A 65368-nucleotide genomic window follows, 5' to 3' on the forward strand; every position below is an offset into this window, starting at 1 on the left:
TTTTGAGGAGGAGATGTAGGGGTCAAGGGAGGTAGAGGAGGGTTCAGTTAAGGTTTGAGGAAAAAATACAAAAACGTATAAAAGATTTTATCTTTTGTCTCTCTGTGTTTCATAATTTTCCTTCAATTTGCAAAAGGCTGAATGTTTCTCAGTGGCGAAAGCATCCGAGCGAGCGAAAGCAGTGCCCCTCTGTTTCTGTATGTATAGGCCATCGATCTGATGCTGTCTGGTCAAAATAGTATGACATTTTTGCTGCCAGTAGCATTGAATGCAAAGGAAGCCAGCGAGCATTTGGCCTCCCTTGATACATTTAAAAAAAAAAATAATAGCCAATCAGCGTTGAGCTGAGTTAGGTCAATTGTGAATGGTCCTGGCGCAGCAAAAAACAGCGTCAAGGGAAGCCAGTTTGGATTTGGCTTCACTCCAATCACATCTCATTGAGAGCAATACATCATTGACAGAAACAACTTGAATTGTTTCATCTCTTTGTGTTGTTGTCCTCCGGTGGGTAGCAAGTTAGCTAAAAGTGTCCATTTCCTAAATTACCCATGGATGGAGATAAGTATTTGGATTTGTGGTTTTACTTAATTATCCGTACTGGCCAATGACTATAACTTTTTATACTTGCACGAATGCATGCGCACACACAGACACACACACACCCATACACAAAATCAGAACCATAGACAGCAAAATCAAATTTAGCTTACGTTGATTGGACTAAATTGTTTTTGCTATCTTTTAGTTGTTGCTGTATTAGACAAAGCATAGGTGATTTGATGATGTTGAAATGTTTAAGTTTAAATGGTGCTGGAATAACGGCGGGAGCTCCTGTTTTCTTTGCAACTTGCGGTAACTCTACATGGTTCTAAATCATTAGATGTTAAGTTGTCATTAACTTGCTTGATGATGCTGTAGGTCATGTAACTGTTTGTTACATGCAAAATGCTTTGTGGACTTCACCAGACAGAGGTTGCTCTCCGGGTTTTGTGAAGAAACAAAGGTGTGGTTGAATTTATTCTGCCACTTTGTATTGTTATTGTCTCGGCCTTAGGCCTATACAGTGCATTCGGAAAGTATTCAGACCCCTTGACTTTTTCCACATTTTGTTATGTTACAGCCTTATTCTAAAATTGATTAAATAAAAAAATGTCCTCATCAATCTACACACAATATCCCATAATGACAAAGCAAAAACCGGTTTTGTTTGCAAATGTATTAAAACAGAAATAGCTTATTTACATAAGTATTCAGAACCTTTGCTATGAGACTCGAAATTGAGCTCAGGTGCATCCTGTTTCCATTGATCATCCTGGAGATGTTTCTACAACTTGATTGGAGTCCATCTGTAGTAAATTCAATTGATTGAACATAATTTGGAAAGGCACACATCAGTCTAAATATGGTCCCACATTTGACAATGCATGTCAGAGCAAAAACCAAGCCATGACGTCGAAGGAATTGTCTGTAGAGAGCCAAGACAGGATTGTGTCAAGGCACAGATCTAGGGAATGTTAGCCAAAAAATGTCTGCAGCATTGAAGGTCCCCAAGTACACAGTGGCCTCCATCATTCTGAAATGAAAGAAGTTTGGTACCACCAAGACTCTTCCTAGAGCTGGCCGCCCGGCCAAACTGAGCAAACGGGGGAGAAGGTCACTCTGACAGAGCTCCAGAGTTCCTCTGTGGAGATGCGAGAACCTTCCAGGAGGACAACTATCTATGCAGCACTCCACCAATCAGGCCTTTATGGTAGAGTGGCCAGACGGAAGCCACTCCTCAGTAAAAGGCACATGACAGCCTGCTTGGAGTTTGCCAAAAGGCGCCTAAAGACTCTCAGATCATGAGAAACAAGATTCTCTGGCCTGATGAAACCAAGATTGAACTATTTGGCCTGAATGCCAAGTGTCACTTCTGGAGGAGACCTGGCACCCTCCCTGCAGTGAAGCATGGTGATGGCAGCATCATGCTGTGGGGATGTTTTTCAGCGGCAGAGACTGGGAGACTAGTCAGGGTCGAGGGAAAGATGAACGGAGCAAAGTACAGAGAGATCCTTGATGGAAACCTGCTCCAGAGAGCTCAGGACCTCGAACCGGGGCGAAGGTTCACCTTCCAACAGGATAAAGACCCTAAACAACGCAGGAGTGGCTTTGGGACATGTCTCTGAATGTCCTTGAGTGGCCCAGCCAGAGCCCGGACTTGAACCCGATCGAACATCTCTGGAGAGACCTGAAAATAGCTGTGCAGCGACTCTCCTCATCCAACCTGACAGAGCTTGAGAGGATCTGCAGTGAAGAATGGGAGAAACTCCCCAAATACAGGTGTGCCAAGTTTGTAGCGTCATACCCAAGAAGACATGAGGCTGTAATCGCTTCCAAAGGTGTTTCCACAAAGTACTGAGTAAAGGGTCTGAATACTTATCTGAATGTGATGTTATATGCAAAAAATGTAAAACCATTTTTTGCTTTGTCATTATGTGGTAATGATAAGGGAGAAAAATTATGTAACCAATTTTAGAATAAGGCTGTAACGTAACAAAATGTGGAAAAAGTCAAGGGTTCTGACTACTTTCCGAAAGCACTGTAGGTTGAAATATGGCTTTTTTTTCTTGCTTGGGTTCCCCAGTGATTTTATCCACGCACCACTGCTTTCTTCTTTCTCCCACCCTGTCACTTTTCACAGACTGAATTGCAGGCCATTCTGGATGATTCCCTCGTGAGTGCTTAGAGGCTTCCTTTGCTTCCGTTCTCGGGGGAAAAAAGAGATGGAGGGATGGATGGATGGAGTGGGTAAATAGAGGAAGTAACACCTATTCATCTTGAGAAGCCACTTGTCAATAAAGACAAAGTAGTGTAGAACAGACACATTTACAGTAGAGCCCTGTTCAATCAAATATGTGTTTCGTGATAAGTCAAACTATAAGGGGTGAAGGCTCACCCTTTTTTTACAATCTAAAGTGCTTTGTAAATGCAACCATTATATGGGGTCTTGGCCACTGCCTGAAATACAATAGTAAGGCAAGAATGGCATATTTTTTCTTTTCTACCCTCAACATGACAGCCATGGAAATCAATGCATTTCACTCAATAGAATTCCAGTCAAAAAGAACTGAGCTGGAGTACATTTTTGTATTGATTTCCAATTTCATACATTGATTCTTGTGCAATTTTTTGATTGCTCGTCACCGAGACACAGTGTATAGACATCAACTATTGCTAAATGGACCCCCATACCAGTTGAACAATACCATATATAATCTTCGAAGATATTGTATCCTATTCATCCCAAGTGCCTTTTAGAAGCGCTAGTTTTCTTTCTATACAGTAATATCCCATTTAGTAAATCTGCCTGAAGTTGATCTCCTCCAGGTCGCGGTGTGTGTGTGTGTGTGTGTACATACTGTTTTCAAGAGGTCAATACCAACGGTTATTAGTTCAGACCGCCCTCAGGTGGTCGAGGCCTCTGTGTACCCCAAAGGGGGCTCTTTAGAAGGGGTGCAGCCTACCCCCAGATGTTACCCCTCTTACCTAACGTGATTTGGTGGATGCGTCACAGTCTCTGAGTGGGGTTTAGGGGCAATAAAACTGTCCTAACAGAAACTGACACTTTTAAACACAATTACTTAAAAAGGCTTGAAATGGTACATTTAAATACTTTCTCTTTATGGCCTGGTGAAGGGGGCCTTGAAACACAATATTTTTAAGGCTAAGCAAGAGAGAGAGAGAACGAGAGAGAGAGAAAGAGAGAGAGAGACAGAAAGACGGGTGAAAATGGAGAGAAAGAAAGCAGCCAAGACAAACGCCTTTTCTGACCCATGTACTGTATGTCCACACGTGCTTTCACAGCAGAATGACTACTATGATGAAGAGGAAGATGATGAAGAGCAGCTGGACAGTGATGACATTAGTGATGATGATGTTCTGGGATTGGCAGCTGCCTGTGTCCATTCAGACTGCCGCCTCAGCAGGACCCGATTCAGCTGCCCCAGTTACTGCCCCACTCACTTTTCTGCAAGCTGGCCCTTTCCTCTGCCCGATGGCACTCGAACTCAGCTCCATCCTCTGTTCTTTTTTTATGATTACCCCACATTTCCTTTCTTCTCTATCCCTCACTCTTTCTCTCTCTCTCTCTCTCTCTCTCTTTCCCTCTCTCACAAACCCTCTCTCACTTTCTTTCTTCTTTTCTATCTTTCTTATCTATTCTCATTTCCTGACAGTTCATGTTTAATCCGGCCTCTTGATGATGATGATGGCAGCAGCAGCTGTAATAATGCTCTGGCCACTTTATCGATAATGTGTCAGAGAATATCTTAGTGTCGTTATTGAACACCTCCCATCCGACCAGAAAACCCCAATTGCATTTACCCATTTACCGAAGAGGAGGGTGGAGAGGAAGGAGGGATGAATAGAGAGAGGAGGAGAGTAAGGAAGGGGGGCATAACCGATCAATATCTAACAGTGAATTAAGTAATAGCATATTTTGTGTCAATGCATATTACAGCGTGTTTAACAGCAGAGGGCCATAACAGCCTGGCTCCATATCGCTATAGCGACCAGATCAATACAACACAGAGAGAGAGGGCCTGTCCGCCAGACAATGTCATTGGCTATCATCATAACTATATGAAATTGTGGGAGAACAATATGAAAATCATTTCGATATTTGGCTCGTTCTACCAATTTGATAGTTTTAAGAAGTGTGTCTTGGTCCCAACATTTTTTAGATTTCACCCAATTTTAACATTGTCATAAAGAGCACATTTAACGTAATAAAAACATGTTTCCCATCTCAAGGTTATCAATAAAAAATTATAATATAGTAAGTGCCCATTAAGAGCCAAATAAAGCAACAGAGTTGACTGTAACAGGGATGATGATTTCATGGTAAATCAGCCATAATTCACCTTGTGACAGAGGGAATGGAAGCTTGTTGTGTATAACAGGGAGTGGCAGTTGAACGCAAGCTTCAACAAAAAATGTTTATTGCTTAAACATTTCTAATCAGTCTATCTATGGGTAACAGGGTTGATGTGTTATGCTCAACCGCTCAGTTTTCCACCACAAAACACTAGAACGTGTTCAAGAAGAGTAGAACCAGCTCACGTGCTTTTACACCATGATTTGACTATTAGATGTTCAATGTTCTTTAAAAATATATATTTTACAAGCAATAGTTTCACTATATTAAAACGAGAGTTCAATTCACTTAACAGAGTTCACCTTAAAATGAAGGACAGATGTAAATGAATCACTAATCACATGAAATGAATAGTAATCTTCAGAAATGACTTTGTCAAAGCAACAAAATAACTAGGGCTTTACAATGATGGTGTAAACTTGGAGACTTTGGGTTGAAATCTTCCTAGAAGTGACACAGGAATGACTGAGGGACATGTCAAAATGCTGAATTTATTCATATAAAAACAAATCTGATTTAATTATCCATGTGGTCTATATTAAAGTGTCATTCATTTAATATACAGGCTTTTAAAATTCAACATTGGTGCACAATTTCTAATTAAAGGGACACAAAAGGCACTCATTTGATGGAACAACTCATTTACCTCTGGTCTCAGGCCTGGCATGCTCTGGTCTCAGGCCTGGCATGCTCTGGTCTCAGGCCTGGCATGCTCTGGTCTCAGGCCTGGCATGCTCTGGTCTGGCATATTAGTATGCGTTTTTATCTTATTACTCTCCCAAGGCTCTGGTGTTTAGAGATAGTTTCCATCTATTTTTATGGGATTTGACAGTTCAAAGGGGTGGGGCGGTTTAAGTCCCAGGTGGCTACCGCGGTGACCCCAAGCCAGGACAGCTAATATACATACAATGTAGCCTCCCTCTGTGTCAGCATACCTGCCAAGAGTCCTGAACCTTTAAGACACCAGCATGCAGAAGTAACCCTCTAGAACTGGACTCTCAAATGTAGCATAGTTTATATTTTAGTGAACCGTATTGTAGCTTAATCCTAATATTAGTTTATAGATTGACGCGTTTGCTTAAAGTGTTCATGCAATTATATTCCATCTAATCTCAAGCATGCTATCAATGGATTTCGCACATATAGATTGGGGAGGGGTGCGAGGCACGTGTCACAAGGCTAATTAAATAGTCGGTGGGGCGCGAGGTGACAGCTGTGTGTGGTCGATCAGCTGCGGAGGGACTCAGCAACGAGAGAAGGAAAGGGAGGGGGATCAATAAGCGCGCCTGTGGGAGCCACTTTACTGTTTCACTGTCTCTGGTGGGCTGTCTGCACGAGGCGAGCCCCCGTTCTTAGAACATTTTCCGGTCCTCGAGCGCGTGAGGGTGCCGGTACGAATCCCATTAGAGCATCTTGCTCACTGAAAAGTAAAAACCGGAAATTTGGGTGGAAACCATGACAACAGCAGAGACCGGAGACTGAGAGCAGAGTCGCAGTCAACAAACTGGCAGTAGACTGGTGAACTCTGATGTGAGCGAAGGAGCCTTTTTATTTTTACAATACCATTTTTATTTCAAAGATCTCGCTTTTTCTCTGTCAAGTATGAAATCCTCGAAGAAGAGCGCGGAGCAGAATATCCTGAGAGTTCTATGCGGAGTGATGGTCATGGCCTCGAGCGGTCACGGCGCAAGAGTTGTCAGCGGTAAGGTGATGATGTGATAACTTTTATGGTCAGTTTTTCACATATTGGTCTACTTTCAATGATCGTATAAAACAAATTAGCGTTATAAAATAATAACATTTGAATATTGGTGGTATTTCTGTTATCTTCAAGATAAGAATAATCAAATAATAATTCCTTAACCATTCTCATCAAACAATAATCTAAACCATAAACTACCGGTAAAATGTTACCTTTTGTGACTAGGTTAAAGTTATAGCTATAGCTCATCATCATCATCATCATCATAACCACCACCATCATCATCATCATTAGAATTAGATGGACATTTGTGAATTTTGTTAGGATTGGAAAATATAAATTAAAAAGACATCTATAAGATTAGGTTATCTGAGACAAAAAACATTTTCTCAATTTTCTCATGTTTTCTATTCCTTCAATTATTCATGTCAAAAATGTAATTGCATGTAAACTGCTACAGTTTTGCTTGTATTGCATTGCTACAGTTACAGATGATGAGGTACATGTGTGCATGTGCTTGCTTTCATACATGTGTATGAATGTGTGCGAACCTGTTAGAGTTTGTTTACCCTGGAAACTGGATTTATTGGTTTTATTGACTGTAAAGATTGAGTCTATTTACAGTTCCTTCCCTCTGTGACTAAATGTAGGAATATCTATGATTTACATCAGAATGCTATTCTACATGTGTCAGGGCTGTCGGTGTCATAGGGCAGGCAGCTGAATTAACATGTTTGCTTTCAAATTTGTTACATACTGTAGAGAGAGAGCGAAGAGAGAGAGAGAGAGAGTCTTATAGTCAGACAGATGACAGATGGAGAGAGTGAGTGAAGGGAGAGTGGACAACTTTTATTTCATTAGTGGTGAGATATGCCCCTCTTTAACCTAAAATGTCCCTACTATGTGATTTAGTCTAAATAAACTGCAAATGGCACAGAGGGAGAAGACAAAGTGACAGAGGGAGAATTAGTGAGAGAGAGGGGTTGATGTTCCAAGATAGGGAAAGTGCAGAGGATGAAAAGGGGGATGAGGAAGAGGGATGAAGGAGAGAAACAGAGGAAGAGGTGAAGGCAGGTGAAGGAAGAGGTGAAGATGGGTGAAGGAAGAGGTGAAGGCGGGTGAAGAAAGAGGTGAAGGCGGGTGAAGGAAGAGGTGAAGACGGGTGAAGGAAGAGGTGAAGGAAGAGGTGAAAATGGGTGAAGGAAGAGGTGAAAATGGGTGAAGGAAGAGGTGAAGGAAGAGGTGAAGACGGGTGAAGGAAGAGGTGAAGGAGGAGGGGAAGGAGGAGGTGAAGGAAGAGGTGAAGGAGGAGGTGAAGGAGGAGGTGAAGGAGGAGGTGATGGAAGAGGTGATGGAGGAGGTGATGGAGGAGGTGATGGAAGGGGTGAAGGAAGAGGTGAAGACGGGTGAAGGAAGAGGTGAAGAAGGAGGTGAAGGAAGAAGTGAAGGAGGTGAAGGAGGAGGTGAAGGAGGAGGTGATGAAAGAGGTGATGGAGGAGGTGAAGGAGGAGGTGAAGGAAGAGGTGAAGGAGGAGGTGAAAGAAGAGGTGAAGGAGGGGGTGAAGGAGGAGGTGAAGGAGGAGGTGATGGAAGAGGTGATGGAGGAGGTGATGGAGGAGGTGATGGAAGGGGTGAAGGAAGAGGTGAAGACGGGTGAAGGAAGAGGTGAAGAAGGAGGTGAAGGAAGAAGTGAAGGAGGTGAAGGAGGAGGTGAAGGAGGAGGTGATGAAAGAGGTGATGGAGGAGGTGATGGAGGAGGTGAAGGAGGGGGTGAAGGAAGAGGTGAAGGAGGAGGTGAAAGAAGAGGTGAAGGAGGGGGTGAAGGAAGAGGCTGTTAGAGGATAAGAAAGGGAAGAACTGATGAAAATGTGGATCTGAGGAATCAGAGCAGAGGAGGCCGGATAGAGGGAACAAATTAATAAAGGAGAGAGAGCGAGAGAGGAAAAAAGAAAGGAAATAAGAAAGGGAGAAAGGAAAATGATGACGCTTTGGGTTGAGAAGAAGAATTTTGAGGTATCAGAACAGGAAGATGAGGCAGGATGGAGGGAATGAACGAAGAGAGGAAGAAAGAGAGAAAGGAGGTGAAAATGCTGAGTCTGTTGGTCGTCTGTGCACCCCGGTACCATTACTGGGTTCCAAAGTGATGATAGTGCAGATCTGATCTAGACCAGGCAGCCAATCACTTAAAGTACCTCCTGGCCACACTGCTAATGTTATTATTAGGCCTCTTTAACTGCCTGTGTATTAATCACTGGTATTATTCACTGATGCACGCATGCATGCATACACGCTCACACACACACACACACACACACACACACACACACACACACACACACACACACACACACACACACACACACACACACACACACACATTCGTGTACACACACACACTGTGAGGCTGACCTCTCTGGTTGTTATGAGTCAGTCCAGAATCTGGGCCAGATCCGCCACTTTTCACCCACTTAACTGCCATCATAGAGTACAGCTTTATAATGCTGGATATTGTGTTCTGCATGTGTGTGATTATATTTGTGTGTATGTGTGTACCTGTGTGCGTGCATACTTGTGAAAGTACACATGTCTACTCTGTGTTTGTGGGTGTGTCTCCTCTGTGTTTGTGTATAAGTACAGTACAGCATGACTGCTGCTTACTGTAAATGCCATGTCAGTGTGTGAACACATCCAGTAAAAGTCTGTTTGTGAGCGGTAACAAGGCTGTTTTAGAAGTGGGCCTCCAGCCTACAGTGTGATCAGCAGCCCTGTTACTACAGTCAGTTAGCTAGAGTCACTTCCTGATTGACAGAGGATGTTGACCACACTAGGAAAGTTTGACGGTAAATTCTAAGGGACTGAGAGGATGCGAATGCGATGACCACATCCTTTTGGCGGGAAGCCAAGAGTCGTTAAGGGTGTGTGTGTGGGAGGGGGTCGAGGGATTGTGTACAACTGATAAGTTCAATGGAGATGTTTGCATTCACTTAAGACCTTCAAACCACTTCTTAAGATCAACAGAGAGTAGTTGTCCTAATGTATGAAATTCACTAATATGAACTGATTGATAGATTGATAAAAAAGTTGTTTGGTGAGGTGGTTGATTGACAGGTGGGTTGGTTGATTTGTGGACTGGTTGATTGACAGGTGGGTTGGTTGATTTGTGGACTGGTTGATTGACAGGTGGGTTGGTTAATTTGTGGACTGGTTGATGGATGTAGTGACCGGCGGAGGGCTGATTGGGTGTAGATACAGTAGTCTGGTGGATTTACTGATCACTGATTAGATGATGGATGGTTTGTCAGATAGATGGAGGGAGGAAAAGACAAACACAGCCACAGGAATCAGTAGAGAACAAGGAAGTAACTTGATTTTGAAACGGTGGTGGAACCATTACTTGATGGCATTGGCTCTATTACTGGCATACTGATCTCGGAAAACAAGAACTGAAAATCTCACGTAAATTACTGCCATATATGTTACGTAGTCTGGCCACGACAGATTACCGGCATACAGTAGATGCCTAAATTGGCTCCAATTGCATACAACTGACACAGATAGATTTGACATAATTGTCCATTGATTAATTAATCCATCCTTATGTAAATTGTCTACTTACAATTAGGGCTGTGACGGTCATGAAATTTTGTATGACGGTAATTGGCCAGCCAATAATAATAATAATAATTTGAATAAACATATTTTTTGAGGATGCACATTTTCTGCTCTCCTCCGCTCCTGACTGCATGTGCTGCCATAGAAATAGAATGAATAGAATGGGCGTCCCCATTCGAGTCAGCGATAGCATAGTGAGTGGACTGGTGGCCATTGCGTTGAGCAGAGTAGTAAGTAAAAGCAGGAAGAAAAGCAGGAAGTGTACCCATCAATATGTGCTGTGATTTGTTGATTCAACTCAACTAACATTACAAAAAATACATTCCATGGCATGTGCCACATAAGTTAACATCATCTGAATAAACATTTTAGGGCTGTTGCGGTGACAGCATTACCACCACACCGGCGGGCACGAGTCATGACAGCAGTCAAATTCCATGTGACCGTTTAGTCACGGTAATTTGGCTTCTCCAAGCTCTGATGCTTGCTTACTGCCTGGTACTCAGCACTCTATTGTCCTTCTAATCACTCTTACATATACCTGGCTGAAATGAAAATAAACCACGGAAAAAGCTTCCTCCATTCGATATTTAAATGCCTAGATAACATGTATTTTTTTTCCCGCTGCCCATTTCGATACAGGTGCATGATAATGGTCCATTCTAAATCAAAACTAATTTCACACATATATTACTTAGTATATGTAAAGACAAGATTAAATCAAGAATAGTCTGATGGGTGACAATATTAGCCTATCACTTGTGAATGATGCCCAGCTTGTGTGCAGTAAGGCAAGAAACAGCGCATCACTTTTTTTCCACCCCGACTTTTTCCAATCATAGTCGCACACCTCAGCACATAGGCCTATATGTTTTGATAAGGTTTGTATCACAACTGAAGTGGCCAAACAACTTCTTAAATTTAAGCACATTTATCCACTTTACAAGGGGTTTAGAGCCTAAGTTTCAAGTTTGGGGAAGATTATTTTCACCATAAAAATACACCTTTATAATAAAAAGCCTTACATGCGTAATCGCATTTGCGGTCACTTTTGAGATTTGTGTTTTCCCGCTAATTGTTTGCATTTTGGAACATTTGAGTTTATAGCCTACTGCCGTATGCGCATTGCTGCACTTATAATGTGAATAAATAGCCTAATAGTTTATGAACATTTTAAGGTAAACGTTCTGATCCGTTGCATCAGTCTCGTTGCTTTTAAAATGTTTTTTTTTTTATGCTAGTGGTTGTATTCATTTGGGATCTATCGCATCCCACAACTGTCCCAGACTATGTTTGGAATATTTATTTCTCGCACAGAATAGAATAGGCCAACTTTTGTACTACGGTGGATAGTAGATTGACATAGGTGTCACGCCCTGACCATAGAGAGCCATTGTTTCTCTATGGTGTGGTAGGTCAGGGCGTGACTAGGGGGTGATCTAGTATATCTATGTCTATGTTGTGTTTTAGTTTCTTTTTCTATGTTCGTGTTTTGTATAATTCCCAATTAGAGGCAGCTGGTAATCGTTGTCTCTTATTGGGGATCATATTTAAGTAGTTATTTTTCCCACCTGTGGTTGTGGGATCTTGTTTATGTGTAAGTGCCTGTGAGCACTGCAGTAGCTTCACGTATCGTTTATTCTTTATTGTTTTGTGCGGTCCACTTATCAATACAATATGTGGAACCCAGATCACGCTGCACGTTGGTCCGAGTATGCTTCCAGTTTGTACGAGCGTGACAATAGGCTAGTGCTTTTGCTGTCCATTAGGGCTACTCATCTTGTTGGCTGACAAAGGAAATGTGGACAGTTCTTCCAATATCTTCAATATGCGACTCGGAATTGACCAAGGGCGCACGCAGATGCGTCCCCAATGTGTCTGTCTTCACTTGTAGCCTGTGAGAAGGACCCGATCATGTGACGGGCATTGGCTAATAATAATTGCGATATCTCAGAGAGCCATGTGAGTGAGAGGTGCTTCGGAGCATGCAGCCGTGAGAAGGGAATTATAATTAATATATTCAGCCCAAGGGCACAACGGCCACTGGCCGCAAAAGGCATGGATTTTTTTAGGGGGCATTACGGCCACGCAAAGGGGATGCTGCAGGGAAATTTGAGGCATTATCAAGTGTTTGTCAAAATGTGAATGAGAGGCTGATGAAGTGTGTACAGGCTGCACAAAAAACAAAGCAAAGCTCATACCTTTCATGCAACTTTTTTCAAATCATCATTAGAGTCACATCATGCAGCCTTACATTGTATTACAATTCTAAACCTATAACCCAACGTAAATGTAAATTAAGCAGATAGGAGGACCCGTTTCTTTGTTAACCGCTCCACAAAGAATAGCCGCATGTGTGCACTCCCTCAAATCGTTTGGAGAAAATATCCGTTCTATATTATTCAGCTATTGTATCCTTCATACTCTAAACTAATATAAATTAATTGCACGGAATTCTAAGCAAATCTTGTTTACTAAATAAACTAGTGTAGCCCACAGCCATATGGCATAGCCAGACCAGGGCCTAACATAAGGACAACTCAGAGTAGGCTATTCTGTTAATCTGAAATAGACTACATTTTCTTCATGTCATATTTCTTTAGACTTGTCTAAAATAAATAATGGATTTATTGTGAGGGTGTAGGCTATTTTAAATGGATTTATTATACTTTAAAAAAAATGTAGATGTACCAAAGGTCTGCATCAGTGACTTGTAGGCTACTGTATGCATGGAAGCAAGGAGATGCTAAATGTGTTTATGTCAATTACCTTGAGACCGGCAATCACCGGCTGACAAAATTTCATGACCACCACAGCCCTATAACATTCCCATGAACATTTTTGCATCACAATATCAGGCAGCAATTTCGAGTGTATCCATGATTTTACCTGTCAATTAGCCAGAGGTTCCAAGACCCTTCTATTCATTCTATTTCTATGTGTGCTGCTGATGCAGGGAGGGGGGGGGGCGTTCCGATCTTCATCCATAACCTTCGGTTACATGGTCAGAAGGTAATTGTGCGAGCCCTACATGCAATCAATAGATTGACGATCTCATTTGCCTCCAGGTCAGACGGTGTGTCAGGGAGGGGAGGAGCATCCATGCTATAAGATCGCCTACTTCCGGGAAATGACCAGCCGGATTGCATTCAGCGAGGCCAGACAGGCGTGTGAGATGGACGGAGGATCGTTGCTGAGCGTAGAGAGCGCTGCGGAGCAGAGACACATAGAACACCTACTACAGGTCAGTGTGTGTGTGTTTGCGCGCGTGTGTGTGTGACAGTACAAACAACAACACCAAAAACACCTCCTCAAAGTGCTCCTATCATGAACATGTTAATATATTTCTTATTTACTTATAATATACTTACAATATATATATATTATTCCCTACAGGAGCTTCGGACCTCCTCAACAGGAGCAGGGACAGAAACGGGGGTAGGAGCAGGTACCGGTAATGGAGGAATAGCAGATGGTGATTTCTGGATCGGGCTGATGAGGACAGAAGGAGAACACACACAGGAAAACGGCGGCTTCGCCTCCTGTTCTGACCTCTACCTCTGGACCGACGGGAGTGTGTCCCAATTCAGGTGTGTATGTTTCACACAGCAACTGTTACTTTGGTGAGGCTTTTGTGTATGTCTGTGTTTTAATTTGAATATGTGTATTATTGTGTGTGATTGTGTGCGTTAGGAACTGGTATTTTGACGAGCCGTCGTGCGGAGGGGAGGCGTGTGTTGTGATGTACCACCAGCCTACAGCGCTCCACGGGCTGGGCGGGGCCTACATGTACCAGTGGAACGACGACAGGTGCAACATGAAGCACAACTTCATCTGCAAGTACGAACCAGGTACGCAGCATCACACAGGTACGCAAATGTCACGGCAGATAAGATGAGTTCTGTGTGTTTTGTGGAGTGTTCTATACGTTTCCCTTTTAAAAGGTTGTTATATATATTTTTTATTATATCTTTTTTTTACCCCCCTTTTTCTCCTAATTTCGTGATATCCAATTGTGTTTTAGCCTGGTAAAACTACACTAACAGAAATGCATATCAGTTTTGTTTAATCAAGTTTTTTCTGATTCTGATGTTGATCCAGAGAGCCGTCTGGGGAAGGAGCAGGGGGACAGGCCTGGAGCTCGTGACCCAGGTGAGGAGGCACACCCTGGGGCATAGCCCGGCCACATCAGCCCCACTCCTGGAGGTCAGCATGGTTGACTGCATGAGGGTATCAGTTAGTATATCCCTTTTTGATTTAGTATCTTTGTCTGTCTGTCCCAGATGTGGCGGTGGTGCAGGCAGATGAGGTCAAACAATCCGGGCCAAGTGAGGACGACGCCCCACACGTAATCATAGCTGGAACTTCAGGTGAGAGGTGGAGGTGAGACAGGTGGAGGTGAGACAGGGAGGTGAGACAATTAGATGGTATGGCAGGACACCAGAAAGTGAAACATGTGGTGTAGCGATGATATGGAATGTAAGACAGTGTTTAAATAGAGTGTAATTACTGAAATAGCCTCCCTGGAGCTCCATCTCTGCTCTATCCTCCTTCTGCAGGTATGCTGCTGGTTTATGTAATCATCCCCACCATCCCTCTGCTGCTGCTCATCCTGGTGGCTTCTGGGACTTGCTGTTTCCAGATGTTTAGTAAGAGGTGAGACATGACACTGCAACAACAAAAACTACAACTCCCTATGGTACAACACAACTGAACAGACTAAGTCCCCGGAGACCCCAGTACTGCCTTACTGATAACAGCTTCACTAAAATATAAATTTTACCTTTATTTAACTAGGCAAGTCAGTTAAGAACAAATTCTTATTTTCAATGATGGCCAAGGAACAGTGGGTTAACTGCCTGGTTCAGGGGCAGAACAACAGATTTGTACCTTGTCAGCTCGGGGATTCGATCTTGCAACCTTTCGGTTATTAGTCCAACGCTCTAAGCACTAGGCTACGCTGCCGCCCAATAATAACCAATCTACAAACCAATCGTATAATATTCTCTTATATACTCCTCTTTCTGTAATTTTCAATCACACTTACACTCCCATCAACTCTCTTTTTTTTAATTCCTTGAATTGGCATACTCAAAATTAATCAGAGAAACAGCTCAATCTCTGAACCATACCCCCCCCTGTTCATCCACTAATGGATGGGTCCAGTCCCTCCGTCCCTGTGAAGTGATGGATGGGTCTGGGCTGTAATTGTTTGGTAAGAACAGTGCTTACTCAGTCATAATCACTGGCATAACACAAGGACGTCTTGTTAGCAAAGAGTCATTTAGCATAACAGCCCTGGCCACTGGCTCAGCCCTCTGTCATTAATTATTATTGTGATTGTGTGTGTGTGTGTGTGTGTGTGTGTGTGTGTGTGTGTGTGTAACAAAGTCTATGATTTCTGGGTCGATAGCTGGGCCCGTCGATGGCGTTTCTACAATAACCAAAGTGCAACTCCAGCACATTGTATAATGCCAACCAACCTCCCTACCCCGCTACTGTCACTTTATATCTCCTATATAGACACTCCCAGCTCTCCTTTGCCTTGATTGGGCAGCAACTGTGTTTTTTATTTATTTATCCAGTTTAGTATCACTGTCCGTCTGAGTGAGTTCAGTCATTTTGTGGCGTATCTGTACTTTACTATTTATATTTATTTTTACTTCACTACATCCAAATGTTTCCTTTTTTTTTTACACCCAAAAGTACTTGTTACATTTTGAATGCTTAGAAGGACAGGACAATTGTCTAATTCACACACTTATCAAGAGAACATCCTTGGTCATCCCTACTGCCACTGATCTTGCGGACTCATTAAACACAATTCTTCATTTGTAAATTAATGTCTGAGTGTTGGAGTGTGCCTCTGGCTATCCGTAAATTAAAACAAGAAAATTGTGCTGTCTGGTTTGCTTAATATTGTCAGGCGTGTGCGTACTTGTCGTGAAGTCAGGTGCAGGAGAGTAGAGAATTGTGAACAGGCACACACTTTATTTCGGCAGGAGAAAGATTACAGACGGACGCAGCTGCGTCAAAAGCCTCCAGCCAACAAGGCAAAGTGTAAAGCGCGCAAAAACAGTCACAAAACATCAATGTATAACAATTCAAACAAGCTTCGTGAAAATAACACGGAAATAACGAACGCCAGCCTGGCGCGTTACAAAACACGTAACACACAAACAATATCACACAAAGACATGAAGGGGAACAGAGGAATAATACATGCAGTGTGATTGGGAAATGTAAATCAGGTGTGTAAAACAAGACAATACAAATGGATAAATGAAAAATGGAGCGGCGATGGCTAGAAAGCCGGTGACGTCGACCGCCGAATGCCGCCCGAACAAGGAGAGGAGCCGACTTCGGCGGAAGTCGTGACAAATATAAGGAATTTGAATTGATTTATACTTTTACTTTTGATACTTAAGTATATTTTAGCAATTACATTTACATTTGATACTGTTACGAACCGGCTCAGAGTTCGCAACAAAAGGGAGACAACGTGGAGACAAGGAGTATCAAAATATATATTTATTAAATAAAGTAAACTAAGTCATTAACAATGGTGTGTGTAATCAGTAATCAGTAGTGTAAGTGAGTGTTTTGCATACCTGAATGTAATAATGCAGAGTGTTGAAGGGTGCCAAAGCAAACAATCAAAAAGCCACAACTAGCACAACCAAAAACAACCAGGTGTCTGCATGGAGAGAGTCTCCCAATGACTGTGGAAGAGGTCTATTTATCCTGGGACACAGCCGGGCCCAGGTGCTTCCCATTTAGCTGACGACCCTTCCAACTCCGCCCACCGGCATCCTAATAAGGAAACAAGAACAAAGAGAGAGAATACGGCAGACAGAGTGGGAGGGTCGCCACAATACTTAAGTATATTTAAACCAAATACTTTTAGAATTTTACTCAAGTAGTATTTTACTGGGTGACTTTTACTTGAGTCATTTTCTTTTAAGGTATCTTTACTTTTACTCAAGTATGACAATTGGGTACTTTTTCCACCACTGGTTTTTAACATATTTCCGATAGCTGGGGAACTGAGAGGGAATCTACAGACAGAGACCAGTTAATCACGCCTCTGACTCCCGCCTGCCGGAGTAAAATTCTTCCTGAAACGCTCCCAAAGCCCTAACGCTGCTAGAAGGGTTCAAGCTTTTGTCAAATGAACGTCAAAAGTTGAAATGTTTTGCATTTAACGTAATTCTCCTAACCTGCTACGTTAATTCTCCTAACCTGCTACATTAATTATCCTAACCTGCTATGTTAATTATTATAACCTGCTTCGTTAATTATTCTAACGTGCTTCGTAAATTAAATTTTTTCATTTCACCTTTATTTATCCAGGTAGGCAAGTAGAGAACAAGTTCTCATTTGCAACTGCGACCTGGCCAAGATAAAGCGTAGCAATTCGACACATACAACAACAGAGAGTTACACATGGAATAAACAAAACATACAGTCAATAATACAGTAGAACAAAAGAAAACAAAAAGTCTATATACAGTGAGTGCAAATGAGGTAAGTTAAGGCAATAAATAGGCCATGGTGGCGAAGTAATTACAATATAGCAACTAAACACTGGAATGGTAGATGTGCAGAAGATGAATGTGCAAGTAGAGATACTGGGGTGCAAAGGAGCAAGATAAATAAATAAATACAGTATGGGGATGAGGTAGGTAGATAGATGTGCTGTTTACAGATGGGCAATGTACAGGTGCAGTGATCTGTGAGCTGCTCTGACAGCTGGTGCTTAAAGCTAGTGAGGGAGATATGAGTCTCCAGCTTCAGAGATTTCTGCAGTTCGTTCCAGTCATTGGCAGCAGAGAAATGGAAGGAAAGATGACCAAAGGAGGAATTGGCTTTGGGGGTGACCAGTGAGATTTACCTGCTGGAGCGCCTTCTACGAGTGGGTGCTGCTATTGTGACCAGTGAGCTGAGATAAGGCGGGGCTTTACCTAGCAGAGACTTGTAGATAACCTGTGGGTGGGTTTGGCGACGAGTATGAAGCGAGGGCCAACCAACGAGAGTGTACAGCTCGCAATGGTGGGTAGTGTATGGGGCTTTGGTGACAAAACGGATGGCACTGTGATAGACTGCATCCAGTTTGTTGAGTAGAGTGTTGGAGGCTATTTTATAGATGACATCACCGAAGTCGAGGATCGGTAGGATGGTCAGTTTTACGAGGGTATGTTTGGCAGCATGAGTGAAGGATGCTTTGTTGCGATATAGGAAGCCGATTCTAGATTTAATTTTGGATTGGAGATGCTTAATGTGAGTCTGGAAGGAGAGTTTACAGTCTAACCAGACACCCAGGTATTTGTAGTTGGCCACGTATTCTAAGTCAGAGCCATCCAGAGTAGTGATGCTGGATGGGCGAGCAGGTGCGGGCAGTGATCGATTGAATAGCATGCATTTAGTTTTACTTGCGTTTAAGAGCAGTTGGAGGCCACAGAAGGAGAGTTGTATGGCATTGAAGCTCGTCTGGAGGTTAGTTAACACAGAGTCCAAAGAAGGGCCAGAAGTATACAGAATGGTGTCGTCTGCGTAGAGGTGGATCAGTGAATCACCAGCAGCAAGAGCAACATCATTGATGTATACAGAGAAGAGAGTCGGCCCGAGAATTGAACACTGTGGCACCCCCATAGAGACTGCCAGAGGTCCGGACAACAGGCCCTCTGATTTGACACACTGAACTCTATCAGAGAAGTAGTTGGTAAACCAGGCGAGGCAATCATTTGAGAAACCAAGGCTGTTGAGTCTGCCAATAAGAATATGGTGATTGACAGAGTCGAAAGCCTTGGCCAGGTCGATGAATACGGCTGCACAGTAATGTCTCTTATCGATAGCGGTTATGATGTCGTTTAGGACCTTGACCGTGGCTGAGGTGCACCCATGACCAGCTCTGAAACCAGATTGCATAGCGGAGAAGGTACGGTGGGAAAATCGAAATGGTCGGTGATCTGTTTGTTAACTTGGCTTTCGAAGACCTTACAAAGACAGGGTAGGATAGATTTAGGTCTGTAGCAGTTTGGGTCTAGAGTGTCACCCCCTTTGAAGAGGGGGATGACCGCGGCAGCTTTCCAATCTTTGGGAATCTCAGACGATACGAAAAGAGAGGTTGAACAGGCTAGTAATAGGGGTTGCAACAATTTCGGCAGATCATTTTAGAAAGAGAGGGTCCAGATTGTCTAGCCCGGCTGATTCGTATGGGTCCAGATTTTGCAGCTCTTTCAGAACATCAGCTATCCGGATTTGGGTGAAGGAGAAATGGTGGGGGCTTTGGCGGGTTGCTGTGGAGGGTGCCGGGCAGTTGACCGGGGTAGGGGTAGCCAGGTGGAGAAATGCTTATTGAAATTCTCAATTATAGTGGATTTATCGGTGGATGTTTCTAACCTGCTACGAAAGTCAAATCTGATGTTAATCTGATTTGACGCTAGGGTGATGGCCCTTCTAGCCATGACCCTAGCGCGTGCGAGGTCTCTCCTTTACAACAGGCGACACACTTGAACTTACAACAGGACAAACGTGATCTGAGGAAATATGAGTTATGAGGAGTTATGAGTAGGCAAGGATCCAGAGTTTTATCACTGGGTATGGCTGGCACTATGAGGAGATATAAGTAGGCAAGGATCCAGAGTTTTATCACTGGGTATGGCTGGCACTATGAGGAGATATAAGTAGGCAAGGATCCAGAGTTTTATCGCTGGATATGGCTGGCACTATGAGGAGATATAAGTAGGCAAGGATCCAGAGTTTTATCGCTGGGTATGGCTGGCACTATGAGGAGATATAAGTAGGCAAGGATCCAGAGTTTTATCACTGGATATGGCTGGCACTATGAGGAGATATAAGTAGGCAAGGATCCAGAGTTTTATCGCTGGATATGGCTGGCACTATGAGGAGATATAAGTAGGCAAGGATCCAGAGTTTTATCGCTGGATATGGCTGGCACTATGAGGAGATATAAGTAGGCAAGGATCCAGAGTTTTATCGCTGGGTATGGCTGGCACAGAAGGGTTTGTGTGAGCAGCAGCTGTCGTGTTTAACACACACACACGCATGCAACCACACATGTACACGCACACACAGTTTTGTTTTACGATTCATCTGTGGTTCTACTATTCTAATTTAGTTTTGTTCTACTATTGTTCATTCTGTTTTCAATGTTTTTATTTCATAAAGCAAACCACGGACCAAAACCAGTGTTAACCACCAATCAACGCTCTGGATCTCCAAGACACCCAAGACAGACAGCATGGAAGTATGAATGGCAGGTTACATCACAAACAAGATAAACAGATTAGGCAGAACTAACTGAATGATACCTCTCTTTCCCTGATACTATCCTTGTTCCAAATACATCTAACTATCCACCTCAACCAATGACCTGCTCTCCTCTTCTGCATTTCCTTTGTTCAATTTGTTCGTCTCCACCGCTCTGTTTAGTTTTTCCTTATTTCCTCTCCTCCCCTCCACCCCTCCTGTCCTCCTGTTAATGTGTTCCAGCAAACAAAAATGAAACGACTTAATGGATAATTTGGCAATCCTCGTACCTCTCTGATATCAAGGTAGACCTATCGTGTTGCCTTTTCCCCTTGCTGCTAATAGCCAGGAACATTTTGCTGGAATCCCGGTGTCTGTACGCATGTGTGAGTGTGAGCATGCTACCGTGTGTGTACACTAATGTGTGTGTGTGCGTTACACTAATCGGTTCCAAACAGAGGAAGTAATTAACTATCAGTAATTAAGGGTGGTGCGAGGGGGACCCTGATAAAACAAGCAATTGAACCATCCCCTGTGACCAGGAATAGGGTCAGAGCCACTTAACACATCACACAGATTTACTCCTGAACAGCAGCACACAGCGAGGGGTAGGAGAGGAGGGAGAGGGGGGAGAGGAGGGAGAGGGGGAAAAGAGGGAAATAGGACTTTAAAATGGAAATTGAAGTGTGTTGTTTGATCTGCTTCCCGTTGTTCAGGGTTTACTACTAGCTTAACTCTCTGTTCCCTCACCGGGGATCTATGTCTCAGACAGATCAGTCAGCTAAATGACTTTCCTAAATGTCCTGAACAAAAAATGATTACCTAGTTATTATAGAAAGAGGAACTTGAAAACATACTGACATACTGAACTGATTATCTGTGTCTGTTGTCATGCAGAGGGACATTATCAACGTTGACCATGACTTTCTTTTGTGAAGGTATAACGCTATTTCTTATTCTTGTTGTTATCCAAAACTACACGCTATGTTTTGGGAGAGGTCGCTACCAAGATGAGGACCAAAGCTAGTGAACACTACAGAAGGTGCTTTCCACGATCCAATCTAATTGAATGCATAATGCCAGTAAATATCTCATGGATGAAACAGTCAGTATTTATCCAATATTTATCACCGCCTGATATGAATACTGTAAGTGCAGTTTTGTGCATGTTACATGGTCTACAATGTTATATTTTATATTCCGTATAAGCATTGTCTAATGTGAGAGATTATCCACCTGGCTAATATTGATACATGCCATACATCTCAACTTATCCTCAGATGTCCTATGTTATTGCTTTTATATGATGGACTATATGAGCGTACTACATGTGTTTTCTTTCAAAGGTAACTACACGTGTAGCACGCTCAACCATTGAACAAGGTTTGAATAAGGGATTTGTGTATATTTCAGTGTGTATGTGTTGGATGGAGTGTGGTACATACATTAGGTTCTAGAGTTTCTAGAACCACATACAGTAGATCAGTGGTACATATATGAGACTAGGTTCTGGTGATGGTATGGTACGTTTTGGAGCCTGTGTGTGAATGTGTTGTTAAGTTGCGTGTTTTGTACCCAGCGTTGTGATGCAGTCACTGTCCTGCTAGCCTGTCTACCCACAGCCAGAGATGAGAACAGAGTTTATAAAGAGCCTTGTAGAAACTTAAAGAAACCTTTTTCACCCATAACTTGTTTTGTGACGAGATCACTCAATAAAAGGCTTTATGTGATTCATTGACGTCAGTGTTTAATTGTGCATTTTCGATGATGAGACACGACACACACGCACACACTGAAGAGTGTGTGTGGGTTACCCCTAGTCTGTTATTAGTCGTACTTTGTTAAAGTGATTAGCCTGCCAATTAAACTTATCAGTCCTGTGCTTCAACAAGAGTACACACACACACACACACACAGGTTCTGGTAATTATAGATATGAGTAATCACTGCATTTTAAAGCTCAGGGTAGAATCAAGAAAATAGGACCTTAAACATTTGATGTTCATTAGAAACACACACACACACACACACACACACACTGTATCCAACATATTGTGATGATCAGTTACAATTGATCATGCATCATCAGAATGAGTTCAAAAGGACACAATACATGTTGTATACATTGTACAGATTTTGTACAAACAGTACTGGCCAAGCCTGAATGTACCCGTAACAGTAGATACAGAGCTGGATGGATAATCCTGGTCAATAAAAGCCCTCTTCAATCAGAACAGATTTATGCCTAACCGAGAGCGAGAGAGATCAAACAAATTAAGAGAAGGGCAGTTGGGAGAGAGACACACACAGAGAGAGAGAGAGAGAGAGAGAGAGAGAGAGATAAACAAATTAAGAGAAGGGGGTTGGGAGAGAGAGAGAAATAAATTAAGAGAAGGGGGTTGGGAGAGAGAGAGAGAGAGAGAAATAAATTAAGAGAAGGGGGTTGGGAGAGAGAGAGAGAGAGAGAGAGAAATAAATTAAGAGAAGGGGGTTGGGAGAGAGAGAGAGAGAGAGAGAGAGAGAGAGAGAAATAAATTAAGAGAAGGGGGTTGGGAGAGAGACAGAGTCAGTCATTGAGATAAACTTGCTGTATGTATTGCCTGCTGTGCTTACTGTGCTGTATTTGTTGTACTTTAAGTATTGATCCTGTATCACCACATAGTCTGAGTACACTTAAAGCCCTGGCCACAGTCCATGCGGTTCCTCTATAACTCAGTTTCACATTGACCATATTGCAAAAGCATCACAGTCACGGCAACCAGATAGCCCCATTGAGCCAAGATGGACGCTGCTGGTAGAGGATGAGGTAAGTAACCTCATCACAATGTATAGCCCTTTAGGATCCTCTTACGAGAGGCACTTAACACATGGTAATATAATAATATGGTCATTTAGCAGATGCTTTTATCCAAAGTGACCACAACTCTGGTGTTATTACTCTGGTGTTGAAACCCACAACTCTGGTGTTATTACTCTGGTGTTGAAACCCACAACTCTGGTGTTATTACTCTGGTGTTGAAACCCACAACTCTGGTGTTATTACTCTGGTGTTGAAACCCACAACTCTGGTGTTATTACTCTGGTGTTGAAACCCACAACTCTGGTGTTATTACTCTGGTGTTGAAACCCACAACTCTGGTGTTATTACTCTGGTGTTGAAACCCACAACTCTGGTGTTATTACTCTGGTGTTGAAACCCCATGCTTCAAACAACTGCACAAACTCAAACAGCTAGTCCAGCATCATTATGATCATGGGTAAAATGATCCTAGTTCTGTTCCTAACACCAATTTCCACCCTCACTCTTCACTCTTCTTCTGTGTGTCGATGTGTCTCAGAGAGCAGCTGGGAGAACAGTGCCCCCCTCTGGAGGAGAGCAGAGGCGCAGTCAAACTCAGCTACACGTCCCCCATCTAACACCAACACCCTGGAGAGGCAGGGAGAGAAGGAGGGGGAAAGAGAGATACAACTGGTCAAGCATATGGAAAAAAGTGAGCAATATTAATCTCTTATAAGATAAAATGACAGAACACAAATCCCACAGAAGAACACATAGATCTCAGTAACCCTCACCTGTCAGCGTGCGTGAGGTTCCCAGGGTTCTGTGTTAGATACAGCCTGGTGCAGTGGGAGAAGTGTGTGTGTATGATGCTCTGGAGCAGCCTCTCAGTGTGGACGTCTACAGGGGGAACAGGGTCCTCCACTACCAGGACAACACAGCCCTTCAACAGGGCACGACACACACACAGCAGCCTCTTCTCACTGGAGCTGGAGAGGGAGAGAGAGTTGCAGACTGAGGTTTACGTTGAGGTTGATTTTAGTCAGAGGAGGCTGATGGGAGGAGCTATAGGATGACAGGTACATTGTAATGGCTGGAATGGAATAAATGGAACTTATCAAACATATGAAAACCACATGTTTGATTCTATTCCAGCCACTACAATGAGCCTGTCCTCCTATAACTCATCCCACCAGCCTCCTCTGATTTTAGTCTACACACTTGTCAATCTGCCACATACCTTTCACATGCACACCTGTCTCTCTCTCACACACCTGTACCCGTCTCTCTCACACATCTGTACCTGTCTCTCTCACACACCTGTACCCATCTCTCTCACACACCTGTACCCGTCTCTCTCTCACACACCTGTACCCGTCTCTCTCTCACACACCTGTACCCGTCTCTCTCTCACACACCTGTACCCGTCTCTCTCTCACACACCTGTACCCGTCTCTCTCTCACACACCTGTACCCGTCTCTCTCTCACACACCTGTACCCGTCTCTCTCTCACACACCTGTACCCGTCTCTCTCTCACACACCTGTACCCGTCTCTCTCTCCACACACACACCTGTACCTGTCTCTCTCACACACACCTGTACCTGTCTCTCTCTCTCACACACACCTGTACCTGTCTCTCTCTCACACACACACCTGTACCCGTTTCTCTCTCTCACACACACACCTGTACCCGTCTCTCTCTCACACACACACCTGTACCCGTCTCTCTCTCACACACCTGTACCCGTCTCTCTCTCTCACACACACCTGTGCCTGTCTCTCTCTCTCACACACACCTGTGCCTGTCTCTCTCTCTCACACACCTGTACCTGTCTCTCTCTCTCACACACCTGTACCCGTCTCTCTCTCTCATCTCTCTCTCTCACACACACCTGTGCCTGTCTCTCTCTTCCACACACCTGTACCTGTCTCTCTCTCTCACACACCTGTACCTGTCTCTCTCTCTCTCTCTCTCTCTCACACACCTGTACCTGTCTCTCTCTCTCTCACACACCTGTACCTGTCTCTCTCTCTCACACACACACCTGTACCTGTCTCTCTCTCTCACACACACACCTGTACCTGTCTCTCACACACCTGTACCTGCTCTCTCACACACCTGTACCTGTCTCTCTCTCTCACACACCTGCACCTGTCTCTCTCTCACACACCTGCACCTATCTCTCTCTCTCACACACCTGTACCTGTCTCTCTCTCACACACACCTGTACCTGTCTCTCTCTCACACACACCTGTACCTCTCTCTCTCACACACACCTGTACCTCTCTCTCTCTCACACACCTGTACCTCTCTCTCTCTCACACACCTGTACCTCTCTCTCTCTCACACACCTGTACCTCTCTCTCTCTCACACACCTGTACCTCTCTCTCTCTCACACACCTGTACCTCTCTCTCTCTCACACACCTGTACCTCTCTCTCTCACACACCTGTACCTCTCTCTCTCACACCTGTACCGTATACAGCTGTCTGATACCCACCTGAGCCCGGCCCCTCCATAGTGTAGTGGGTAGAGGAGCTGTCCTGGCAGCAAGCTGACCCTTTCCTTCAGGTGGCACCTCTCCAGTGCCTGCCACACCTGGGCATCCCCATGGCAACCCCAGGGGTCCAGGTTGGAGCGCAGTGAACAGGAGAACAGGGTTGGAACCCGAGTTATGACCGCCAACCGGCTGCGAAGGTCGTGGAGACCCACACTAGAGATGTCCACCCCGTCAATCATCAACACGCCCCTTCGGCCCTCCACCAATCGGAACAGAGAACTGGTTATGGCGTCCAGCTCTGCTCCTGATCTGCTCACCACACCAACCTGTAGAGTAACATAAACCTAGTAGTATATACATGTACACATTCACACACCTACAGCAAAGTACACACAAACACACACAGAGAATCAAGGCCCACACACAAACCTTCTCTCTGGTCCGGGTGCAGAAAGACAGTTCAGCGGGTGATGGGTTAAGCTCTGTCTCATAGCTCCTGAACTCCACCACTCCCTCCTCTGGCCAGCTAGGGGGTGCTCTACAGGGCACAGACCAGGGGGGCTGAGAGAGGAAGAGAACAGAGGGACTGATATACAGTACCAGTCAAAAGTTTGGACACACCTACTCATTCAAGGGTTTTTCTTTATTTGTACTATTTTCTACATTGTAGAATAATAGTGAAGACATCAAAACTATGAAATAACACATATGGAATCATGTAGTAACCAAAAAAGTGTTGAACAAATCAAAATATATTTTATATTTGAGATTCTTCAAAGTAGCCACCCTTTGCCTTGATGACAGCTTTGCACACTCTTGGCATTCTCTCAACCAGCTTCATGAGGTAGTCACCTGGAATGCATTTCAATTAACAGTTGTGCCTTGTTAAAAGTTAACTTGTGGAATTTATTTCCTTCTTAATGCATTTCAGCCAATCATTTCAGCCAATCAGTGTTGTGACAAGGTAGGGGTGGTATACAGAAGATAGCCCTGTTTGGTAAAAGACCAAGTCCATATTATGGCAAGAACAGCTCAAATAAGCAAAGAGAAACGACAGTTCATCATTACTTTAAGACATGAAGGTCAGTAAATGCTAAAAATGTCAAGAACTTTTAAAGTTTCTTCAAGTGCAGTCGAAAAACCATCAAGCGCTATGATGAAACTGGCTCTCATGAGGACCTCCACAGGAAAGGAAGACCCAGAGTTACCTCTGCTGCAGGTAGAGGATATGTTCATTAGAGCATTCTGCAGTGATATGCCATCCCATCTGTTTTGCGCTTAGTGGGACTATCATTTGTTTTTCAAGACGACAATGACCCAACACACCTCCAGGCTGTGTAAGGGCTATTTCACCAATAAAGAGAGTGATGAAGTGCTGCATCAGATGACCTGGCCTCCACAATCACCCGACCTCAACCCAATTGAGATGGTTTGGAATGAGTTGAACTGCAGAGTGAAGGAATAGCAGCCAACAAGTGCTCAGCATATGTGGGAACTCCTTCAAGACTGTTGGAAAAGCATTCCAGGTGAAGTTGGTTGAAAGAATGCCAAGAGTGTGCAAAGCTGTCATCATGGCAATGTGTGGCTACTTTGAAGAATCTCAAATATAAAATATATTTTGATTTGTTCAACACTTTTTTGGTTACTACATGATTCCATATGTGTTATTTCATAGTGTTGATGTCTTCACTATTATTCTACAATGTAGAAAATAGTAAAAAATAAAGAAAAACCTTTGAATGAGTAGGTGTGTCCAAACTTTTGACTGGTACTGTACATCTGTATCTGTGTCCTCTCTCTACTCTGTTTAATACCATAACAGTGCTGTCTGTATCTGTGACAGTAACTGCAACCTACATTTCTCTCTCTCTCTCTACTCTGTAGCCTACCTCTTTCTCTCTCTCTACTCTGTAGCCTACCTCTCACTCTCTCTCTACTCTGTAGCCTACCTCTCACTCTCTCTCTACTCTGTAGCCTACCTCTCACTCTCTCTCTACTCTGTAGCCTACCTCTCACTCTCTCTCTACTCTGTAGCCTACCTCTCTCTCTCTCTCTACTCTGTAGCCTACCTCTCACTCCCTCTCTACTCTGTAGCCTACCTCTTTCTCTCTCTCTACTCTGTAGTCTACCTCTCTCTCTCTCTCTACTCTGTAGTCTACCTCTCACTCTCTCTCTACTCTGTAGCCTACCTCTCACTCTCTCTCTACTCTGTAGCCTACCTCTCTCTCTCTCTTTACTCTGTAGCCTACCTCTCTCTCTACTCTGTAGCCTACCTCACTCTCTCTCTACTCTGTAACCTACCTCTCTCTCTCTCTCTACTCTGAAGCCTACCTCTTTCTCTCTCTCTCTCTACTCTGTAGCCTACCTCTCACTCTCTCTCTACTCTGTAGCCTACCTCTTTCTCTCTACTCTGAAGCCTACCTCTTTCTCTCTCTCTCTCTACTCTGAAGCCTACCTCTTTCTCTCTCTCTCTACTCTGAAGCCTACCTCTTTCTCACTCTCTCGCTACACTGTAGCCTACCTCTTTCTCACTCTCTCGCTACACTGTAGCCTACCTCACTCTCTCGCTACACTGTAGCCTACCTCACTCTCTCGCTACACTGTAGCCTACCTCACTCTCTCGCTACACTGTAGCCTACCTCACTCTCTCGCTACACTGTAGCCTACCTCACTCTCTCGCTACACTGTAGCCTACCTCACTCCCTCGCTACACTGTAGCCTACCTCACTCCCTCGCTACACTGTAGCCTACCTCACTCCCTCGCTACACTGTAGCCTACCTCACTCTCGCTACACTGTAGCCTACCTCACTCTCGCTACACTGTAGCCTACCTCACTCTCTCTACACTGTAGCCTACCTCACTCTCTCTACACTGTAGCCTACCTCACTCTCTCTACACTGTAGCCTACCTCACTCTCTCTACACTGTAGCCTACCTCACTCTCTTTACACTGTAGCCTACCTCACTCTCTCTACACTGTAGCCTACCTCACTCTCTCTCCACTGTAGCCTACCTCTCTCTCCATGTGTGCGTGTTGGTCCATCTTCTGGATGACACCAGCACTGCTCTCTACACCACAGCTGGCTTGGACCAGGAGATGAAGAACCTCTCTCAGGCTGAGGGTGTAAGTCAGGACCAGTCCTACAGTACTGGGGTCTACCTCAGAGTCCAGTAGAGTCACAGAGACCAGGAACAGAACCAGTCCTGCAAAGGCATCCAACCACACTGATACCCACCTAGAGAGAGAGATAACGTTTTATTAACACACAGTATTTATGTGAATGTGTTTGTGTGTGTGTACTAGTTGTGTAAAGGGTCCTGTCCTCTAACCTGTCCAATAAAATGCAGTTGTAGCGACACACCAGGTGCTCGTTGAGGGCACCATAGCAACGGGTCAAGGGGTCGTCATGACTACCACTGGTGACCTCATCCCTGTGTGACTCAGAAAGGAGGGATGAGAGAGAGGAGGCAGAGTTTGAAACCATCCTCCTCACCTGACCCGAGACTGACCTGTAGTATGACTGAGAGAGAGAGAGAGAGCGAGAGAGAGAGAGAGAGAGAGAGGATAGATATGGAGGAGAGAAATGGAAGAACAGAAGGTGAGTATAAGAGAAAAATGCAGTTTGCCAAGTAACATAACTCTGTCTCCATGTGTTTCTTACAGAAACTAAAGCAGATCAGTGAGTCAGTGATGTGATTACTCCATCTAGTGGACAGGAATGCACTTACAGCATATAGACAGACTAAAGGCATCAAAAACACACATTACATGTTATACCATTACATTTTATATCATTACATGTTATACCATACCATTACATTTTATATCATTACATGTTATACCATACCATTACATGTTATACCATACCATTACATGTTATACGATTACATGTTATACCATACCATTACATGTTATACCATACCATTACATGTTATACCATACCATTACATGTTATACCATACCATTACATGTTATACCATTACATGTTATACCATACCATTACATGTTATACCATACCATTACATGTTATACCATACCATTACATGTTATACCATACCATTACATGTTATACCATACCATTACATGTTATACCATACCATTACATGTTATACCATACCATTACATTTTATATCATATCATTACATGCTATACTGTACCTGTATTGTGAGGAAGAGGTAAGTCAGGACCGGAACTATCAGGATGAAGAGAGGGGAGATGTAGCCAATCAGCAGCACTGTCACAAACACCTGCAGCCAACAGGAGAGCCAGGAGAGGAGGTGGGCGGGGACTAGCTCGTCAATCACGTACATCTCCTACAGAGAGAGAGAGACAGACAGATACATTTTAACCTATTTTCTATACATTTTTATAAAAAATAAGGGCCATAATGTCATTGCTTATAGATCCTCTCTCACCTGTGATAGGCTGCGTAGGACCAGAGAAGAGGGCGTGATCTGGTAAAATCTGAGAGGAAGGCGGAGCCGAGCAAAGAGCAGCTCAGAGTGGAGACTGGCAGACGCCTTCAGAGAACCACCCGTTACTGCTAATGCTACACAGCACACGGACAGAGCTGAAACACACACGCTCGCGAGTCAGACAGTAGGCACACACACACACACACACACACACACACACACACACACACACACACACACACACACACACACACACACACACCTTGCAGCAGCCCCAGTACAGCGTAGACAGATAGTCGTGAGTCTCGTAGCTCTCTCCACTCCTCCAGACCCTGTAGTTCTTTAGCCTGTCTGGTCCACACGGCTAACAGACCGGTTTGACACACACCCACCACACAAACACACACCTGGGATAATACAGTCAGCAACACCCAGCCCCAGCCACACACATGCAGGTACAGCTGAATACACACACCGTTCACCTGCAGGGAGAATACACACACGATTATTCTGTCATTTTGTAAACTGCAAGGTTGGGATTAGAAGAGGAAAATACTGTGTTATAACAGCTGACCTCGGGACAGATTCTGATTGTATTCTATGTGTAGATTGACCCTAGATCTGTTGATCCTAGATCTGTGTACTCACGCCATGTTTGGGCAGAGGTACAGTGTTTGCTTCTGTCTCTCTCAAGGTATCACTACCGCACCTGTTAATGAGAGGGGACATTTTATGTATTTGTGTGTGTGTGAGAGAGAGAGAGAGAGAGAGAGATGGAGTGGGGGAAGGGTTAGTGAAGGAAAATATGTATGTGTGTATGTCTATGTCTCAGCATGCATGACCACAGATCAGATATGATGAGAGAGAAGTAATACGGGGAGGACCAGGTCAGGGCTCTGCTCTGTCTCTCTAATGCTCTTATCTCTGTGAGGGGGTTAATGTTGTGGATTAGAAAGCTTTGTAATTTAGCCTTTCTAACCCCCTCAAACACGCCATGACTCGCGTGCACACACACACACACACACACACACACACACACGCCACCTCTCATCTATCTCAGCCTTTGCACGAACCTCCACTCCCTTTCCACTCTCTCACACACCAGCCTCAACCCATCTCACCCTCATCTTTGTACTTACCTCAACCCGACCTTGCTGACGTAATCTCACATTTTCCCCTGCACAAACCCACCCCAACCCCTATCTGACCAATCAGACCAGCACAGATGAGAGACCCTTGTCCAATCAGAAGGCAGAGATTAGTTTGGGGATGAGCCTCGGTCAGTCCCTCGATGTCGCATGGCCAGAGAAACTGAATCATCTCGTGTGTGTGTGTGTGTGTGTGTGTGTGTGTGCATAATCCAAGCCTTCTCATTATTGTGTAAGCAGGTTAGGTAATAACATAACATACAACAGCTTAGGGATGACAGGGGACATGCTTTCTAGTTAATAAATAGAATAACACACACCGATCTGAGTGCTCCTCGAGACAGCTTTTCTTGACCCCATTTTCTGAAAGAGTGCCATTCTCTGAAAAAGAGATTCATAAAGATTTAGAAAAAGGATTCCGGTACACACACAGAGGGTAGAGGGTTGGATCAGGTCAGATTTGTACAGTATCATGCTAATGCTAGGTAAGTGTGTGTGTTACACACTACACAGGTGTGCTCCTGAGTGGCGCAGGAACTGCATCTCAGTGCTAGAGGCGTCACTACAGACCCTGTTTCGATTCCGGGCTGTTTCACAATCGGCCGTGATTGAGAGTCCTATAGAGCAGCCACAATTGGCCCAGCGTCATCGGGGTTTGGGTTTGGCTGGGGCAGGCCGTCATTGTAAATAAGAATTTGTTCTTAACTGACTTGCCTACTTAAATAAAGGTTCAAAAATAAATACCTGTAGTTAGTTACCTGTGTGAGAGACTTCCTGTGAGAAGAGGAAGTGGTCCAGATGACAGAGGGAGTGCCAGGTCTGTCAATCAAAAAGAAACAGGGCGGGGTTAGGCAGAAGTCTTTACTGTGTGTGTGTGTGTGTGTGTGTGTGTGTGTGTGTGTGTGTGTGTGTGTGTTACCTGTGTGAGGTGCAGTGCCAGGGAGGGCAGTAGGTTAAAAGGTGAGCGTAGCAGTGTGAACAGACAAACACAGGTGAACACCTGAGACGCTGTCAGAACGTTACCATCATCCACCAGCACATACACACCCAAACTGGACACACACACCTGTAGAGACACAGAGAAAGGGGAGTGTGTGTGTGTTAGTACATGTTAATCATCCATCACCATCTATCAGTCCTCATCTACAGTATCGATCAGTCCACAATAACAATCACAGACCAAACTATCCGATCCCAGATCCATTCATCAATAATCACTGATCCTTATCTGTGATCCAGTCAGATTAGGGTTGATCTCTACACATTATTGAAACATCTAATATCCTTTCCAGTGCTGTATGTGCGTGTTAGGTTTGTCTCTCCAGGGCTCAGGTAGGCGGACACCAGTCTGGACAAAAAGCTGTGATTGGATGCTGATTGGATCCCTCAGATTGCATATCAGCTTCTGGGTCAGAGAGGTGGTAGGAAGATTACGACCGAAAAATGAAACGCACGCAATGTCCCAGACTGTCCACAACGCTGAGTCTGTATTAGTGATCAGCTTAGGACAGGGCTTTGCAACTACCCTCTCTCTCTGGCCAGAGGGACCATGGGACACATTAAAGTAGGGGGCTTTTTAAACACAAATCCCAATTCATTAACAAGGCTTATGTAGGTCTACTTTCTCATCAGTGTTGATGATATTGACACTTTTGTACTGTTTAGTAACTGAACTAGGCAGCCTTGGTCCTGGAGAGCTACAGTGTTAACAGAGTCTCAGCTGGTGTCCCAGTCCAACACTGACCTTCAAACTCTAGCACCTGTCTGTTAGGGTATTTCTGAGGGAGAGAGATGTCAGGAGAGGTCATCGGTCAAAGACGGAGCTCCGCCACCTACCAGGAAAGGCACACAGACGCGGTCCAATAGGGAGAAGGCCGTCAGGAATCCCAGAATCCTCAGCGTCTCCAGCTCCTTCTCTCTGGCAATGCCCACTCTGCACTGGAACCACGCCTCCAAGACCAACAACTTCACCATCTAGAAGGATAGAGAGGAAGATAGAGGGGAAGATAGAGGGGAAGATAGAGGGGAAGATAGAGGGGAAGATAGAGGGGAAGATAGAGGGGAAGATAGAGGGGAAGATAGAGGGGAAGATAGAGGGGAAGATAGAGGGGAAGATAGAGGGGAAGATAGAGGGGAAGATAGAGGGGAAGATAGAGGGGAAGATAGAGGGAAGATAGAGGGAAGATAGAGGGGAAGATAGAGGGGAAGATAGAGAGGAAGATAGAGAGGAAGTGGGAATAGAGAGAGTTGAGTACAACAGATATTAGATCACTTAGAAAAAGAGAAAAAGACAGGAGCCAAGGAGTTTTGAGGTTACTAAGAAATTGAAAAAGAGTGTGAGAGACAGACTTTGATTCCTTTCAGCATCTCCTGCACGAGCTGCTGTCTTTCTCCCCTCACTCTCTCCTGGCTTCTCTGAGGGGGAAAAGACATCGTTACACACATACACAGGTCTGCGCCACGCAGCCACACACACACACCAACAAACACACTCTCTCTGTTACCTGTAATAGCCTTGCCCTGCGTTGTACAGCAGAGGTGAGCGGTACCAGCAGGAACAATACAGCTAGTCCCGCCAGAGAAGAGGGACCCAGCTCTCTCCACAGCAGACATACACACACTGTCCCCTGCACCCAGGAAGACCACAGGGCAGACAGGGAGACTGGGAGCTCTGCTAAACGTCCAACGTCAGTCCGGAGTGGGGTTAACGATGGGGCAGAGGAGGGTAGACACCCAGGAATACTACACCGGGACAGGGCCTACAGTAGAGAAGGGAGAGGAAAGAGAGAGGAAGACAGGGGAGGTGAAGGGAAGGGTGTAAGGACAAGGAGGGCAAGCATTTAACAGTGTTATTTTATTTTCTTGAATGTATGTTCACTGAGAGAGAGAAAGATGGATGTCTCTGTACCTGTTTATACAAGGCTCCAGTCAGCGCTGTCTGAACTCTGACCTCAGTCATCCTGCTGTGACGCTCACACACCTGCTGGACCAGGGTGTGGCACACTACAGCAGCCAATAGTGCCAGGGCATGGGTAAGTCCAGACCAATCAAAGACAGGCTGGTTCTCACAGTAGAGAATGCCACACCTGGGGGACAGGTGAGTCGGTGGGGTGTAAGGAAGAGGGTATAAATCACCTGTGTTTATACTTGCTGAATCTAGACATTCTGTGCTCTTACACTTTTATAAATGCTTTATTACATTTTTTTACAGATTCATTCAGCAATATGGGAACAATATGGATTTGAAGATAACGCCACAGGAAATGTGTACGTGGGTGTGTCAATGAGTGTGTTTATGTGTGTGTGTGTGTGTGTGTGTGTGTGTGTGTGTGTGTTTGTGTGTGTGTACCTGAGGGCCTGAGGGGGCAGGAGGGCCAGTAGGTCAGAGGTCATTCTCAGCAGGGTCACCTGGAGCAGTGAGGGGCGGAGCCACCCATACAGATGACACAGCAGGGCGGGGCCAGACAGGTGAACACCTGGGTGGGAGGTGTTTCCACCCAGTGACTCCTCCTCTCCTGACTCCTGGCTATGACTCCGTCCCTCTGTCCTCCGGTGGTGCTGCTGCTGCTGGAGGGCTGAGCATAAACTCTGGGCTGAGTCCTCATCGCCAAGGCAACACAGGTCCGACAGCTGTAGTCCCCTCCTATGGCCCGCTGACACGACTCTGACAGCAACCACAGCACAAAGGACATCATCAATCAAAGAAATCTGCCAGTTAAGTAACATACATCAGATACATTATGTTTAATGATAATGATGCATCTAATGTGAAAATGTTAATATTGAGTGTTACCTGTTAATCCACCAGTAGGACAACCGGCTGAGGAAGGAAACATCCCTCTCCAGAGTTGGCTTCTGTCCCATGCAGAGCGGGAGGAGAGGAAAAAAGAGAGTAGCAAACTCATACAACTTTAACATAGACCTACTGTTCTTTTCACCAGTTAACCCTCAAACAGCGCAAACAGGATTAGACTACCCTTCTTTTGTTTTCTTTCATTTTGGGTAAAGGGATTACATGATTAGTCTTTAATACGTTGTATTATTATAGGCTATAGCTTCTGCTTTTATTGATTGCTGTATGCATAAAATATATCATAATTAACACATTGTTTAATTTCTGCGGAGATCAGCTGTGGACAGTCTGTCAGACTTACTTTTAAAAATGTTTATGAACCATCCTTTTAAACCTGTGACCTCTTAAAGCTTAGGCTACTTGTATATGGCCTCCCTCGTCGGTAGAGAAAACTCCGAACAGACACTATAAACTCCACAGAAACAACAAAAGAACGAGAAAAGAAAGAACCAAAAAATTGAAAAAATTGAACTCACCTGTTTTCCGCCCCATCTGCCGGAGAGACGGAGAGACATACCTGGGGAAGGACGCACACGCCAGTTTGGCCCCGAGCGAGGGGATGGAGTTCAAGAGGATGGAGGGGACAATAGCTCGCGGGGTGAATGGCCTAATGTCCAAGTATGTCCACATCTGCACGCGGCCAAGCAGCAGCAGCAGACTGACAGCAGCACGCGACATTAGGCTATGATCTGGTCCATTTCATAACAGTAAACAACCTGCAAGCACGATTTATGCCCCAATTTGTCCATTTACGCCTGGTGATCTCTTTTCTTTGTTGTTTACCTTGGCGGTTTTTAAATATCCGTTCCCATTGTCGTTGCATGCCTATGACTGAGTGAATGAATTGATGGATGTTGAAGGAGCGTAAAGCGTGTTGTAGAATCCCGCTGACGGCCTGCGGGAGAGGTGCGCGGCTAGGGGCGTGTTTTATGGCTGTCAAAATTCTGACGGAGTTCATGGGCTGCGTTTACTCAGGCAACCCAATTCTGATCCTTTTTTTCCACTAATTGGTCTTTTTACCAATTACATCAGAATTTTTTCAGTGCTGATCTGATTGGTCAAAATACTAATTAGTGGAAAAAATATCAGAATTGGGCTGCCTGTTAGGACCGAGCTCACAAAAACGGTTTCCACTAGATAACACAGCCACAAAGACAGATTCCACAGCCACAAAGTAAAAATTGTCACACACAAAAAAGGGCTTAATTTAATGCAGGGCTGCCAACCTTTGAAGAATGCTTGGAGTGAGATTTTGCCCAGGTGGGGTCTGGAAGAACATTTTACTGTTTTAAAGCTAATTTCCTGGAATTCAATGTATTTTGACATGGCTTATGACCACGGTGACAAAAACACAGGCCAGGTCTATTCAGAATGCTTTGAACATTAAATGAACACTCAAACTTGACGACTTTGTTATTTTGAGATTTTTGGTGGATTACATTTTTTGTAACATATTTTCTCAGTGATGACATCACAGCTATCACAAGCTGGCAGAGTGTTTAGTTCATTACCAAGTGCAGCTCGCCACATCTATCTTATATGGATAAATTGACAATTAATTGGATAATCACAGCTGAGTGACATGGCACAGAATCGCAAACATTGTTAATCTCCAATCAACATTAAAGAACCCTAAACTGAAGAAGTGTCTCTCACCGTCACTCTAATAAGAGTACAAACTCCATAACTTCACCTACTCAATCAGTGTATAAGTTCCAGAGTCATCAACATCTAATTCATGGTCTTTCAGAGTCGGATTGAGTAAACCACCCGAAGAGATTGATCCAACACATACGGACGCACATGACCCATCCGTGCGGCCCCGTTTACAGAGAGAAAGATATCCCCCAGCTCACCTGGGTGATTATGCTGTTGAATATCTTCCTCACCAGGAACAACGCCTATCCACAACTCAGGCACCTCCATCATTAGGACGAAAGAGTAGTCGAGCGGACATCCAATCAGAGAGGAGTGCTACCAGCTCCAGATATAGTGCCTGCTCATCGGTGAGCTGCTTCCCAGGTCTATCCGACTTCCAAGCAGCTATGTGGAGGAAGGAATGAAGCTCATGGAGTTTAATGACCTACAATGTCAGCTAGAGCAATATCACAACGTCGACGTAGAGTGTTGACGCATAGCAGCCCGAAGCCAGTGAAGCTCAGCGACAACAGGAAGAAGCTCAGCGTTGACAGGAGGAAGCTCACCGGGCCCGAGGAGCAATAGCTACACAACTGAACAGGCAGCGTGCATCTACAGAAGGTATCTAATGAGCTAGAGCTAGCCAAGCTTGTCACATATTTTCTTAAAGAAAGAGATGAAGGTGTTGATGCAGCCAGAACCCAGATGACTCAGTCAGAGGAGAGGAGCCCCTCACTAGCACCATCTGATGAATTATGTGACAGCTTTGAGTCTATCCCACTGACACAACCACACCACGCCAACCTAGGAGAAAGAGGCGGAGCTTCACATCATCACGATCTCTGCGTTGCGCCAAAGAAGCAGCTGTCGATGCCACGCTTGGAGCTGAGTGCTGCACTCACTGGGGCTCAGCTGGCCAGTGTCCTCCAAGGAGAAACTCACCCTGCCTATCGGACAAGTCATCCTCTGGGCCGATTCCACCACAGTCCTTTATTGGCTCAAGTCAGAATCTTGTAGGAACTCATGTTACATAGATGGATGTAGCGAACCAAGCAGGCTCAGATGGAATCATTTCCTGAAGAGGTCAACGCTATCATGTCAAACCAGTCTATACCTTCTAACAGTCATCTGGGTTCCTTGTCTCCTGAGTATGATAAGGATTCGGGACTCCCTAGAGTTGGCGGTAGAATGCGAAGAGCAGAGCACCAGGTGATGAATGCTATTTTTTTGGAGTTGCATCATCCGCTGACCAAGCTACTCATTCAAGATTTTGACTAGACTCTCCTCCATCCCGGCCCAGAGAGGGTTCTGGTGGAACTGCGTCGTAGATACTGGATTCTGCGGGAAAGAGAAGCCATCCGGAAGTTTCAGCACATCTGTTTGCAATGCCAAAGATGGTGCGCCAAACCTGAAGTTCCAAAGATGACCTACCTCCTGCGACTGTACAAGCCACCCTTCTACTCTACCGGAGTGGATTGTTTCGGACCATTTAATGTAAAAATCAGACGTCGCAACAAAAAAAGATGGGGCATCATCTACAAATGCATGACCAGCCGTTTCACCCACCTGGACCTCCTGGAGAGCCTGGATGATGATGCCTTCCTGATGTTTCTAAGACGCTTCATAGCACATCGAGGCAAGCCTTTCAAGCTTCTTTTGGACAATGGTACGAACATGTTGGGGAAGACAGAGAACTGCGAGAGGCCTTCAAAGTGATGGCCCCCCACCTGAAGGAACAGTTGGCCGAACAGAGGATAACATTCCGGTTCAACCCGCCAAGCGCTCCTTACTTTGGTGAAACATGGGAAAGAGAGGTGAAATCAGTGAAGACTGCTCTCAAGGTTATACTCAAGGAACAGACTGTCACTGAAACCGTGCTCCGCACTGTGCTTACCAAAGTGGAGGGAATCTTGAACGCAAAACCTCTTGGGTACATCTCCGATGTCGCAAACCCAGATCCCGGCACACCGAGCCGCATACTTATGGGATGCTATGACTCTTCTCATCCTCAGGTTTTCTATGACTCCAGTAACATGAAAGAGAAACGCCGCTGGAGGCATAGCCAAGTCCTTTCCGATCACTTTTGGTCCCAGTTCATTCGCAATTACTTACCAAGTCTACAGGAAAGAAAGAAGTGGAGGAAGGATGGAAGAGAAAGTACTATGGATCAAGTGGTTCTCATCATGGACTCTCACCTCCCCCGAGCTCTCTGGTCTGTTGGGATTGCAACTCATACTTACCCTGGATCTGATGGACATATTAGGACTGCTGCTATCCTGAGGAAGTGTCTCTCTCACCGTCTCTCTAATAGGAGTACAATCTCCATAACTGTAAGGAATGACGCTGGAGAAGAGAAGCAGGTACGGGGAGTTGACATTTAATTTGGAACGGACATGCAACAGGACAGGAACAGCGTCAGAATTGGGAAACACAAGGACAGACGACAATCAATCCCGAAGCAGGGAACAGAGCTAGAAAACAGACAGATATAGGGAAGGAAATTACACAAGTAATTGAGTCCACGTGAGTCCAATGAGCGCTGATGCGTGTGACGGGGAAAGGCAGGTGTGCGTACTGAAGGTGGCTTGAGTGCGTAATGTTGGGGAGTCTGGCGCCCTCGAGTGCCAGAGGGAGGAAGAGCGGGAGCAGGCGTGACAGTAACCCCCCCTCTCTAAGGGCGCCACCCAGCGTCCCACCTGGGCAAGCCGGCCGAGGCGAGCAAGCCGGCTGGGGCAGGAGCATGGGAGCCTGGCGAGCTGGCTGAGGCATGAACGCCTGTCGATCCCGCTGTGACGTGGAAGCCCGATGATCCGACGGAGACGTGACAGTCTGACGAGCCGGCTGGGCGAACAGGACCTGATGGTCCGGCTGAGGCCCGATGTGGGATGGGTGCCTTCCGAGCCAACCGAGGCAAGGAAACCTCTGGTTCCATCGGCGGCAACCCAGAACCGACGTCACCTCCAACCGGAACGCCAGTACACCCTGATGCTTCGTGTGATGGCTTCGGGATTCTGTAAGGACCGATGCCGAACAGGAGAAGCAGGTACGGGGAGTCAAACATTTAATAGGGAACAGACATAGAACAAGACAGGAACAGCGTCAGAACACGGGTAACATGGACATATGACAATCAAGCCTGAAGCAGGGTACAGAGCTAGGAAACAGATAGATATAGGGAAGGAAATTACACAAGTAATTGAGTCCACATGAGTCCAATGAGTGCTGATGTGCGTGACGGGGAAAGGCAGGTGTTCGTACTGAAGGTGGCTTGAGTGCGTAATGTTGGGGAGTCTGGCGCCCTCGAGTGCCAGAGGGAGGAAGAGTGGGAGCAGGCGTGACAATAACTTCACCTACTCAATCACTGTATAAATTCCAGAGGCATCATCCTCTAATTCAGTTTGACACTTTATTCAGACAGTAATGAAATTGGATGGGCAGACAGGCAAATGGGAGAAACAGTGAGAAGGTCAGTGGGAATGCTCTGCACAGGTAATACTAATATTAATGGCTGATGGCAGTGGGTCTCATTGTCCATAGACTGCTTTCAAGGTAAGGACACAAACATGCTGTATTTGGTCATTTTTATCAACTATCTCTTTAAAATAAGTCTGGAAGAAAATCCTGCTAGCTCTCCAGGAGGGTTGGCCAACCCTGATCTATGTTTCCCAAGTGCTGGATGTTTGAAAATGTTCTTGTTATAACAATTAATTTCTCAAAATCACTCAACCTTCAAGAAAAATCTAATACATATCAATACTCTTGTGGTTTATGCCTACTAGTTGAAGATCCTTGCCATCATCTTACTCCACATAGAAAAATATAATGTGTTTATGAGTTGTGAGTCCCTCTACCATCTCTGCCTAGTATGGGCACAGTACTTAAATGTCAAAAATTATATTCTAGGCATGGAGCATTTAATTGCCAATGCTTATTTGTAGGACTTATTTAAAACTGTCCATGAATGGCTGCAAAACTACATAGCCTTATATAATTCATTTTCAAAGACACAAGTAGGCAAATCTGACACTGGGTAAATTGGGGAGAAGTGGAATAATAAAATACTGTAAGTGTGGGGAATAACGGTAGGGTTCTTGCTGGCAAGCACAATAATTACCCTTTATTTTAGCCCTTTGTTAAGAATGAGAATTGTACAACTGATCAGACTTAATAAAGTAAATTGATAATAAAACCTCCTGAAGACAAGATGACATAAATCTTCCCCTACACCTAACCAAATTATTTGTATATTTATTGTCCCCCTTCTAGAATCAAATTTGCACTTTGGGGTTCACAATATGTTTGAAAAAATTATTTCCATAGTTACAAATAAGGTCACCCTACCAAACCTCCCTGCTAAAACATTCTGTAGGTCTGTCTGCTGCCTTTTCATTGTCACAGCCTAAAAAACAATCTCGAAACGAGGGGACTAATGCGAGCGTGGATTAAATCGACTTTAGTACTTGCTGTCAAAAGGCTGCATTCTGCAATAGGGACGGGAGTAACAGCAACCTAATTTTGTTGACAACATTGTACATAAAACAGCGCTACCGTGCTGCTCTTTTTACGGTTTTATAAACTCTCTCTCTCTCTCTCTCTCTCCATTCAGCGCCACTCTAATCTTGAGGGGCCTTTCTTTAAAATGCGCATCCAATTTCCTTGATCCCTTACATAACTACACCAATCACAGTGCTGTGGCAAGACAGGACAATAATAGAGGTTTCGTGCGTGATGTTAAATTGCTGTCGCAGATGCTCCGATTTCGATTTCAAAACGATTTGAAGCACAGTTCAAAAGTTAACGCACTATTTGCAATGGACTAATTAGAAAAATAAAAGCAGTAATTTCCAATGCGTCAGATATAAGAGGTGTGGCGTGTGAGCGTGAGAAGAGGGTCAAATGAGTGTGTTTCATGGTCAATGCGTGGGAGTTGGCAGTTCTGTTAAGGTTTAGGCATTAGGTTAGCAGTATGGTTAAGGTTAGGGTTAAGGTTAGGTTTAGTTTTCAAATCAGATTTTTTTTAAAGATAAATTGTATAAATGGGTAGGTTTAGCCATAGTTATGACGTTGTGGCTGTGTTAACAAGTGACAACCCATTGAGACGATGGCCAGCCAGCTGTGCATGCTTGTGGGATGCGGGCGGGAGAGAGATAAACTGAATAATGTATGCTAGTAATAAAAATGTGGTCTTTTGGATAAAAAAAACATGGTATCTCCTTTGAGGTCAAGAGACATTTTTCGGGGGCAGTGTCTCTGCTTCTTTGTGAATTTCCCAAATGGCCATATGGACAAAATGCAGTCAGTGCCCAATGAAAATAACTGTCAATTTAAGTAATCCTACCCATGTGCGATTTTCAACAATCAGTTAAGAATAGCCTAAATGGGACTTTATGTAAACAGTTTCTCAGAATTGAGATGAGGTTAATCAATGTTGTTTAAAAGCTGCAGGAAAAACAACAACTTGTATCTAAAGCATGCAAAACGTTTGATATGCCAAGAGGTCTGGACCATTATTGCACATGCTGTTGAGCACTTGACCTGTAGGTTAATTATCTGCAGGCTCCTTATGAAATATATCCACCTGAAGATTCACTTCTCTCTCTATGACAGTGGTTCCCAAACTAGGGGTCGTGACCCCATGTGGGTCACCTGATATGAAAATGGGGTTGCTGGAGAATTTCCAAAATACTGGGAAAAAAATATGTATATACAAAAAAAAAATATATATATATATATATGCTATGCTATGAAACCACACACTATTGCAGAGACTTTGATGTAGCCTACCGGCCGCAAATGATATGGTGAAAACAATGTGTTGGGAGGCAGAGGCACAGAAACTCGCATTAATACCTTTGTCAGATAACACTGTTAATTGAAGAATTCATGCTAGCAATCAAAAGTAAACTCTGACTGAACGACTCAAAAACTCCCCAGCTTATGCTCTCCAAATGGACGTTAGCTGTGAGGGCCGAGATGCCTATGCATTGACTTTTGTTCACTATACATGTTGGGGGGATGCTATTCAGGAGGACGTCTCACGATTCCCGAGCATTAAACAGTTCAGGGGATGTTCAATGTGCTGCATGGCTTTATTGACGAAAAACAGATGTCACTACGGAGGAGTTTTGGTTCCTGACTCAAAGGGAATAATACCCTTCTGCGTTCAAAACAACTGGGAACTCGATCTGGGTACTCAGAAATCTCTGACTTCCGAATTCAGTTTATTCAAGACAACTGGGAACTCTGAAAAAAATGAGCTATGACCGGGAAAAGTCATTTTGAACGGTCATCCAACACGGAATTCCAACTCCCAGAACTTGGGGCTCTTTCCAGTGCTCTGACATTCTGACCTGATGTCATGATTTGACCCAGTATTTTTCAGAGTTCCCAGTTGTCTTGAAAGCACCATCAGTGCTCTCGTCTGCATTAAAACAAAATATCGATCCAGGTTGAATGTTGGTGGAGTGGAAGGGTGTGAAACATGGCGGCACTGGATGCTGAGTTCTAATGAAGCAGCGTGTCAAGCAAATTAAATTCTGTGATTCATTCAGTTGTGTGATTGCCAATATACCATAGAAGAAGAAGAAGGAAATTGTATGTGACAGCAGAGATGAGGTGCGCACTGTCCACCACGCCCCCCATCTCATTAGTGGTAGTGAGATAAGACACATTATGTCAAACTAATTTGCTATTGACGGTCATAGACGAGGGATACAATGTCGGAAGCATTGTGCGATTCTCTTGGCGCGAGTACAGTTGGTGAGAATGAGTGGACGATGGTGAAGAAGAATGGAGTAAAGTTGAAAATGAACAGCAGTTTATGGTTGGAGTGAGATTCACAATTGACGTTTATTTGGGTGACTCGTTTGCGGTCTCGAAGATGGTGAAGGACGAATTGGGTAAAGTGGAATCGGTCAGAGTGACCAGGAGCGGTATGATGTTGATTTCATGTGTGCCAAAAGCGGAAAAGGAGAAATATCTGTGGCTTTACAAGATGGCGACGTATGATGTATGATTTTCAGAGTAGAGCACTGGTTAAAGATGTCATCTCTGGTGCCTCGTTGGACAAAGAGTCTGTGTGGTTTAGGGATAACATTCCAGGAGTGGTAGACGCACGTCACTTGAATCAAATGATAGATCGGAAAGAAGGAGCTAAGCCTATCGGTTTTACTGCCGTTTGATGAAGTGGTTCTCCCAACTTATGTAAAACTTGGGTGTGTGAGATATGTGGTGAGACAGTTTGTACAGAAGCCGCTGCAGTGTTACAATTGTAAAAAGTTTGAACACGTGGCAAGGGTTTTTCAAATGAATAAATATGTCGTAGTTGAAGAGTCAGATGAAGCACGTTGTTGTAATTGTGATGGGAATCACAAACCCGAATTCCCTGATTGCCCTGTAAGGGTGAAGGAGGTCGCAGTAGTTAGGATTAGGGCCATCCAACAGGTCTCATATGTGGAGGCAGTGAAAATAGCTGAAGGAGTGAGTAGAGAGGAGATGGTAGTGGAGGTCCCACAGTCTGCAGTGAATGCCATGCAGGAGAAGGATCCCGACACACTAATAGTGAAGAAGGTGGACTTCGTTGCGTTTATAGTGCAATTGATAAATTGCACTAGTCAAACTAATACAAAATCAAAGAAGCTAGACGTCATTGTGAAGGCGGAAAATAGATTTCTGGATCTCTAGGACTTTACAGCCGAAATGTTACAGGGAGTACTGAGTGGAGAGGTTCCCCCCTCCCATGTTCCCGAGCCTGTGTAGGGATCTGACTAGACATTTCAATCCTGCTGAAGGAGTACAGTTTTTTTTATTTTTAATTCAGGGTATTTGTGTGAATTTGGTAAGTGTTTTTGGTAATTAGTATGAATTTGTTCATCCAAAACATATTTCGTTTTTTGGGGTATTTTTTACTACCCCGTACAGTAGGTGGCGGCAATACACCTTATGAGTGTAGTCTGCCAATAAGCCTCAAAGAAGAAAAAGACTGTCATTGCCCCACATTAAAAGTATGTGATGGTGAGTTGAGAAATCTTTTTATTATCAATTTTTTGGGCTATTCAAATGGTTATTACGGTGTCCGCGGTTATTTGGCTTGCCAATAACCGTCATTCAAAATTCCATGACCATCATAACCCTACTAGGCAGCATGGTTGTTTTAATTTCAACAGTCTTTTAATATTCTCATAGAAATAATACTCACCGCACGCTCCGGATAAATGGATGGGACAGTGTCTGTCTTCAGCTTCAGCCATCGGTGATAATCTAATTTACTTAAGTATTCATACCCCTGAGTCAATACATGTGAGAATTACCTTTAGCAGTGATTAACGCTGTGTGTCTTTCTGGGTAAGTCTCTAAGAGCTTTGCACACCTGGACTGCACAATATTTGCACATTATTCTTTAAAAAAGGCTTACATTTCTTGTTGATCATTGTTAGACAGACATTTTCAAATCTTGCCATAGATTTTCATCCTATTTAAAGATTTGGTTGGCGGATCGCATCCATCTTTTAGGTGCATACACTGCCACTCACTGTACTGGAGTGTGAGGCCGGTCACAGCTTACCTACATTCAATTCTGGTAATACAAAATTGGGGAGAAAAAAAAAATTACCCTGCCAACTATCAGCCTTCACAACAACAACAAAATAAGAAAAACCTCCACCCCTTTCCACAATTTAACCTTATCTAATCCTACTCCAGGCCAACAGAACACTACCACTCAACACCCCGTGCAAATCTTCTGGAGTAAAGCCTTGCAAGCCCAATAACTTCTCTGCAGTTGCCACCATAACCTCTATTTCCTATGACTTACGTTCCATTGTTGCAATACAGTTGACAACCATGTCTATGATTGCTAAGAAGCCCACCTTACTGAAGCACATATTATTCCCATTCCTCTTTATTGGTCTCTGCCTAGTCACAGGAATCCTCTCAGGATCCGTACCCATCTTCCTCACCTGTACCCATCTTCCTCTAGCACTCTCTTGAGTGCTTCAGCTTATGACACATTGTGTACTACTCTGACCCTGGCAACCTCAACCAGCCTTTCTCTAACCGGACACCTCCAATCTTCAGCCCCATTGGCACCCCCACAGCTTACACACACAACTTTTCCACCGATATTACACATTGCTTTGTCTCATGCCCTCCTGCACACTTCTCACATCTAGGCATCTCCCTCTACACACTGCTGTTACATAACCATAAGCTTGGCACCTAAAACTCTGTGGTATTTTCGGAACAAAAGTGCTCACATGGTAACTGACACATCCTAACTTGACAATGTTGGGCAAAGACTCTACATCAAAACTCAGCAGGACAGACAATTTTATTTATTTATTTATTTAATTTATTTCACCTTCATTTAACCAGGTAAGCAAGTTGAGAACAAGTTCTCATTTACAATTGCGACCTGGCCAAGATAAAGCAAGCAGTTTGACACATGGAGTAAAACAAACAATTCAGTCAATAATATAGTAGAAAAATAAGTCTACATACAAAGTGAGTAACTGAGGTGAGATAAGGGAGGTAAAGGCAAAAAAGGCCATGGTGGCAAAGTAAATAAAGTATAGCAAGTAAAACACTGGAATGGTAGATTTGCAGTGGAAGAAAGTGAAAAGTAGAAATAGAAATAATGGGGTGCAAAGGAGCAAAATAAATAAATACAGTAGGGGAAGAGGTAGTTGTTTGGGCTCAATTATAGATGGGCTCTGTACAGGTGCAGAAATCTATGAGCTGCTCTGACAGCTGGTGCTTAAAGCTAGTGAGGGAGATAAGTGTTTCCAGTTTTAGAGATTTTTGTAGTTCATTCCAGTCATTGGCAGCAGAGAACTGGAAGGAGAGGCGGCCGAAGAAGGAATTGGCTTTGGGGGTGACCAGAGAGATATACCTGCTGGAGCGCGTGCTACAGGTGGGTGCTGCTATGGTGACCAGCGAGCTGAGATAAGGGGGAACTTTACCGATCAGGGTCTTGTAGATGACCTGGAGCCAGTGGGTTTGGCGACGAGTATGAAGCAAGGGCCAGCCAACGAGAGCGTACAATGTCTTCTCTGTTTCACCACGCTCTCCACTGGGTCTGTGTCGCACCAAACAGCGGGCGTCACAGACACCAGGAATCTTCAATTTCAGCTGATCCTACTCAACACTTGATGTCACCCCCGTTATCACTCCTTTCAACAGCGCCCTGCTCTGGAGACCAAAGCGAGTCACAATTATTGCCTCTAGTAGCGTGTTCTGGAGCGCCAGCTCTCTGGACAGAAGAAACACAATAAATCATTATGAGTCCACTTTGCGTTACTTTCACCAACTCAACAGTACCCAACCTGTTCTCTACTCAACCTGACACCACATATGGATCAGTCAGAATAAAAGGATCCAGCCTCTCCACAAATCTCACACCCACTGGGCCAGAATCATCCTTGTCATGATCGGGACGAGGCTCGAACTCGTCGATCCTCACCGCAGGTACTTCATCCTCACATTCGTCAGGTTCCATCTCTGAACTACTGGAGCACGTATCCCTATTTTTACACTTGATGCCATCCTTCCTCATCACATCGCTTCCCTCTATACTCAGCTCCTTCATCACTGCACCTGCCACTGCATTTAATTCATCTTCACTCGTTACGTTCAATTTACTTTTCTATCTCTTCCAAAATGTTCTGTGTAGTCATCCATTCCATATTCACTCAAAACATATTCCACTTATCTCCTTTTTTTCTTGTCCACCATCTTCTCCTTCAGTTCTTCCAGAAGGCTTGTGCAATCCCCCACTGCATATTTACTCATAATACTGTATGTTCCACTTCCCTCCTTTTTTCTTATCTGCCATCTTCCAACCACTCTGTCGTCCGCCTTCAAAGTCAAACCACACTCGGGAAATCAATCAGTGTTTTCTCCAATCACAGCCATTAAACACTGTAACTGTTTTAAAGTCACCATTGGCCTCATGGTGAAATGCCTGAGTGGTTTCCTTCCTTTCTGGCAAATGAGTTAGGAAGGACGCCTGTGTCGTTGTAGTGACTAGGTCTACTGATACACCATCCAAAAAGTAATTAATATCTTCACCATGCTCAAAAGTACAGTACCAGTCAAAAGTTTGGACACTCATTCAAGGATTTTTCTTTATTATTACAATATTCTACATTGTAGGATAATAGTGAAGACATCAAAACTATGAAATAACACATATGGAATCGTGTATAACCAAAAAGGTGTTAAACAAATCAAAATATATTTTATATTTGAGATTCTTCAAAGTAGCCACCGTTTGCCTTGATGACAGCTTTGCACACTCTTGGTTTTCTCTCAACCAGCTTCATGAGGTAGTCACCTGGAATGCATTTCAATTAAAAGGTGTGCCTTGTTAATTTGTGGAATTTCTTTCCTTCTTGATGCGTTTGAGCCAATCAGTTGTGTTGTGACAAGGAATGGGTAATATACAGCAGATAGCCATATTAGGCAAAAGACCCAGTCCATATTATGTCAAGAACAGCTCAAATAAGCAAAGAGAAACGACAGTCCATCATTATTGTAAGACATTAAGAACTTAGAACATTTCTTCAAGCGCAGTCGCAAAAACAATTAAGCACTATGACACCAATAATAAGAAGAGACTTGCTTGGGCCAAGAAACACAATGGACATTATACCTGTGGAAATCTGTCCTTTGGTCTGATGAGTCCAAATTTGAGATTTTTGGTTCCAACCGCCGTGTGTTTGTGAGACACATAGTAGGTGAACGGATGATCTCTTCATGTGTGGTTCCCACCAACCAGCATTGCTACCACAGCATTCTGCAGTGATACACCATCCCATCTGGTTTGTGCTTAGTGGGACTATCATTTGTTTTTCAACAGGACAATGACCCAACACACTTCCAAGCTGTGTAAAGGCTATTTGACCAAGAAGGAGAGTAATGGTGCAGCACCCGACCTCAACCCAATTGAGATGGTTTGGGATGAGTTGGACCGCAGAGTGAAGGAAAAGCAGCCACCAAGTGCTCAGCATATGTGGGAACTCCTTCAAGACTATTGGAAAATCTTTCCAAGTGAAGCTGGTTTAGAAAATGCCAAGTGTGTGCAACGCTGTCATCAAGGAAAGGGTGGCTACTTTGAAGAATCTATAATATAACATACATTTCGATTTGTTTAACACTGTTTTGGTTACTACATTATTCCATATGTTTATTTCAAAGTTTTGTCTTAACTATTATTCTACAATGTAGAAAATAGGTAAAATAAAGAAAAACCTTTGAATTAGTAGGTGTTTCCAAACTTTTGACTGGTACTGTATATTCAAAGTCAGCTTTTTTTTTTACCCTTCTACCAATAGGTACCCTCCTTTGCAAGGCATTTGAAAACCTCCCTGGTCTTTGGTTGAATCTGTGTTTGAAATTCACTTCTCAACTGAGGGACCTTACAATTATCTGTATGTGTGGGGTACAGAGATGAGGTTGTCATTTAAAAATCATGTCAAACACTTATTGCACACAGATTGAGTCCATGCAACGTATAATGTGACTTGTTATGCAAGTTTTTACTCCTGAACTTACAGTACATATGCTTGTCATAGCAAAGGGGATGAATACTTATTGATTCAAGACATTTCATCTTTTCATTTTGTATTAATTTGTAAACATTTCTTAACACATAATTCCACTTTGACATTATGGGGTATTGTGTGTAGGCCAGTGACACAAAATCTCTATTTAATAAATGTAAAATTTAGGCTGTAACACAACAAAATGAAGAAAAAGTAAAGAGGTATGAGTACTTTTTGAAGGCACTGTAGATATATTCATACTGATACTATAAATTTGTACATCCACTGTATATCAAGCTTATACGCACAGGATATTTGTATATCTGCTCATACTCTTATAGGTCTATGCTCACTCTACCTAGTTGTACAGTATATAATGTATGTAAACTTTTGAAACTCTGCTATCTGTATTCTGTCTGTAAATTTTGTCTATCACTAGCAGTGGCGATATTAGCATGTAAGTCTTGGTGGGGCATACTCAACACATTTTTTTTTAGATGCATGCCAGGAAAGCCACTACACAACACTAAACAATACATTAATTGCACTATAACAGTGACAAACAGTGCCCACACACTGTTAGGGCCGACATAAAGCTGTCCCAATAGGTATGCTCTCTCTAATTCTCTTCTTTCTTTCTTTCTTTCTTTCTTTCTTTCTTTCTTTCTTTCTTTCTTTCTTTCTTTTCTCTCTCGGACGACCTGAGCCCTAGGACCATGCCTCAGGACTACCTGGCATGATAACTCCTTGCTGTCCCCAGTCCACCTGGCCGTGCTGCTGCTCCAGTTTCAACTGTTCTGCCTGCAGCTATGGAACCCTGACCTGTTCACCGGACGTGCTACCTCTCCCAGACCTGCTGTTTTCAACTCTCTAGAGACAGCAGGAGCGGTAGAGATACTCTCAATGATCGGCTATGAAAAGCCAACTGACATTTACTCTTGCCACTGATCACTAACAGCACCATATAATCATGTAAAATTCTGAGTATGTGTAAATGTACTTGGCGAATAAGTCGTTATCAACAACGTCATGAAGCCAATATTCTATTTTCTGCTGGTGGGCAGCTTCAAACTAAATTTCAGTGGAAGCTAATGTTGCTAGATATGGTAGAGATGGAGGTGTCAGAATACTTAAAAAGCGCCCAATACGAGGACAAAATCCAGCTGTGTGATGGGTGTGATCCTTTTACGATAAATCCGGGGGTGTTATCAAGCAAAACAACAGATTTGCCCAGCCTCCAGTTTCCAGCAATTATTTACTGTAGCTAGCTAACTTAGCTACTGTACTAGATAAGCTACTACAGCAAAACCAGGTTGCAACCCAACACCAGATGAAGGCTTATAAAAGCTTGGCTGCCTGTCGGAGTGAAGAAATATAATGTGAAACATTAAAGTTTTGTCAGGCTACTTGTTAACATTACGTTTCTGTAGCACGATAGCTAGTTAACGTTAGCTACTCCCCTGGATTGATTGCAAAATGATCATGACCCTCCCACAGTTTGACATGATCTATGTATATATCTCTCACGTCGTTATCCTTTTTGTTTTGGTCAGGTGAACCATTTCGCAGCAAATGTCAGGCCCTGCTTTGAGGACCTGGGTGATGGTGAAGGCGGATGGAGAGGTGACGTGTGTGCACACTGCACTTGTATGGCAGGGTAAGAGAAGTGAATCTGATTAAAGTATTACAGGCTGATTGTAACAAACTCATGCTTTCAATTTAAGAAATATAAACAATTTATAGATTTAACTGATGCAGGTTGGCAGAGTCATGTTCCCATGTTGGAGCCCTGTTATATGCAGTGGAGGAAGGCGCCCCCATGCGAGAATCGGTCACACGCACGATGGAACGGAGCAGCTGGCTGATGCCTGCACATGTAAAAAAGGTAGAAATATTCATCATAATTTTTCCTCAACATCCAGCCACAGTGTATCACAGTTACAATTCCTACCAAGTGCGTTAACCCTATTGGAACGATGCGTAGGGTGTCTAACTTTCACGCCAGCAACCTGGGTTCGCTCCCTACCCTGCCGTTTACCTATATTGAACTTCTATCCTATCCACAGATACCAGCAGCCCCTGTAGCCGACATTGATTTCTTATCAGCAAGGGCTAAGAAGATGAACCAGGCAGGTTGTACAATGGAGCAGGCAACTTCATCCCTGACTTGGCGTCCCTTTGTGAGTAGATCGACAGAATACCAGGAATTAAAAAAAACGAAACCAAAACGCTTCAAAAACCGTTCCTCTGATGTTATGCAAGTGTACTATTCTTTTTGATTCTTTCTATTATTTTGAATTTAACTTTGTCGGCAGGGGACATATTTGCCCATTCTAATTGTCATAAACGCCATATACCAGGCATTTGATATCTTCTTCTTTGAGGCCAGAATTTACGGATTATATAATAAAATGTACATTACACAGGCGTTGTGCCCAAGTCAACAACGAAAGCACTGCCACCCTCCATCATGGGCTGTGCAGTTGACTCCACGACTGTGGACGACCTATGCACAATGACTGAAAGCCAAATAGAAGCATTGGAGGAGGAGACCCGTGTGGCTCAGTTGGTAGAGCATGGTGTTTGCAACGCCAGGGTTGTGGGTTCGATTCCCACGGGGGACCAGTATGAAAAAAATGTATGAAATGTATGCATTCGCTACTGTAAGTCGCTCTGGATAAGAGCGTCTGCTAAATGTAAAAATGAGACAAGAAGACAGTCTAAATCCAAGATCTGGTTCAGCGAGCTGGACAAATCATTACCTCCTGCACACTGATCCTAACAACCCATCCAACAGTCTTTTAAACAGCATCTGCTACCCAGAGACAAATAGGTGAGAAGTATCAATTGATAGATTTATCTCCTGAATGTACTGATTTGAAGTTAAATAAATCCCGAGATCAATTGCATTCGTTATAATATGTCCCTGGAAGTCCCTTTATAAAAGTGAATGAATTAGAAAAGATTGCTTTTTATGTTGTGGAGACCTTTATAATATCTGTGTTGTGTTTGTTGTAGTCATGGTTACAGACATGAAGCTGATGCCAGGAAACAGTATGCAGAGGTCATGTCCCTTGAACATGAGAACTTTGTGGTCCATGGCAGTGGCCTTCAGCTGATGCCAATTAGCCATACATAGGTGCCACACCTGATGGGCTCCCTCATTGTTACTCCTGGTGTAGGAGTCTGTGAGATTAAGGTAAGGACGTATACCATACTCAAGGTAAGGTAGTGAACCACACTTAAATGGGCAATCAGAAGATGAAACTATAACAAATAGTTATCCAACCCACAAAAGTTTAACTAAGCTCATGTGGCATTTATAAGTTAGCAGTATATTCTTCAATGATCAATGGTTACTAGGGTTGAGTATTTTTACGTCATTTTACAAATTTTCCACCCTGAGAATAAATCACTTTTAAAAACCAGAAGTGTCATTCAAAAGCATTATAAAGCATACAACTATATCTGTATTTGATTAGAGATTTGATCAGCATGAAAATTGTAATCTGATGCTATCTGAGCCTGATGAGCCATATATTAAATACATTTTATGAGCCCTACATTAATGATATTTAATGAGCCCAAGACCAAAAAAGCCCAAATGATTGTGCCGTTATCCATTGCATAGGCTACATGATATACTGTAGGCTACTGCACGTTACGCATGACAGAAAAACAGAAAAGCCCATAGATGTAGTTAGCTATACGCTCTCTTGGGTAAATACATGAAACTAGCTCCAGTAGGCTAATCTTTTTGAGTGTGAACTGTATCATTGTACTGTATTGTATTACATGGACTGGAATTATACACATCGTTCAAACCATGATAAGGCAGACGAGAACATACGATTTTGGTGCAGCACATGCGGCCTACAAAGTTACAAGTATATGCTAGCGAATTTAATTTTAATTTTGAAATATAATAAGGCCTATTTGTATAATTAGTAGGCATACGCATATATATATATAGTGCATTTAGAAAGTACTCAGACCCCTTGACTTTTCCCACATTTTGTTACATTACAGCTTTGTTCTAAAATTGATTAAATCAAGTTACCATGATGTGATGATACTATAGGTCTACATGCATTGTGAACTGCGCCCCATACTGAGATGGGCTGTATGTCCCCAACCTGAGCGTTGATTCATCATGCAGAGGCAGTAGAGAAGCCAGATTTAGAGATCGCATATAATTTAACAGTTCCATTTCGCATCATGCTGTTCACATAAATTATTTATTATAATTTACCGGTTTGTCGCTGTTATTTATCCCGGGAAAAGGGAGTGGTTTTTGGCGGTAAATCCCGGTAAATGTCGGTAACTGGTTTCCTGCAATTCAACCCTAAGGGGTACATAATATTAATTTATATTTTTCCAAAAATATATGTAGCAACTGTAGGTTGGCCTTTTAATAGAATAGCTTAAATCAGTCAATCAACCAACAAATCAACTGTTCAATCAATAAAACAATCATTCAATTGATAGATCAATACTGTTTAATCATTGTTGGTTCAATCAATCATTGTAATGTACAGTGTCTATTTTGTATACAGAGTAATGTGTCTAAGATTTTAAAGTTCATCCTATCCTAACTTCTAGTGACCGGGAACAATGAAATTGCGCTCTGGTCAATCTATGGAGCCCGGTATGCCATGCTGACAGATTCACCTACTGACAACAATGAACAACAACTTAATACATACAATTTGTCAGCCAACCACAGAAATGGAATTGATTGATTAATCAAATTATGAATGAATTAACTATGTTCTCAAGTTTCAATGTGTGATTTAGTGTGTGTGTGTGTGTGGGGGGGGGGTCAATGTGTTACTCCTGTATGAGTTACAATAAACCATTTTATTTGAGAACTATAACAGTGTTCTGGACATTGTCATTTCTTGAATGAGCTGTCTTTTCTGGGGGGGGGGGCAAAGGGACAATGGAGTCTGAGAGATTATTGAGCGCACTACATATGACCCCAGTTGTTTCAATCAGTACAACTGATTCTCCAGGTTTCTTGGTAAAGTACATGGTGAGGTACATTGCTCTGTAGCACCTGATATTTTAACACTGACTATCTCTTCCTAGTGTTTTCTATTTCTAAGGCAGACAACTGTTTCTTGACTAGTGTAAATGAAATGCACGTAGCTTTATGGTGGCACAGTAGAACCCTACACTTTCCTCTATATTAAACCTGCAGTCTGCCATAACAACGTCCCCTGATTCGAGATTGTCAAGTAAGACATTCACTCTGTTCTGTCAGCTGTTTGTCACTTACTCTGCCACCCCATGCTACAGAAATAAGTTCTTCCTCCATTTCAGTAATGGCAGTGCTGGTCTGGTCGGTCTGGCAAGCAGTGCTGATAGATGTACCTATGGACAACAATATAATATATACAATTGTCTTAATATAATCTTCCAATAACTTTCAAGTTTATTACATTAGGCCTAAAATGCAGTAGAACTCTGGCTGCCTGTTCCTCATGCACATCCACATCTAAATTGACCACAAGTTCACAACTGAGCGATTGTTATTTTCAAATACACAATCATTTCATACCTTGATTACATGGAGACACAATCACATCCCACCGGGCAAAAACTGGGTGAATTAACGTTGTTTCCGATTCATTGATGACAGTGAATCAACATGGAACACTGATTCGATTTGAAAAAGTAACCAATGTAGGAATCATTTTTCACCTAACTTTTAACCTAAATCCAATGGCATGGTGACATTTGTTGTTGATTTCAAATTGAATTCACGTTAGTTGACAACACAACCAAATGTAAATCAAAACTAGACATTGAACTGACGTCTGTACCCAGTGGGATATGTCTCTTGTTTTGTTGTTGGTGGGAATACTTGGGAACAGATTTCCAAAATGATTTTGTTTAGCTGTTTCCTGTTTTTTTATTTTTTATTTTTTTTACCAAAAACGAACAAAAAATGTTTAACTGGGGGGGCAAAAAATATATAACTCGCGGGCCATTTTTTGCCCGTGTTCCACCTGTTGCTGACCCCTGTTCTATGCTAAAATATTTAGCAGTGATACATGCAACTTCATAGTAGACTATGTGCACTATGCGTGGACCATTTGTACAGGCATGCCTTTGTGCTTGCCATGGAACCACAAGGTCACTTGTGTAGGCTATTAGGCCCACTCCTAGTGCCACCTCTCTCCTACTCTCCCCAGTCACATATTCTGCAGTGACATTTTGTCACTTTATTGATGGATGGTCACTCAAGCATTTTTATGGCCATTTAAGATTTTGCCACTCTCTGTCCCCAGGACGGACAGAGACCCCCCGACCAAGCCGCTGTCCATCTGTCACTGTTTCTGGTGGTGAGTAGGGTGAGCCTGAGTAGGCTAATGCCCAGCACGCATTGAGGGAAGCCCTGCCGGTTTAAACCTGCACGCAGGGAGTGAGGGAAGAAGGGAGGGGGGATAACGAGTGTAATTTCGGTCTAAGAAGATTAGTCAATGTCATTAGCCCGTTGGAGGCACTTCGGCTGCCCTGGTGGGCTCCACACCACTGGTAAAGAGCAAGGAGACAGGTACATACACAGGTGGCTCGAGGAGGCATGAAAGGCGCTCCTGCTCCTCACCTCAGGATGATTTATTTTACTGTGAGACTCATGGGGGTGGCGAGGATACTGGCGATACACCAGCAGCAGGTATACCAGATTTGACGGTTAACTTTTTTACGGGGGGGGGGTGTGAGATCAGAGAGGAGCCATGAAGACGCGGCCCACAGGTATCGGTACCTCCAATGCTAACTGGATGAGCTCACTCTCCCCCAAGCTCACAGCTATGCCCCTGAAGCACCTTGCAGTGCCCGGTAAGCGTGTGTGTGTGTTATGTAAATAAATAACAATATCTGTTATTTACAGTGCCTTCAGAAAGTATTCACCCCTTGACATTTTTCATATTTTGTTGTGTTGCAAAGTGGAATTTAAATGGATGTAATTGTCATTTTTTGTCGATGATCTACACAAAATACCGGAAGAAAATGATATCATTTGTAAAAAAAACAAACAAACAAAAAATATATCTTGATTGATTCAACCCCCTGAGTCAATACATGTTAAAATCACCTTTGGCAGCGACTACAGCTGTGAGTCTTTCTGGGTAAATCTCTAAGACCTTTGCACACCTGGATTGTACAATATTTTATTATTTTTTTCAATTCTTCAAGCTCTGTCAAGTTGGTTGTTAATCAATGCTAGACAGTCTTGCCATAGATTTTCAAAACTGTACCTAGGCCGCTCAGGAACATTCAATGTCGTCTTGGTAAGCAACTCCAGTGTAACATAACCTTATGTTTTAGGTTATTGTCCTGCTGAAAGGTGAATTTGTCTCCCAGTGTCTGTTGGAAAGCAGACTGAACCAGGTTTTCCTCTAGGATTTTGTCTGGTCTTTGTGGTATAATCTGTGTTTAAAATTCACTACTTGACTGAGGGACCTTACAGATAATTGTATGTGTGGAGTACAGAGATGAGGTAGTCATTCAAAAATCATGTTAAACACTATTATTGCACACAGAGTGAGTCCATGCAACTTATTATGTGACTTGTTAAGCACCTTTTTACTCCTGAACTTATTTAGGCTTGCCAATAACAAAGGTGTTGAATACTTATTGACTCAAGACATAAAATGAAAAACTTTAGTATTAATTTGTACAATTTTTCCAAAAACATAATTCCACTTTGACATTATGGGGTATTGTGTGTAGGCCAGAGACACACACATCTCAATTTTATCCATTTTAAATTCAGGATGTAACACATCAAAATGTAGAAAAAGTCAAGGGGTGTGAATCATTTCTGACGGCACTTTACATGTGTGTGTGTGTGTGTTGTAGGGGTATCATATGTCGGTCGACATGAGGCGTATAATGATGACTGTTGGTTCTGACTTGGTTTATGACCTCCCACTGGTAAAGTCTATCTGGGGTTATGTGGTTTTAACAGCAAAGCCACACTTTAGCTAAATGAAGTTGCACCTTCTCTGTCTGAGAACAGCTTAGACTACTGTTGGGCTAGAGAGGAAAACACTGATGCAGCAGCTGTGGGTCTGGGGAACTGGTGTGTGACTGATTTTCTGTGTGACGTGTGTGTGAGACTGATGTGGCGTGCATGTGTTTGTTTTGTTTACAATGTAGTGAGGCTAGCCTAATGGATTCAGAGAGGGTTCTTGGTGTTATTCTATACTACCTGGGATGAGACCTGAGTTTGTGTGTTTGAGGGAGAGAGAATGCACAAAAGTAGATGGTTAGCCCACTCATAAGATCGGCAGAAGGACCTTCACTTCCTTTTCCAGACTGAAAAGGCATATCTTTCTCTATCTCACTTGATCTGTCTCTTCCCATCTTCCTCCCTCTCTCCCTCTCTCCCCCTCCTCCCTCTCCTCCCTCTCTCCCATCTTCCTCCCTCTCTCCCCTCCTCCTCCCTCTCTCCCCTCCTCATCCTTCTCTTCCATCTTCCTCCGTCTCTCCCCCTCCTCCCTCTCCTCCCTCTCTTCACTCCTCGTCCCTCTCTCCCATCTTCCTCCCTCTCACCTCCTCGTCCCTCTCTCCCATCTTCCTCCCTCTCTCCCCTCCTTGTCCCTCTCTCCCCTCCTCATCCCTCTCAACCCTCCTCATTCCTCTCTCCCCTCCTTCTCCCACACTCCCCTCATCCCCCTCTCTCAGGGTCCCATGACTCGTTTAGTTTCTGGGTAGATGTGAAGGCCCCGGTGGGCCCTGACCAGAAGGCCATAGTCAAATACCTGGCCACAGCCTTCCGTTTCGTTTCCAAGAAAGTCATGAAGAAGTGGTCCATGACACAGGTGAGGGTTCAGCTGGTTCAGATGATTAACCAATACTCTCTTGAAAAGATGGGATCCTCAGTCTTTGTCAGCATATGACTTTTATCACCAGAACCTGACGTTTAAGGAGCAGCTGGACGCAGGGATTCGTTACTTTGACCTGCGTGTGTCATCCAAACCTGGAGAGTCTGGTACTGAGATCTACTTCATCCATGGCCTGTTTGGACACAAGGTGGATGTACTGACCCCATAGCCAGACACCTATAAGATCAATAAACATGTTATTATACAAAAACCTACAGTAAACGTCTCCTCCTGCTATTGACTTATATATCTCTCTCTCTCTCTCTCTCTCTCTCTCTCTCTCAGGTGCGTGACGGTCTGTCGGACATTAACTCTTTCCTGGACGCCCATGGTAAGGAGATGGTGTTCCTGGACTTTAACCATCATTACGCCATGGGGATGGAGCATCACACCTACCTCATCAACATGCTCCAGGAAGTGTTTGGACCTAAACTCTGCAAGATTGGCGTTGTCGAGGAGATCACCCTGGACTACCTCTGGGAGAACAAGTACCAGGTGAGACAGACAGGGTGAGGTCAGAAAGTGTGAACACTCCTCCATGTCCTCCACTTACAGATCTAGTTGAACCTCTGATAGTAAGATCCAGTCATCTATAAGTTGAGTGTGTGTGACACCTTAGAGTATTAGTGGAGTCAGGATTTCAGTAGAAGCTAATGTGGATTACTTACTAAATGCTGCTGCAGCTATTTCAACCTGTCAATCAGGGATCTCATCTCACAGACAATGATTCTCTCTCTCTCTCACTCACTCACTCACTCACTCACTCACTCACTCACTCACTCACTCACTCACTCACTCACTCACTCACTCACTCACTCACTCACTCACTCACTCACAGCTATTTCTGTCTGTAAGCGGCCAGTGTGCGTCTTAATGGATGACAGAAGATTAAGTCAGGAGGCAGTTGGTGTGTGTGGACTAGAGTACTCAGTTATGTTACAGTTACTATACTTGTGTGTGTCTGTGTGTGTGTGCCTTCTGGAACATGTGAACTTTCATGTGCTTTAATAACAAAGTTGTATGCCATCTGTAAATACGAATAGAATTGTTAAATAATGAGCCTAGTTGGTTTAGCCACAGAAAAAGACAGGAACCTTCCCGCTAGCCATGATTGGCTGAGATAATGGATGGGCTGGACATGCCGAGAGAGGAGTTCGGATTAGTCTGCCATGTAGCACGCTTTTGTCTACAACATGAGCTGCAGTACGTGTAGGTAATCCTTTCTAACGTGGCGTTTTGAAAGATACCACAAAGAACTGCAAAAGTGTTGCTAATGCTCTCCACTTTCTGGAGAATCGAGTTTTGAAGTTAGTGGAATGCCCAGTGGAAGCCGAGTATGATAGCCAAGGAGACTGAGAAAATTCAGGCGTGATTGCAAATGAGAAGGGAGTTGAGAAAATAACAAATAAGGCTGATATATAAAACAAGGGCAACCACGGCATCTTGACAGAGAGGGAGAAGCATTCATCCATGTATCCGGGTAAGAGTCTAGCTAGCTACATTTTCAGATATTATACGTTTATTTTGTCAGAAAGTTGTTTTCATAGCAAGTTAAAGTGTACTTTTAGCTAGCTAGCTAACATTAGCTGGCTGGCTTGCTAGCTAACGTTAAGTGTATGATCTATGTAGTAATATTATTGTCACGCCCTGACCAGTATAGAGGATATTTTGTTATTGTAGTTTGGTCAGGACGTGGCAGAGGGTAGTTTATTTATGTATTACAGGTTTTTTTTGGTCACTGGTCTATGTTTGTATTTCTATGTGTATGTTCTAGGGTAGTTTTTCTATGTGTAGGTTGGGTGCTGGACTCTCAATTGGAGGCAGGTGTTTCTAGTTGCCTCTGATTGGGAGTCCTATAATAGGTGTGTGTTTTGTTTGTCACTTGTGGGTAGTTATTTGTTAGCACTGCTTTTTGTTGAGCCTGCTACTCTGTTCCTGTCGTTAGTTTGTTGATTGTTTTTTCGTGGTGTTCTCATTGTTATAATAAATATGTTGAGCACGCAACCCGCTGCGCCTTGGTCCCATTCTATCTTCCACGACAGCTGTGACAGAACTACCCACCAAAAATGGACCAAGCAGCGGAGGAGGGAGCAACGGATGGACTATCGTGAGACATGGACAGAACTAAGGATAAGCATTTCCAGGGCTATGGAGGAGTTAAGGGAGTCTGAGAAGCAGGCCCAATATTTTTTTTGGGGGGGGCACAAGGGTAGTTTGGCTGGGCGTGGATGGAGCCCCAAGCCAGCTCCCCGTACCCCTTTTGGGCAGAGACATACTGGACAGGTCCCGTGCTTTGGGGTGATGGGTGCTGTGGCAAGGCCGGGTATTTTCAGGCCGGTATGCGCAGTACCAGCGCCCCGCATGTGCCAGGGGAAAGTGGGCATCCAGTCCTGCACTCGAGACCGCCAGCACGCCTCATGACTGGGGAGGGGTGCAGCCATGGTTTACTCACTGTAGAGCCAGGCCCAGCCAATCAGAATGAGTTTTCCCCACAAAAGGGAAAACAGCAATACTCCTCAGCACCCCGCTTACCCCCCTCTGACGATCCCGCAGGTGAAGAAGCAAGATGTGGAGGTCCTGAGCTGGCGCGGTCTGCGGTTGGACGTACTGCCAAATTCTCTAAAACGATGTTGGAGGTGGCTTATGGTCGAGAAATTAACATTAAATTATCTGGTACCAGCTCTGGTGGACATTCCTGCAGTCAGCATGCCAATTGCACGCTCCCTCAAAACTTGAGACATCTGTGGCATTGTGTTGCGTGACAAAACGGCACATTTTAGAGTGGCCTTTTACTGTCCCCATCACAAGGTGCACCTGTATAATAATCATGCTGTTTAATCAGCTTCTTGATATGCCACATCTGTCAGGTGGATGGATTATCTTGACAAAGGATAAAATGTTCACTAACGGTGATGTAATCAAATTTGTGCACAACATTTTAGAGAAATAGGCTTTTTGTGAGTACGGAACATTTCTGGGATCTTTTATTGCAGCTCTTTACATTTTGTGTTTATATAATTCTCCGGTAGATTGCCCTGCTTTTATTTCGTCACACTCACAACCGTAAGCTATTTTCTGTAATTAGCTTTCCATTAACTTGTAAATAATGATCTTGTTGTAAGTTTATTTTCCTGTAATAATGAATACAAATTAGCTAAAGTTAAGGAGTTGTCAGCTATATGATATGGGCATTATTTGAACTGGCTGGCCAGGTAACTTAACATTAGCTAGCTAGCTAACAAGCTAGAAACTAACCAAAACATTGTTTAGAAATTTGCTTTTAGTTGCCTGGTTTGCCTGATTGACATATTTTTAAACGGATGGGTTTATTGCTGTTAAAATACACCAGTTATGCTATTTTGGACCACCAGGCTGCTGTCGTTTTTGGGTTTATAATTGTTCATAACAACAACGACAAGTTTGATGTTGGATGACAATAGAATGTTCATGATGTCACTGCGACAACTGTATACAGACATGTCGATAGACGTAGTATAAACCAGCCTTTAGTCTTGGGTTGTTTAATACACTAGCATACTCACTGTTTAGCACATGGCCTCACATGTGAATCCTTAAAGAGATGGGTGGGGCTAAGCTGAAGAGGGTGTGAACGATTGTCATGACTTCCGCCGAAGTCGGCTCCTTTCCTTGTTCGGGCGGCGTTTGGCGATCGACATCACGGGCTTTCTAGCCATCGCCGCTCCATTTTTCATGTATCCATTTGTTTTGTCTTGTTCCCTGCACACCTGGTTTTCATTCCATGTATTTATTCCTCTGTTCCCCATCATGTCTTTGTGTAAGATTGCTTGTGTTACGTGTTTTTTTGTTGACGCGCCAGACTGGTTCGGTTTTTTCCGTGGTATTTCACGAAGATGTTTATTGTTAAACATAATTCTTGTGACTGTTTTGCGCGTTTTGCACTTTTGCCTCAACAAAGTGTGCGCCTCTGCTCTCCTGCACCTGACTTTGCTACCAGTACGCACACACCTCACAACGATGCTGAATGGATGTAGACAAAGAAGAGCTCTTCAGTAGGTGTACCAAAACATTCAAGGGCCATTTTCTCAAAATAATTACTATCCCATTGTTCCTCAACTGTAGTGTATGATATACAATGATAGTGTATGATATCCAATGTTAAAAACACACATTTTGCTACATAAGACCGAATTGAGCCAATCGGTCACAAATTTCCATTGGGGTGGGGCCAGGGTAGGTGTCTGTTGAGGAGGTGGAAAGGATATCACATCATTTTATGAATCCGGTGACTGAGGCTGCTTATTCATTGATGTTATCGCCAGAAATAACCCAGAACATATTCCAGTCCACGTGATCAAAACAGTCGGACCCTGGATTCTGATGGGTCAGACCAGCGTTGTACAGACCTGACCACCAGAACTTTCCTTGAGTCTTTGTTTACAGGCGGGAAGGAGCAAAATGGAGTCATGGTCAGATTTTCCGAAAGGAGGACGGCGTTATACCCGTGTCGAAAAGGCTTGTAGCAGTGGTCCAGCGTTGAATCTCCATGAGTTGGACAGTCAATGTGTTTATATTAATTTGGTAGCATGGTTCTCAAATTACTTTTGCTAAAGTCCCCTGCAACAATGAACGCTGCAGGTACGCGGTCTCCAACTTGTCCAGGGTCCAATGAAGATCTTTGAGTGGATTTTTGGTGTCGGCTTGGGGCGGGATGTACACAGCCGTGTGTCGGCTTGGGGCGGGATGTATACAGCTGTGTGTCGGCTTGGGGCGGGATGTACACAGCCGTGTGTCGGCTTGGGGCGGGATGTACACAGCCGTGTGTCGGCTTGGGGCGGGATGTACACAGCTGTGTGTCGGCTTGGGGCGGGATGTACACAGCCGTGTGTCGGCTTGGGGCGGGATGTACACAGCCGTGTGTCGGCTTGGGGCGGGATGTACACAGCCGTGTGTCGGCTTGGGGCTGGATGTACACAGCCGTGTGTCGGCTTGGGGCGGGATGTACACAGCCGTGTGTCGGCTTGGGGCGGGATGTACACAGCCGTGTGTCGGCTTGGGGCGGGATGTACACAGCCGTGTGTCGGCTTGGGGCGGGATGTACACAGCCGTGTGTCGGCTTGGGGCGGGATGTACACAGCCGTGTGTCGGCTTGGGGCGGGATGTACACAGCCGTGTGTCGGCTTGGGGCGGGATGTACACAGCCGTGTGTCGGCTTGGAGCGGGATGTATACAGCCGTGTGTCGGCTTGGGGCGGGATGTACACAGCCGTGTGTCGGCTTGGGGCGGGATGTATACAGCTGTGGTGATAATCCCTAAGAACTCTCTCGGAAGGTAAAAAGGGCAACATTTGATGACCAAGTATTCCAAGTTGGGTGAGCAAAAGCTTGTAAGTTCCTATACGTTTCCCCATTGCACCACTTGTTATTGGTCATAAAGCAGAACCCTCCGCCTTTGTTCTTGTGTGTGTGTGTGTGTGTGTGTGTGTGTGTGTGTGTGTGTGTGTGTGTGTGTGTGTGTGTGTGTGTGTGTGTGTGTGTGTGTGTGTGTGTGTGTGTGTGTGTGTGTGTGTGTGTGTGTGTGTGTGTGTGTGTGTATTTGTGTGTGTGCGCATGTTTATCAGAAATGTCTCTCATTTAGAGATGTGGTCAGGTGAGTTTCTATGTTCTGTGATCCTAATCTCGATTCTAGAGCCAGATTACCTGGCAGGTGACAGATGTGTAGTAATCAGACAGGCGACGAGACCGGCACAATAGGTGAGTCATAATTATGAATTAGCAGATAGACAGATTAAGGGTTAAGGTGTGAAAACAAAATGTTCTGAGAGTGAGTCTGAGTCTTGTGTGTCCCAGGTCATAGTATTCTACCACCACCCGTCAGCTGAGAGCTGTCCATTGATATGGCCGGGCAACAAGTGTCCAGCTCCTTGGGCTAACACTACAGACACCACCAAACTCTTTCAGGTCTGTGTGTGTGTGTGTGTGTGTGTGTGTGTGTGTGTGTGTGTGTGTGTGTGTGTGTGTGTGTGTGTGTGTGTGTGTGTGTGTGTGTGTGTGTGTGTGTGTGTGTGTGTGTGTGTGTGTGTGTGTGTGTGTGTGTGTGTGTGTATTTCGTAGTGGATGAGATAAGATGATAAATCTCATATATAAATCCAACTGATGTTGATAATGATTACCATTATAATTCTAGTTCCTGGAGACAACACTAGGTGAGAGGGCTAAGATGGGGTCCTTCCACGTGACTCAGGCCATCCTCACCCCCAGAGTCAAGACCATTGTCAAGGGCCTGGTCAAGGGGCTACGCAACTACCTAGTCGAGAGGTGTGTGTTATTAGTGTTACTGAGCATATAGTATGTATTCTGATAGCAGCCAGCAGAGGGCAGTATACACAGTCAGTTTTGTCAGTTTATCAGTAGGTCAGACTCCCAGTAGGGTGAAGACCCTAAACACTGACTGATCTAAGGTCAGTTTGGCGTCTCCCCCTAATGCTTAAAGGTAGGACTTGGGGAAGGTAAACTGTAAGGGTAATGGTTAGTTAGACTCTCCAGGTAGTTGCCCTTAGGTACAGATCTAGGGTCAGGTTGCTCTCCATAAATCCTCACATTAACCATTAAGAGAAGAAAACAGAAAACTGACCATAGATGAGTGTCTAGAAATGACTCTGAAGCGGATATTTAGTGGAGACAGCAGGCTGGGAGGATATGGCCTAATTTTGCGTATCCGCGGAAACAAGATGGCTTATTATCACAGGATAAACATTCCCACTTCCTGGTTTTGTCCTGACGGCTGCAGGGGCTTAGTGGAAGGTTAAGGGCTCTATCACTGATACGACCCTGGCCGTTGTGTGTGTGTGTGTGTGTGTGTGTGTGTGTGTGTGTGTGTGTGTGTGTGTGTGTGTGTGTGTGTGTGTGTGTGTGTTTGCTGAAATGCGCCCATAACTAAAACAGTGAGAGCTCCAAACTTAAACAATGCTTTGGATACAATAACTTTAGTCTGACTCAGTCACTACTGTACCTCTCCCTCAGACACAACAGCTCTTACACTCCTTCTTTTCTCTCTTCCACTCCCCCTTCCTCCCCTCCTCATCTCCCCCCTCTTCCCGTCCTTCTCCCCT

At 44.0% G+C, this 65368-nt stretch overlaps 3 protein-coding genes and 1 long non-coding RNA gene across 7 annotated transcripts in view; 3 read left to right on the forward strand and 1 right to left on the reverse strand.

The window, feature by feature from the left end:
- Positions 1-6132: 6132 nt before the first annotated feature.
- LOC106578443 (chondrolectin) lies at positions 6133-22231 on the forward strand. Of its 4 annotated transcripts, none has more exons than XM_045702083.1 (8): positions 6133-6617; positions 13298-13473; positions 13626-13819; positions 13923-14080; positions 14331-14381; positions 14513-14612; positions 14789-14885; positions 20421-22231. In XM_045702083.1, exons 1-7 carry the CDS (start codon positions 6518-6520, stop codon positions 14877-14879), a joined length of 870 nt encoding a protein of 289 aa, XP_045558039.1. In that variant the 5' UTR covers positions 6133-6517; the 3' UTR covers positions 14880-14885; positions 20421-22231. The 4 variants fall into 4 exon arrangements, with proteins under 4 accessions (XP_045558039.1, XP_014012718.1, XP_014012715.1 ...); XM_014157243.2 differs by having other exon boundaries at positions 6134-6617; positions 13923-14098; XM_014157240.2 differs by having other exon boundaries at positions 6136-6617; positions 13923-14098; positions 14513-14599.
- A 776-nt stretch (positions 22232-23007) lies between these two features.
- Positions 23008-36169, reverse strand: abcc13 (ATP-binding cassette, sub-family C (CFTR/MRP), member 13). The gene is made up of 20 exons (XM_014157239.2): positions 35678-36169; positions 35142-35203; positions 34698-35012; positions 34257-34434; positions 33853-34107; positions 33698-33763; positions 33185-33322; positions 32268-32414; positions 32107-32167; positions 31669-31729; positions 30849-30909; positions 30463-30682; positions 30201-30355; positions 29943-30098; positions 29115-29305; positions 28798-29020; positions 26214-26345; positions 25785-26110; positions 24075-24269; positions 23008-23928 (listed from the first exon to the last, which is right to left on the reverse strand). The coding sequence occupies exons 1-20, from the start codon at positions 35714-35716 to the stop codon at positions 23808-23810; spliced, it is 3102 nt and encodes a 1033-aa protein (XP_014012714.2). The 5' UTR covers positions 35717-36169; the 3' UTR covers positions 23008-23807.
- Positions 36170-50155: 13986 nt separating this feature from the next.
- On the forward strand, positions 50156-54194 carry LOC106578464 (uncharacterized). Its single transcript, XR_001322462.2, has 6 exons — positions 50156-50269; positions 50935-51038; positions 51140-51266; positions 51448-51561; positions 52400-52580; positions 53984-54194. It is a non-coding gene; the product is annotated as an uncharacterized lncRNA (long non-coding RNA).
- A 1906-nt stretch (positions 54195-56100) lies between these two features.
- Positions 56101-65368, forward strand: part of plcxd2 (phosphatidylinositol-specific phospholipase C, X domain containing 2) — a 9938-nt gene continuing 670 nt past the window's right edge. Inside the window, exons 1-6 of the mRNA XM_014157238.2 lie at positions 56101-56227; positions 58079-58215; positions 58307-58426; positions 58564-58773; positions 64107-64217; positions 64444-64574. Coding sequence (XP_014012713.1) covers positions 56125-56227; positions 58079-58215; positions 58307-58426; positions 58564-58773; positions 64107-64217; positions 64444-64574 — 812 coding nt within the window. The 5' untranslated portion in view covers positions 56101-56124. The remainder of the gene's footprint in view (positions 56228-58078; positions 58216-58306; positions 58427-58563; positions 58774-64106; positions 64218-64443; positions 64575-65368) is intronic.

Source organism: Salmo salar, chromosome ssa19 (genome assembly GCF_905237065.1).
Source record: "Salmo salar chromosome ssa19, Ssal_v3.1, whole genome shotgun sequence".
Classification (NCBI taxonomy): domain Eukaryota; kingdom Metazoa; phylum Chordata; class Actinopteri; order Salmoniformes; family Salmonidae; genus Salmo; species Salmo salar.

Bases quoted from the DNA above. Each gene is read 5' to 3' on its own strand.
- LOC106578443 (XM_014157240.2), top strand. From the start codon at position 6,518: ATGAAATCCTCGAAGAAGAGCGCGGAGCAGAATATCCTGAGAGTTCTA. The intron at 13,820-13,922 runs GTGTGTATGTTT...TGTGTGCGTTAG, and splicing joins GGGAGTGTGTCCCAATTCAG to GAACTGGTATTTTGACGAGC. The intron at 14,600-14,788 runs GTGAGAGGTGGA...CTCCTTCTGCAG, and splicing joins AATCATAGCTGGAACTTCAG to GTATGCTGCTGGTTTATGTA.
- abcc13 (XM_014157239.2), bottom strand. From the start codon at position 35,716: ATGTCTCTCCGTCTCTCCGGCAGATGGGGCGGAAAACAG. The intron at 34,435-34,697 runs GTACACACACAC...CCTGTCCCCCAG, and splicing joins CTGCCCCCTCAGGCCCTCAG to GTGTGGCATTCTCTACTGTG. The intron at 30,099-30,200 runs GTGAGAGAGGAT...CTCTCTCTGTAG, and splicing joins TCCTACGCAGCCTATCACAG to GAGATGTACGTGATTGACGA.